This window comes from Dendrobium catenatum, unplaced genomic scaffold (genome assembly GCF_001605985.2).
Source record: "Dendrobium catenatum unplaced genomic scaffold, ASM160598v2 fragScaff_scaffold_1022, whole genome shotgun sequence".
NCBI classification, from domain to species: Eukaryota; Viridiplantae; Streptophyta; class Magnoliopsida; order Asparagales; family Orchidaceae; genus Dendrobium; species Dendrobium catenatum.
The window spans coordinates 2224041-2296129 of record NW_021319484.1 but is presented as its reverse complement, the minus strand read 5'-3'; the positions used below and the strand labels follow the sequence as shown (position 1 = coordinate 2296129).

Sequence of the window (72089 nt, the reverse complement as noted above, 5' to 3'; positions counted from 1 at the left end):
ATCTTTTTAGAGTTTCTCAATAAAAGATATCTTTAATTAATCTAAATATTTTATCCAAGCGAATTTTTGATTATATTTGATTAATGAAGAAAATAAATAGATTGGATTTTAATGAAATTAGAGTGTTAATTTAACAAATTTTGGTTTGAATTAAAACATTTAATTTGGTTAATTTTGATTTGATTTTAAAAGGCTCGGGATAAGTCAATTCGGACTAATCGGGGGTCAATCTGGGCTAATTGGGGCTATTGAAATCGAACTTGACTCAAGTTGATTTAATTTGATTTCGCTTCAATTGGTGTAGCAAATTTTTGATTTTAAACAGTTGATTTGAGTTGAGTGATAGGTTCGAGTCGATGCTACGTCAGCGGGCGTTCACCTAAGAGAAATCCTATGGGTGACGTCTACACTATGTTAAGAAGACCTAGGTACTAGAGTTGATTCCGGAGAAATTGATCTCGAATAATGAGGTCAACAATATATATATATATATATATCAAATTTATTATATAAATTATTAAAAGCTAAGCTCTTTGCATCGCAAATAGCTTTCTTAGAATACTTCTGAGCCTCTTTCTAGCTTTCCAAATTATCAAATTTTTACATCTAAACTAATTTTTATAACAAATATTTTTTATTTTTTATCCTTTCTTGCACATTTGAATTTCACCATTAACTCTTTTTACTATTAAGAGCTTTTCTCTTCGAAACTCCAAGCACATCTTTTACAATATTCTTAATATCACTAGACACTTTTTCCCATATAATGTTAGCATCCTCATACATATATAAAATGTTAAGATCTAAAATCTTAATCTAAAAAATATTTTTTAAATACCCCCATCTAATCCTAGAATATCATTTTACTTTATTTTTTATTTTATGTCTCTTTATCTTAAAGTCTAAAATTAATAACCTATGTTGGATACATAAATTTTCATGTAAAATAACTCTACAATCCTTGTAATCTAAACAATCTAATTTTTTTATAAGAAAATAATCAATCTACATTTTACTATATTCATTTTTATCAGTGATAAGATTCTCATCTCTTTTTTTAAATAGGGTATTAGCTATTAAAAAAATATAAGCTTAAGAAAAAATTAATATGGTCTTACCACCTTCATTTGTTGTTCCAAACTCATGACTACCATGAATGCTTTTAAAATCATCTACATCTCTACCAACATATCCATTTAAATCTCCTCCAATAAAAATTCTTTCTTCAAGTGGTATCATTTATATTAATTTTTTTAAGCCATTTCAAAATTTTAATTTTAAACTCATATCCAAACTTACTTGAGGAACATAAGCACTTATAATATTAATAATTTTAGCATAAACTACAATCTTTAAAGTTATAATTCTATCTCCAATTATGTTAATTTTTATAATATTATCCTTCAAACTCTTATTTAAATTCACACTTACACTATTTCTAATATGACTCATACCCAAATACCATAGTTTATAACCTAAACTATCAATCTTCGTAGCCTTCTCTCCAACCCATTTAGTTTCCTGAATGCACATAATATTTATCTTACTATGAATCATAATATCTATTAATTCTGTTAGTTTTCATATAAGAGAGTCTATATTCCAATTTCCTACCCTAATTTTAGTTTCATGGACTAGCTTCTTTTCCCACATACATCCTTGATGTGGGAACCCTTTCTCATTTAACACTATACCAGGGCGCCAGAGCAGCGGCCCTTGCACACTTATCACTGTATTCAGGCCATACATGGTGTCGCTTCCAGGGGACGCCCTAGCATTAACATAATCTTTTAAAGTATTCATGACATGATTATTTTTGACAAGTTTTACGCTGGATGTTAACTACCTAATGCAACCCTCCACTTTTCTCATCCAGGACTTGAGAACTGGCAATGACAGTGTTAAAGTCAAAAGTAATCAACCATAAAAAAACAATATCATTTTGCCAAGTTAAACGACCAATAATGCCAGATTGAAAAGTTAAATAAAATTTAAATGATGCACAAAACAGCAAAATGGTATAAACGCACATGTTTTCTTTAAAATGCAAATATCCAATTTCAATCTTTAAGTAAAGCAATCGAGTTTTTTCCAAGTTTTTGGCTATTATCACACTGGTACTTCTATAAGTCAGGCCCTGCAAATATTTACTTGACTTTAGCTACTACAATAATAGGAAAGACTAAAGTTGAAGTTAGTGAAGATGAAAGTTTGCTAGTGTCACAACCCAACCGGACCGGGATGGATCCCGCTCGCATCGGGTCGTGGCCAAACTCAACTAACTGAACTGATTCCAGGATCTGGCTTTGGAATTTGTTTTAGAACTTTCTTCCAAACATTTACACACACAGAGAGCTACTATAAAAATCCAATGCAGTGGAATAGATCATCTATCTTTTCATTCATCAGAAAGAGAATCATATACAAATACAGATCATGGCTTTTAGACAGAAAGAAAGACATAACAGAAAAGTCATGACTGTATAAAAATCAAAAGTACAAAGTACCTATAACAGATCAGACTCTGAACTTCTAATCCACGACTTCCTTCCCTTTCCCAGAACCTGAAAATCATGCAGAAAATAAGGATGAGCTACAACAGCTCAACAAGACATCAAACCTCCAATCTAAATCCTCAGAATCCACATCAAACACATCAGATAAAATCCGTACAGAAATCAAATTCACAGAATCATATATCGAATCAGAACAGAACAAAACTTACAGAACAGAATAGAAATCACAGAAATCATAATTCCAAAAGTTGAATTAGAACAGAATCAAACAGATCAGATCAAATCAGAACAGAACAGAATCGTATCAGAATCAAAAATCATATCGTACGGAAATCAAAAATCATATCAATTCAGAACATATCAAAAATCAGAATAGATTCCCTGACATAGACAGAATCTCAACGAATTCTGACCCCTTATGCCTCCCTTCCCAGACACTGATAGAATCTCTTGGATTCTGGCCCCTTATGCCTCCCTTTGTGCTCATGGCACCAGAACAGATGTGCTTATAGCACCAGAATTCATCGGATCCGGAACAGAACTTGTTTTAAGATTTCAGAGTTCATTTCAGATTTTCAGATTTCCCTAACAAAGACAGGATCTCACAGGATCCTGATCCCTTATAACTCCCTTTTTATAGCACACAAGTATATCATATCATTTCAGAATAATTCCGGACAATTTCAGAAATCGTACAAAAATCTGGCAGTATAACGGTAGTCTACGGAATTTACACAAAAATTCCTAAATTCACAAATTACCAAATTAGCACAGAATATTCACAACAACATTGCAAGACTTTTATTCTATTGCCCAGACAATTTCGGACTTCATCAGAAATCACAGTCAAAATAAAACACAGCCGAGTCAAAACTATCTGGTAAAAATTCTCCAGAAAATAATCAAAACGTGCACACTCGGTACCTCAGAAACATACCAAAAGTTACGCGGTAAAAACTGAACCAATCGGAAAATACGGACAAAATTTGCTAACGAAAATGAAATCCGGACAGAATAATCGTTCAAACTTCACCGTACTGAAAATTGAGAAAGGCGGAATGTGCCTTACCTTGCGTACACCACTTTCTTGAACTATCTCGATGGACGAAAACGGCCCGGCGTTGCCCAAAAATCAACTTTTCCACTTTTCCTCTTTTCCTTTCTCTCTCCTCAGAATTTCAGATAATTTTATTTTTATTTTTCTCTCTTCAAAACGACTGATTTTTATTAAATAAGCTTGAGATCGGCCCGGCCGATCGCACGATCGTCCTGAATGATCTGAACAAACTTGCATCGTCATGGGACGATTTCTCAGGATGATAATTAATTTTCTTGGACGATAAAAACCCCTACTCTCTGACTTGTGCCATGCTCTAATCGTCTCGGGACGATCCCAGATCGGCCCGGACGATGCTTACAGGAAAACTTTCCTATAACTTCTGTACATATTTTGGAACAAAATTTGAACTGATCATCCTGGGACAATACCCGATCGGCCCGGACGATATGAACAAAGCTGCTATTACAATCTCCCCAACTTCAAAAAAAAATATCGTCCTCGACATTGTCCAATCAGAACTCAGTCAAAACAAATACGGATACGACTTCCTCATGTCTGACTCTTTCTCCCAAGTCGCTTCTCATGCAGTTTGATACTTCCATTGCACCTTAACCATCGGAATCTGTTTATTTCTTAACTTACGAACATCGTAAGCTAGAATCAATTCAGGTTCTTCTTTATATCTCATATTCTCCTAAATCTCAACCTCATCAGTAGACACTTTCTTTCCAGAGTCAGATATCCACTTTCTCAAAGTAGATATGTGGAATACATTATGAACATCGGACATCTGATCAGATAACAACAGCCGATAAGCAGATTTATCAATCCTTTCAAGGATTTCAAAAGGTCCAACATACCTTGGACTGAGCTTACTCACTCTGCCAAATCTGCTCATACCTTTCATCGGACTGACTTTGACATAAACAAAGTCACCAACTTGAAATTCAACGAACCTGTGCTTCTGATTGTAATATTTCTGCTGTCGATCTTGTGCAGCTTTCAACCTTTCTTTAATCAAATTGACTTTCTTAACAGTTTCATCTACAAAAGTGGCACCCATCTCCTGTCTATCTCCAACCTCCGTCAGAGTCAAAGGAGTTCTACACTTCCGGCCATACAGAGCTTCATAAGGTGTCATACCAATACTAGACTGAAAACTATTATTGTAAGCAAACTCTATAAGAGGAATATGATCTTCCCAACTTCCTCCAAAATCTAAAACACAAAGCCTTAACATATCTTGCAGTACCTGAATAGTCCTTTCAGACTGTCAGTCAGTCTGCGGATGAAAAGTTGTATTGAAATGTAACTTCGTACCCAAAACTTGCTGAATATCCTTCCAAAGTCTGGAAGTAAACCGTCCATCTCGATCAAAAATAATAACCTTAGGCACATCATGTAATCTAACAATCTCTTTCACATATACCTGTGTCAATCGATCCACCGGATCGGTCTGCCTGATCGGAAGAAAATGAGCAGACTTCGTCAATCGATCTACAATCACCCAAATAGCATCATGCCCTTGCCTTGATCGAGGAAAATTCATAGCAAAAACCATCGTTATCTCCTCCCACTTCCACTCATGGATAGGCAACGACTGCAAAAGTCCTCCTGGTCGCTGATGCTCTGCCTTCACCAACTGACAGGCTTCGCATCTAGCAACAAAATCTGCTACATCCTTTTTCATTCCCGGCCACCAGAACAAACTTTTCATATCTCCGTACATTTTACCACTTCCCGGATGAACAGTGTAGCTTGAATGATGAGATTCATACAAAATTTCTTTCCTCAGATCTCCAAACACAGGAATCCACAACCTGTTCTTGCAGAAAATAGTACCAGAATCAGAAATTCGGAGTTCAGGCTTCTTACTAGATTCAATCTGAGCAATCAACGTCGAATAATCAGAATCTAACTTCTGGGCTTCCTAAATCCTTTCTTCCAAAGAAGACTGAATGCTCAACTAAGTCAAAAACTCCAAAATCCGCACCAGTAGAGAAAATCACCTCTAATTGTAATCTTTCCATGTCTCGTATCAGATACTCATCAGAAGTGAGCTGAATACATGATAATCCAGAAGATTTCTTGCTCAGAGCATCCGCTACCACATTAGCCTTACCAGGCTGATACTGAATCGTCAGATCATAGTCCTTGATCAACTCAAGCCACCTTCTTTGCCTCAAATTCAGATCCTTCTGAGTGAAAATGTACTTCAAACTCTTATGATCTGTGAAGATCTTACATTTGACGCCATACATATAGTGACGTCAAATCTTCAAAGCAAACACAACTGCAGCTAATTCCAAATCATGTGTTGGGTAATTCTTTTCATGTGGTTTTAACTGTCTTGAAGCATAAGTAATTACCCTACCATGCTGATGCAACACACATCCCAAACCTTTCAATGAAGCATCACTGAACACTTGAAATCCTTCCGTACCTGACGGTAGTGCTAGCACTGGAGCTGAAGTCAGACAATCCTTCAATCTCTGAAAACTAGCCTCACATTCCGGTGTCCAAACAAAAGCTACTGACTTCTGAGTCAGTCTCGTCAGAGGCGTAGCAATATGAGAAAATCCTTTCACAAACTTCCTGTAGTATCCAGCCATGCCTAAGAAACTACGTACCTCAAATACCGTAGTAGGCCTTGGCCAATTCGCAACAGCTTGTATCTTCTGAGGATCAACAGAAATACCTTCACCGCTAATCACATGCCTCAGAAATGAAATGCTCTTCAGCCAAAACTCACACTTGGAGAACTTAGCATAGAACTGATGCCGTCTCAGAGTCTCCAATACAATGCTCAAATGTCTGGCATGATCATCCTCAGAAGCAGAATACACCAGAATATCATCGATGAAGACGATCACAAACTGATCTAGGTATTCCCTGAACACTTTGTTCATCAAATCCATAAAAATAGCATGTGCATTGGTTACCCCAAAAGCCATAACCAAGAACTCGTAGTGTCCGTACCGAGTGCTGAAAGCTATCTTCAACACATCAGCTTCCTTCACCTTCACCTGATAATATCCAGATATCAAATCAATCTTCAAAAATACAGAAGAACCAGAAAGCTGATCAAACAAGTCATCAATCCGTGGTAATGGATACTTGTTCTTGATTGTGACTTTATTCAAATCTCTGTAGTCAACACACATACGGAGTGTTTCGTCCTTCTTCTTTACAAACAAAACAGGTGCTCCCCAAGGAGAAACATTAGGATGAACAAATCCTCTATCCACCAACTCCTGAAGCTAAACTTTCAACTCAAAAGTTCTTTCGGTGTCATCCTGTACGGAGCTTTTGATATCGGAGCTGTACCCGGAAAAATATCAATAGAGAATTCCACATCTTTATCCGGAGGTAAACCCACCAACTCTTCAGGAAATACATCTACAAACTCTCTTACCACTAGGATATCAGAAACAGAACCCACCTCTAGGTTCATATCCTGTACTGAAGCCAAAAACACATGACAACCCTTCTTCCTTATTCTTCTCACTTCCAATACAGAAATCAGACAAGAGAGAACACCTCGTAAGCCTTGGAATACACATCTCTCTCCTGACATAAGATAGCTCACTTGCTTCTTCAAACAATCAATCTGGACCTCATATAGACTCAGCCAATCCATGCCCAAAATCACGTCATACGAAGAAATCAGCAACAAAATCAAACTCGATTTCCACTTCTTGCCAGCAATATCAATCTCACAAAAACAAAACTTCCGAGCAATCAAATTACTTCCAGCCGGCAAAATCACAGAAAGAGAAACCGGGAGTAAAATAGAATCCAGATGCAAAACATCAAAACAATGCTCGGAAAGAAATGAGTGACTGGCTCTAGAATCAAACAAAATACGACAGGGCTGATCAGAAATATAAATCGTACCTGTCACTACATCCGGAGCATCTCGAGTCTCCTGCTGACTCAGACTGTACACTCGTGGCTGAACGGGAGCTGGAGCTGAAGCTACAGAACTACTAGGCTCCCTCTGAATAGTAGATGGTCTCCGTGGCACAGAACTAGAACCACCACCTCTACCAGAAAATCCCTCAGTCACAGGGCATGGAGGAACAGTCATCTGTCTTCCTGCTGAACCGGCAGGTCTAACAAAGCTCTCGGATCGTCGATCAAATCCAGTCTGTGGACACTCTGCAATCTGATGTCCTGCCTGACCACATCTAAAGCACTAACCAGTCATCCTGTAGCACTGGCCAAAATGTCGTCGTCCACAACTCTGGCACACAGGTGCCCCACTAACAGATCCAGAACTGGTCATACTGGTCGTAGCAGTACCAGAAAATCCTGACTGTCCACTCCTCCTGGAGTCTCCAAAACCAGAAACAAATCTCCTCTTGCCAGAGGAACTACTGCTCGAATCACCTCTAAACCTCTTCCTACTCGCAGTTCACCGCTGCTGAGTAGCCATTAGATCGTTCTCTATCAGATGAGCTCTCTCCACAAGCTTAGAAAAATTAGAAATATTAAATGGTACCAGGGGCTATCTCAGACTGTCTCGTAGTCCCCTCAGAAATCGATAACACTTCTCAATAGAAGTACTCACTAGCTGCGGAGCATATCGGGCTAAGGCAATAAACTCTGTCTCATACTGCATCACCGTCCTGCTCCCTTGAACCAGTATCAGAAAACTCTCCTGCATCTGTTGCTGTGCAAAAGGAGGAACAAACCAAGATCGAAACACTCTAGAGAATTCTTCCCAAGAAATCATAGAGTTCAATCTGCCATGAAACTTTGCTTCCTGCTGGCCTACCCATCAGTGCTCTGCTTCCCCATCTAACAGAAAAACTACCAAAGGTACTTTCCTATCTAACTGACACTGCATGTCGTCAAAAGTCTTTTCTAACCTCCTCAGCCATTCCTCAGCTGCTCTGGGCTTAACAGCGCCCTCAAACCTCGGTGGTTTCAATCTCAAAACATCTGAAGATGTCTATCAATATCCTCAGATCGAATAGTAGAGGCTCTACTGTGAGTCTCGCTCATCATCTGAGCAACCAATGAAGCAAACTGGGAAAGTGTATCTGCACCGACCACTGGGGCTGTACTACCCACTGGTGCTGCCTGACTGGCACTCTGACCGTCTGTCATATCGGGGTCTGGCAGATCCATTCAGAAAATCCAAAAAATCCGTAAAAACTAAGCACAAAAACAACACAATAAAAATCCAAACAGACCCAAACTACCCCAGACAGACTCAGATCACTTCCTATAGCTCTGTCTTATAATTCAGATTCCAAATTCCAAAACAATTGCTCTGATAACACTAAAGCTTGTCACGACCCAACCCGACCGGGACGGATTCCGCTCGCATCGGGTCGTGGCCAAACTCAACTGACTGAACTGATTCCAGGATCTGGCTTTGGAATTTATTTCAGAATTTTCTTCCAAACATTTACACACACACAGAGCTACTATAAAAATCCAATGCAGCGGAACAGATCATCTATCTTTTCATTCATCAGAAAGAGAATCATATACAAATACAGATCATGGCTTTTAGACATAAAGAAAGACAGAACAGAAAGCCATGACTGTACAAAAATCAAAAGTACAAAGTACTTATAACAGATCAGACTCTGAACTTCTAATCCACGACTTCCTTCCCTTTCCTAGAACCTGAAAACCACACAAAAAATAAGGATGAGCTACAACAGCTCAGCAAGACATCAAACCTCCAATCCAAATCCTCAGAATCCACATCAAACACATCAGACAAAATCCGTACAGAAATCAGATTCATAGAATCATATATCGAATCAGAACAGAACAGAACTTACAGAACATAACAAAAATCACAGAAATCATAATTCCAGAAGTTGAATCAGAACAGAATCAAACAGATCAGATCAAATCAGAATAGAACAGAATCGTATCAGAATCAGAAATCATATCATACGGAAATCAGAAATCATATCAATTCAGAACATATCAAAAATCAAAATAGATTCCCTGACACAGACAGAATCTCAACGGATTCTTGCCCCTTATGCCTCCCTTCCTAGACACTGACAGAATCTCTCGAATTCTAGGCCCTTATGCCTCCCTTTGTGCTCATGGCACCAGAACAGATGTGCTTATAGCACCAGAATTCATCGGATCCGGAACAGAACTTGTTTTAAGATTTCAGAGCTCATTTCAGATTTTCAGATTTTCCTGACACAAACAGGATCTCACAGGATCATGACCCCTTATAACTCCCTTTTTATAGCACACAAGTATATCATATCATTTCAGAACAATTCCGAATAATTTCAGAAATCGTACGAAAATCCGGCAGCATAACGGCAGTCTATGGAATTTACACAAAAATTCCTAATTTCACAAATTACCAAATTAGCACATAATATTCACAATAACATTTCAAGACTTTTATTCTATTGCTCGGACAATTTCGGACTTCATCAGAAATCACAGTCAAAATAAAACACAGCCGAGTAAAAACTATCCGGTAAAATTCTCCAGAAAATAATCAAAACGTGCACACTCGGCACCTCAGAAACATACCAAAAGTTACGCAGTAAAAACTGAACCAATCAGAAAATACGGACGAAATTCGCTAACGAAAATGAAATCCGAGCAGAATAATCATTCAAACTTCATCGTACTGAAAATTGAGAAAGGCGGAATGTGCCTTACTTTGCGTACACCATTTTCTTGAACTATCTCGACGGACGAAAACGGCCCGGCGTTGCCCAAAAATCAACTTTTCCACTTTTCCTCTTTTCCTTTCTCTCTCCTCATAATTTCAGATATTTTTATTTTTATTTTTCTCTCTCTTCAAAACGACTGATTTTCATTAAATAAGCTTGAGATCGGCCCGGCCGATCGCACGATCGTCTTGGACGATCTGAACAAACTTGCATCATCCTGGGAAGATTTCTCAGGATGATAATTAATTTTCTTGGACGATAAAAACCCCTACTCTCTGACTTGTGTCATGCTCTGATCGTCCCGGGACGATCCCAGATCGGCCCGGACGATGCTTACAGGAAAACTTTCATGTAACTTATGTACAGATTCTGGAACAAAATTTGAACTGATCGTCCCGGGACGAAACCCGATCGGCCCGGACGATATGAACAAAGTTGCTATTACAGCTAGGAACAACGGTACCTCATTGTGGGCTCCAAAAATTCGGCCCCAGACTCCCTGCCGTGCTGTTCTTTTTATTTGGCGAGGCAGTTTTAACTGATATAAGTTCCGGGGTAAATTTTGGAATGTAGATGGGTTTGTAGATAAGACACTACCCAGAGATTTCGCCCTCATTTTATAAGGACTTTTTGATATGAGTTCTGGTTTCCTATAAGCGCAAGCCCATATAGTTAATTACCCCTCCCGATCACGAGAGAGAACTTTTGATTAAGGCTAGTCGTCAATCAGATACGTATAAAATACGTGTAATCTGGTATATAGTAGCAGCATAGGGTTTAAATTTGAGAATTGGGTATTGGAAGTTTGGGAATTTAAAGATTTTGAGGTTTCGAATTTGGGTTGGGAGATTTGAGAAATTTGATATTTAAAACTAGAATTTTCACCATCTTTCACTTAAAGCGGATTGTTGGGGGAATGGATGATGGACCCGATCAAGATCCCATGGTTCCGTCATGCCGGGCAATCGTGGACCCTAGTCTACTTAGTTAGAGGAGGTAATCAACCCAACCTGATGGAAGGATCCTTATCGGCAGCCATGGGTTGCTTCGTCCAAGGGGACCTTGTAGACCTAGGGTGAATATTTTCCTAAGTGGACAAATTTGAATCCACCTTAGCTAACAGAGGGCTTTGTGCCCAGTCGATCATATCCTATTGATTCATATCTCAAGGATTTGATGCCAATAAGAAATGTAACGACGCTGGCCATAATCGGTATTTCGTGGTACCATTTGGTGGCAAAACCACTCGGTTTAGAGGGCCCCAGGTCATAACCGTTTATCCTATGGTGCCATTTGGCAGCAAAACAGCTGGTCAGAGAACACGTACCACGTTCTTACTGGCAGAAGATTGTTTGAGAATGGATCCTAGTAATATTTCCGACTAGGCATTTAGATCTTTTGTGAGCTGAAGTAAATTTTAATTTGTCCACCTCAGTAAACTGTTGCAGAGAGTGGATGAATTTTGCTTTAGGCATGGATGGTTTGACTTCGTTTTTAAATATCTGGAATTTTGGGTATTTTTGGGATTTGGGGTTTTGAAATTTTTTGGAGTTTGTGGAGCTATGGATCTTGATGGGCATTAATTTGGATATTTGGGAGTAATTTGAAAATGTTTGTGAACCCCTTCGGTTGAGATAAGCAATTAACATGGCCATCATCGGGGTGTTGGGATTCATTTCCATTTGAAGCTTGAACCTTGTTGACCCTATCAATTTATTGATAAGGGATATGGTTTCATAGTCTTTGTGCCCTTTGTGAGTGAATTCTTTTAATTATAGGCCTTCAAGGCCTGATATGAATGTATTAAAACAAATACACCGATCGCTACAATCGTGTATTTGTTTGAAGGTTCGAACCCTGTCGACTTCTATTGATCCGTATAGAAGGATCGAATTCGAATTTGAATTCACTTGTTAACTCGCGCAACATCCCTAAACGTCACGTATGTACCAATAACACGCTCGCCGAGGCCCTTACATGTTTTATAATTTCTTTTACCCCTTTTAGTGTACCTATGTGTATACAAACTATAGTGCACGTGCGGGGGTACTTTGAAATAATTGTAGACGCCTTCTGTCTGCTTATACGAATGTTGTAGATCCGGTGGCGTGGCGTAACAGCTTCTGAATTAAGCTGTTTGCTAGTTTGTACATGTAGACTATCGAGCATTACTCGTTGCTTCCTGTAGGTGGATCATAGTGCACTAACGAGTCTCCAACTTTAGGTCATAGGCATTGTGTTTATCATGAGCTTCTGTGATGGCTCATAGACGATACTTTACATGAGAGGCTCCCTATGATGGTTCATAGGTATTTGAATTTGCTACAAACCATCTGCTTCTGACTGTGAATGGACTGTTGTATGAATGAGGACTCTCGTACATTTCCTTTTGGACAAAATGTTAGTTGCACGACGTAATGAGCTTTTATATTAACTCGTAGGAGTTCGTCTTTGGCACAATTCTTTTGTATTTGCCTATGAGTGGTATGTTGAGTGTATGGTGGATCTCCTATAATGACTTGTAGATATCCACATTTGATGTATATTCTCCACCCTTACTTACAACGGATCGGTGTATTTTTGCTTGTGAGTATCACTATGTTCATTCGATGATTGATGATGATTGTAGGACATTACATCTTCCAGGATCTCCTTTGTATTTGTTGCAGTCCTTTATGCATTTCTCCTTATAAATGACATGTAGTGTGTATAGTAGACTTATAAAATTGATGTTTGCTTGCAATCAGCATCACATGTTTGCATTTACCATTTTGAGATCCAATTCATTGCTTAGTGGCTTGTGGCATGTTTCCTGTGGTTTGAAAGAAACTCATTTTCTATTAGAATTCAAATTCTTCTTGGTTGAATCTGATTATAGTCTTCTGTCATTTGTTTGAGTTCAAGACCCATATGACATAATTCAGTCCAAGCTCAAATCTTGTTATTTGCATTCAAGCAAGACTCCTTGCAACCTAAGGTAAATCCAAATCTGAGTCCAGTTCAACATCAACCGCTTAAGCTTGATTTAAGTATGATTTTTTACTCAAGGCATGGTTCATTGAGGCTTCATTTTGGATTCAATATAGACTCAAATCAAATTTTTACTTGAATCTAATGCTTGATTAATGTCCAGATTAGCTCAAGTCAATGCTCAAGTTTGAGCCATAATCTCTTGTGATCCAAACCAATTTTGTATTGATGCTTATTTTCTTCAAGTTCAAGTTCCACTACACTTTATATTCAAGTATTATATACCTGAGTTTGCAAATTCAATTTCATGTCATTAAGTCCAACTTAAGTCCATTTTGATCGTTCACTTAAGTTCAAATCAACTTGCGAGTTCAATCCAAGTCCTTTATAGTCTTGTTCGGTTCGAGTTTAATGTCCACAAGTCCTCTGTTGTTTTCTGATTTGAGTTCAAGTGATCCTTGTAGTTGTCCCAAACTGCAATCTCAAGTACAAGTTCTTTGCATTCGTTCTTTCTAAGTTGAAATAAAAATTCACTTGACTTTAAGTTTATTTAGGTTTGAATTAGCTTAGGTCGATTGCATCAAGTTCACAAGTTCGAGTCCACTGTTCTATCAAATTCAAAGGTTCACAAGCTGAGTCCAAGTTTGATCGTCCTTCGAGTGCAATCAAGTCCAAGTGTAGCATTATGTTCACATGAAATTTCGACAGCCTTCCGGCATCTCCCCCGTTTAGGGGAAAACTACGAAAAACTGGTCCTTTCCCACCACGCTAAGAAAAGTGTGTATGATAGGTGCCCTCTTTCGAGGACACCGCGGCCGTGTATTTTTTGATCCCCCACCACGTCAAGAAAAGCGTATATGGGTATTTTTTTTTGAAAATATTTTGCAAGAAAGTTTTTTTTGCAAGAAAAGCACTTATTTCCCCGCAAGCGGATACTTATGGGTATCCCCGCTTCGTCTTACGCATCGCACCGGGTTCCCATCCCACCACGCTAAGAAAAGCGTGTATAGGCGGGGAAATCCGTGGCGATACGAACTTCGAAGAAGGAATTTTAGGTGATTGCCCGCTTTGTCGCAAGCGTCGGGACGCACGTCCTCCCACCACGCTAAGAAAAGCATGTATAGGTGGTCATTTTGTCTCGACAAATGTGTTGAAATTGGGTTCTCGGAGTTTTAGGGTTTAGAATTATTATACCTGTGTAACCGTCGGTGCGTGGATCGAGGCAGAAAGAGCAAATAACTATAATCATTTATTTTAATTATAAATAATTAATTAACTAATTATAATTAATTAGTAATAATTAATTATAATTTCAATTATTTAATTATAAATAATTACTCATAATTATTTAAATAATTATAATTAATAATTGATTAATATTAATTGATTAATTAAGATTAATTTATTATAATCATAATTAATCAATAATTAGTTATAATTGATAATTATAACTAATTATTAATAAATTATAATTAATAACTAATTAATATTAATTAACTAATAAAAATAATAAAAATCCCTCTTCTCTCCCTCTGATTCGAACTTTTATTCTATCCAGTGAACGTACGCAAAGGAAGATTCGATTTTAGATAAAAAAACATCTATATAGAGTTTAAAAAAACTCGTACACACGTCTTTTTTCCCTAAAATCGAACCTAAACCCTAAACGGTGAAGCGGATAGAATAAAAGTTCCTCTGATTCGGCTGGCTTACGGGATTTGGCCGAGCGAGTGCGTGAAAGGGAGAAAGTTACCTTGACGGCCAGCCAACTCCTGCTCTTGCTTCCGATCTAACAGCAAAGGGGATCGGTGGAGGGAGGATTCAAGCAGGTTGGTCTCTTCCTCTTTCTCTCTCTCTCTCTCTCTCTGTGCAGATCAGAGCTCACGATCGAGAGCGAGAGTCGACCGTGTGCAAGGCTCGAACGTCGGGATGAGGAGGCGAGGTGGACGTTGGCCTTGGGCTTGTGTTCGGCTGGGTGAGGAGATCGGCGGGATAGGGTGTAGAGAAGTGGAGCTTCGATGGCACAGGAGAGTTACGGGAGAAGAAGAGCTCGAAGATTTCGGGAGGAGAAATCGCAGAAGCATAGAGGGATCGGAGCTCTTGAGATCGGCACAGTGGAGTTCGTATCAGAGGAGCGGTGCTTCAGCTCCGTTTCGCTCGATATTTAAAGACCCGAATGGGAGCGGGATCGAGGGATCGACACAGGATTTTTGCAGAAATCCCGAAACGGCGCCGGATGTACAGTGGTATTGCGGGATTTTTGCAGAATTTACGGGATTTAGAAGAGGTAATTTGCAGGTATTTTGATCTCTTTTTCTTTCTCTTTTGATTTCTTATACAGAGGTCAATACTCATAATCCATGCTTGGACTTTGAAGGAGCTTAAATATTTTTGACAAACCTAGATTTCTCTCTTCAAATAGGAGAAGATTCATTTCTGTCAGGATAATGGAAATGCAACCCTTCCATAAAAAATCAAGTTTTCTTATAAAACTGAAAACCAACAAGCTTGAAATATGTGCCAACATAAATTTTATCTCCGGATGCATTCCACCTTAAGCGCCGAACATGTCACACAAAATTTTTTTAACTTCCTGGTCTTCTCCACACCCACTGACCCTAATAATACTAGCTAATTGAGAGAGACAATCATATGCCCTACAGGGTAAGTTTTCATTTATTGCTTTCAGTTGATTATGACACTCAGTTTGTCTCAAAAGCCATATAATATGCAGAAGTGATGAATTCATTAATTTCATTGCAGCTGCAAGATAGTTACCTCTTGTTGAATCCTCTCTCTAATTTCATTTAGTTTCTGCTTCCATACTTTCATTGGAATAATGCTCTCAATCATGTTATCTACAACCAAGCTGGTTCCGTCCTTACACAATTGATCTATTAAAGGGTGATTCCCTCGAATATAAGCAGCAGAATATGTTATGACGTCCCATTTATTACCAGAGAATACACCCTCAGAGTAAAGATGGGAGAAATCAACCAAGTCATTACCTTGATGAGTGAATTTACCCATGATCTGATCTGCCATGGGCTCCCAAAATAACACCATCAAGTTGCAAAAGTAGATGCGTACGACAAATACAATTTGACAGACATTTCAAATGGGTAGATGTAACAACTCATATAGATGTAACAACTCATCGCTGAAGTATCTGACTTTCCACCTTCAATAGGAAGATGAGCACTAACACATCTAGAAGCTAAAATAATAAGCTGTGCTTGAAGAATAAATGGAGCATATAAAATAAAGGGGCTACTGATTAATTTTAGAGAAGCATTCAAAGATATGTCAGGAATCATTCTCTTTATGACACTTGAACCAGATAACGAAATGAATGAACCTACTATAGTCCTGGTCATTTCTGATTAATTGAAGAAAATGACTGAATACAGGCTCCAGAAGTATACATGTCTGAGCCTGAGTGTAACGACATGCACAGAGCTTCTCAGAATTAGCAATTAAAATATGTACAGAAATAAGATGCTTTCTCAATATTAAATTCTCTGAGAACTCAACTATGAATACCTACAAACAAACTTGATTATCAACTTTGTAAGTTAGCTGGATTCTTGTAAACTATTATATAAATTAGTTTACTCCATACTAAAGTAAGGACATCTATCCTTAATTGGAGTCGCTTGGCAGAGCAGATTTTGTATAAATTGCCATTACAAATTTTGTGCCAACGGAAGTCAAATTTATATTGCTACACTTTTAGATCAAATGTTTGAAGGTGTCTATTTATTAAGTAGAATGTTAAAAAAAAGGAAATGTATATATAGAAGATAAAATGTAAAAAATTAGTGGAAAAAGGCAAAATATAATATATAATTTAAATGGGTTGATTTTGCCAAGTCTCAGTCATTATTAAAAGAAGAGATGCAATCAAGGATTATCATTTTATATTTTGTATTTTATTTATGTTTTGGACTTTATGTAATTTTTTGTCTATGTTTTTTTTTATGTTCCCTATGATGGAAAACAACCCGTGATCATGCTTGGATTTGATGCTATTTGGTAATTTCTCTCCTTTGTTTTCCATTCTTGATCTTGTTCTCTTGTTTCTTTATTGGCTTAGTGCACATTTATTTTTGGGCTGAAATTTCCTTAATGGGCTTGGCCCATTTCATTCCCTTCCTCTTGGTTGCTTGGTGTTCCATGCTTATTACGGTTTGTCTTTTGCTGGTTGGAATTCCTGTTATTTCTCTTGCAGCTGGCAATTTACTCTTGTTGTTTAGAATTCTTGTAGCTGTCCTCCCCTTCCTTTGTGTTGTTTCCAAGTTTTTTGTTGGCTCCTATTGGCTATTTGGGGTGGCTCATTTATGGGGTTGTTGGGTCCTTTTTCCTCTATATGGGGGATGTTTGTTGTAGGAAAGGAGATATTTTTGGCTGAAATTTGCTCATAACCTGAGGGTTTTTCATCCAAGCTTGAGAGCTACAATCAATCTCTACCTAATTCTTCTTCTAGTCTTCTATCTATTTCATTTCTCCATGGTTTCACTTCATATTGTATCCTTCTTCTCCAAATATAGTGATTGTGGTATGTTGTTTGGCCGGTTTATTGGTATTTGTCAGAGGAGTGTCACCCGGTGTTGAATAAAGATTTATGTGGTGAACCTTGGTTTAAATTTTCCTTGGAGCACTAACCTATTTTTCAGATTTGCATGTGAGGTGACCTTTCTAGGTTCCTCTGAGGGAAGTTTATTTTTATTTTAATTTATTTTGCTAAGTTCATAATAGTTCTCTTGCATCTATTTCATTTTAATTTTCTTTCTGTTGTTGTGGTTTTTTTTGCTACTGAAGGAAGTGTTCTGTTTTTCCTAGGTGTTGTCCTGCTTGAACTTCTAGAACTTAGGATACATCAATTTGGTATCAGAGCATCTAGGTTATCGTGTGCGTCTTTTTTCTTTAAAAAAAATAAAAAATCAAAATAATCAAGCATATTGGCAACAAATGATGATGCAACAAATGTCTAATCTACAACAACAATTGAAAACTATGTCTAATACTTGGCTGCCCTAAATGTAAACAATACTCATGCACAAAACAATGAGAGTGAAGATGAAGCACAAAGAAACCAAAATAAAAATAATAGGTAGTGGGATCATGGGAGTAAATTGCGTGTGTGAATTTGAAGGCAAAGTACAACCTAAACAATTAATTGAATGGGTCGAGAAAATGGATCAATTTTTTGAATAAAAGAAATCCCTGAAAACAAGAAAGTTAGGTTTGCTAGCTTAAAACTAACGGTCGTGTTGCGGATTTGTTTTCATGATTTATGATTTTGAAGATAACAAACACTCCTATTTCTCTACAACGGTCTTATTTTCTTACATTTCAGGTCCACACGATCAGACTATAATTTAGAACCAGCTCAAGATTGGGTAGACTAGGTCCGTTCTTGAATCTATTGTATTTGGTGTGGCTCCTGGTGCTTTGTAACTTGGAATATTTTCTGATTGTTCCCTAGAGTTTACTGTTTTTTGTAACATCATCAAGGATGATATTTATATCGTCCTGGACGATCTGTCCAAAAGCAAAAAACCCTAATTAGGGCTTCCTCATTAAAGCAGCCGTCATTATGCAAAAACACATCGTCCTGGACGATTTTGTATCGGCCATGACGATAGGCTCAATTCAGAAAGAATCTGCCGCCAGATCTACTTAGGATATACTTATTTTTGGACATCGTCCCGGTGGATCGGCCTGGCCTATCCAGAGCAATTTTTCTTAAATAAATCTGGCAATTAAGGAAAGCAATTAATGATGATTTGCACGATCACATCGTCCGGGCCGATTGGACATCGGCCAGCTTTATTTCAGGGCGATGTTCAGGACGATTTACCTTATATTTGAACTAATTGGTCATGACGATATGCCTATCGTCTTGTACGATAATGTCGGCAACTTGCATTAATGAGCTCGTTTTGAGATATTCTATTTAAGCTATGACATGACATTTGGTAAGTGTCTTTGGCAGTCATTATAGATTCGTTCTTTTGGGGAAAACTTGAAGAGAGAGATTGAAAGGGAGTGAGGAACGGGTGAAGTCTAAGAGAGGGAGAAGATTTTGTGAGGGAGGACTCAAGGGAGTGTGGAGGGGATTTCACACGGTTGCTCCGGCAGGCTTGCACCTTAATACTGTCAGATTAAAGGCTTGTCTCGAGGGAAGTTCACCAATGAAGGAGATCTATTTGGTGTCAAAGGACCTGGCGACTCCGCCGCACCGGGGAAGGTGAAAGTGATTTTGTAAGGGTTTCTCCGTCTAGCTGTAGGGGCTAAATGAGAGACACTTGTTTTGGTGCAATACTTGGAGGGTGCCTCCAAGGAGTGGACGTAGGTCAAGGTTTGACCGAACCACTATAAATCTAGTGTGTTCTTTCCTTTATTACTTCTGCATTTAATTTTCGTATTGTAGATTTCTCTGTGGTGATCTTGGGTCGGTTAATAAGGGGCCTAACATCCCTAACGAACTTTCAATTGGTATCATAGCACTTTTTTGTGTCATCTATGCACTTTCAAGAGTATCAGAGCGGGATTCATAAAAATAAGTTTTTGAAAACTTTTGAATTTTAATCCATGGCTAATTTTGTGAATCAAAATATTGCGAAAGGTTATTCAATCTCCAGACTACCTTTATTTAAAAATATTACTTTTAATTTTTGGAAAACTCGCATGTCTACTTTCTTGCAATCGATAGATTTTCACATGTGTCATATGATTTTAACTGGTTATTCATCACCGTCCGGTATCATAGATGGAGTTAAAACTGATATTCCTTTTAACCAGTGGAATAAGAAAGAACAAATAAATGCTCAATTGAATGCAAAATCTTTAAATTATTTTTTTGTTCTTTAAATTCTGAAGATTTTATGTTAATATCTACGTGCACTACTGACAAAGAAATTTGGGATAAACTACACACCATATACGAAGGCACTAGTGAATTCAAGCAATCCAAGTTGAATATGTTAATGTATGATTTTGAACTATTTTCTATGAAACATTTTGAAATGATCTTAGACATGTATACCAGATTCATTCAAATTGTAACATTATTGCATTCCTTAGGAAAAGAATTTTCAAATTTTGAAAAAGCTAACAAAATTTTTCATTGTCTACTGGATAAGTTCAATGCTAAAGTAGTTGCTATTTGTGAATCAAAAGATTTGAATGAATATTCTATTGATAATTTGATTGGCTCACTCATTACTTACGAGCAAGGTTTGGATCAAAGATTTTTGGATGCAGGTGAAACGATTGTTCTAAAAGTTGAAGATACATAAAGAGATAGCTTAGTTGGTGAAGAATGCAATGACTTATCAAGCAAATCACAAAGCTCACCAAAGCATAAACAAAAGTGGAAAAAGGTAAAAATGGTAAGGATGTTCATATTTCTTCTAACGTTATTTCCTTTCGATGTAGGAAGCCTAAACATATGCAAAATTAGTGCCATAATTTAAGAATTCTTTCTACGAAAGAAAAGGGTAAGACGAAAAAAAATTTAAACTGGGGAAATAATGAAAAGCAAAAAATCTCATAGGCAGATCTGATTTCTGAAGCTTCGGACTAGGAAAGAGATAATGATTAAAAGCCTTGTTTATTATTTCTTTGTTGTGTTTTGTTTTTAAGTTATTTTATGTTTTCGTTTTTATTTTGTGTTTTTGTTTTGTTTATTCTTTGAAATTTTTGTTTCATTAAATTTTTTTCTCTGATCAACATACACTCACTTTTCTAAAAATGAAAAATTACTTCTTGTTTCTTCTTGAAATCTTTGATAAGTTGTTTTATACTTCTCTGAAACAATCAAAGGAAGGAAACTCATATTTTTGACTCTCAATCTTTGTTTCCTGAAAGAGGTTATTTTACTTTTGATTTAAAATCTTTTTCATCTATTAAATTGATTTTTGAAACTAAATTTTTATCTCCCTACATTTTATTTATTTCATAGGAATCTTTTGCAAGTTTTTGAATCTAACTCATAATTTTCTTAAATAAAAAAATTTGTTTTATCAATAAGATGAGTTTACTTTTGTTTTTTAAGATTTAAGAAAGGTAACATATAAAAAAAAATGGCCAAAGATGTCAAATTGAAAAAAGGGAATACACAGTGTATCAAAAATAAAAAAAGATGCGTAGTGCATCAACCAATTATCAAGAGGCATAAAAAGAGCCCATAATTTAATGCTTATCATTCTTGTACTTCTTAAAGCTTTAGAAAATCCTTGATACTTTCGATACTTGAGTTTGAAAATATTAATTCCTGATTCAATAATTCATGCATTAATCTTCCATTGATATATTTTATGAAAAGAATTTTAAAAAATTACTGTTTCCTTCTCTAATTTGTCTTATGATTTAGATATTGAATTAAAAATTTTTTTGAGCCTTTTTAAAAAACTTGAGTTTGGATTATCAAATTTTGAATTTTTAATCTTTTCTGGGCTATGCGTTGTCAATCCAATTCTACTAAGTTTTTGATTAAAATCAAGAGGTGACTTTCTCATTTTTAGAATATTTGTTTTATTCACTAGATCAGGGATCATTTTTTAATCGTTGTGTTATTATTATTTGTGCCCCTATTCTTTTTGATAATGTTAAAGGGGAAGAACGTATTGTTGAATTTTTTGTACTGTATCTTTTTTTAAAAAATTTAAAAATAACAAAAATATTTTTATCTCCCCTATTTTTAAAGTGTTATTCTAGTGAGGGGGAGATTATGAGAGAGTATTTACTTTTTGAAAATTCAAAATTGAAATGTTTGCCATCATAAAAAAGGGGAGATTGTTGCGGATCTATTTTCATGATTTTTTATTTTGATAATAGCAAACACTCATATTACTCTACGACGACCTTATTTACTAACATTTCAGGTCCACACGATCAGACTACAATTTCGAACCAGCTCAAGATTGGGTAAATTAGGTCTGAGTCAGTTTGTACACTTTTTCCTTTCTTGAGCATATTGTATTTGGTGTGGCTCCTGGTGCTTTGTAACTTGAAAGATTTTCTGACTGTTCCCTAGAGTATACTGTTTTTGGTAGCATCGTCCGGGACGATCTGTCCAAAAGCAGAAAACCTAATTAGGGATTCCTCATTAAAGCAGTCATCATTATGCAAAAACACATCGTCCTAGACAATTTTGTATCGGCCAGAACGATAGGCTCAATTCAGAAAAAATCTGCCGCCATATCTACTTAGGATATACTTATTTTTGGACATCGTTCCGGTGGATCGGCCTGGCCTATCCGGATCGGCCTGGCCGATCTAGAGCAATTTTTCTTAAATAAATCTGGCAATTAAGGAAAGCAATTAATGGTGATTTACATGATCACATCGTCCGGGCCGATCGCAAGATCGTCCGGGCCGATTGGACATCGGCCAGCTTCATTTTAGGGCGATGTTCAGGACAATTTTTCTCATATTTGAACTAATTGGCCATGACGATATGCCTATTATCCTAGACGATAATGTCAGCAACTTGCATTAATGAGCTCTTTTTGAGATCTTCTATTTAAGCTATGACATGACACTTGGTAAGTGTCTTTGGCAACCATTGTATCTTCGTTCTTTTAGGGGAAATTTAAAGAGAGCTTGAAAGGGAGTGAGGAACGGGTGAAGTCTGAGAGAGGGAGAAGATACTGTGAGGGGGGACTCAAGGGAGTGTGTAGGGGGATTCCACACGGTTCTCCGAATTCAAGGCTTGTCTTGAGGGAATTTCAGCAAAGAAGGATCTATTTGGTGTCAAAGGACCCGGCGACTCCGCCACACCGGGGAAGGTGGAAGTGATTTTTTAAGGGCTTCTCCGCCTAGCTGTGGGGGATAAAGGAGAGACATTTATTTTAGTGCAATACTTGGAGGGTGCCTCCAAGGAGTAGACGTAGGTCAAAGTTTGACCGAACCACTATAAATTTGGTGTGTTCTTTCCTTTATTACTTCCGTATTTAATTTCCGCATCGTAAATTTCTCTGTGGTGATTTTGGTTTGAGTTTTGTGCTTTGCTTAAAGATCCTTCTTTACCAATTCACCGCTCTCTTATTAGCCTTGGGCCGGTTCATAAGGGGCCTAATATCCCTAACGAACTTTCATCATGCATTGACCTGGTGGAAAAATCTTCAAAATAAAAGGATAAGTAGAGGGAAAGAGAAATTCAAACATGGGAAAGAAGAAAAGAAAAAATGTGAGGATAATTCTTTCCTTCTGATCATTCTCGAACTATGTTCCAAGAATATAATAGCATTCGCCAAGAAAATCAATCCATTGAAAAATACATTGAAAACAACTACAAACTTCAATACAGAAATGACTTCAGTGAATATGAAGAACGAACCATAACACGATACATCAATGGATTAAACTCGATGAAGCTTATCATGTGGCTTTGAAGATTGAAAAATAACAATAAAGAAATAACAATAAAACAATGGACTTAACCAAGCTTAGGCAATCTATTGGAAGTAAAGTTCAGACTTCACAAACAACCTTTAGATCAAATTCTTCAAATCATAATCCACAAACGAAACCTAATAAAACTCAAGCAATTGAAAAGGTAAAAGGAGTGATAGGACCAAAACATATTAGACCATGATATAAATGTGGTTTGTATGGTCATCTGTTTACATCCTATAGAAAAAATAACCCACCTAGGCCAACTATATTGAACAAGAGAAAAGCCATGAAAACTCAAAAAAAGACGAATTTGAGAAAGAAAATGAGGAAGAGATGGAATCAATTGAGGTTGAAGGTGACCAAGGAGATCATTATTTGGTTATCCATAGGGTTTTAACGACCAAATCAAATGCAGGAGAAAAAATGACTTAGGAGAAATATTTTTCAAACCACATGTACGGTAGAAGGAAAATTGTGTACCCTCATTATTGATAGTGGTAGTTCTGAAAATTTTGTTTCACAACTCATGATGGATAAATTGAAATTAAAACAAAAACCTCTTGCCAAGGCTTACAAAATAAAATGGTTTAAGAAAGGTGCAGAGGTACCAATCAATCAGTAATGCCTTCTCAGCCTTTCAATTGGAAAATTTTATAAAGACCAAGTATTATGTGACATCATGCCTCTCGAAGTATGTCATATTTTACTAGGTCGATCTTGGAAATATGATTATAAAACCATTCACAATGGAGAGAAAAAACTTACACCTTGACCCAACAAAATAAGGAGTTCACTTATCCCCAAAAGAAAATTTCTGACCCTCCCACAAAATATGTCCAAACAACTCCAAATTCACCCAATCCTGAATTGCTTCTCAATACAAATGAACTCAAAGACACCGAAGTGATTTATCTTGTGGCAAGAAAAGCGAATGAAGTAAACAAAAGAATTTTTTAAGAAATTTAACCTCTAATCAACAAATTCAAAGACATGACTCCTAAAACACTACCTGATTCCTTGCCTCCTCTAAGAGATATCCAACACCATATTGATTTTGTACCTAGAGCAAATTTACCCCACTTACCTCACTACCATATGAGTCCTGATGAATATGAAGAACTTTACAAACAAGTAACTGGACTCTTAGCTAAAGGATTTATCAGAGAAAGCATGAGTCCATCTGTTGTTCTAGCCCTACTTACCACAAAAAAAGATGGAACTTGGAGGATGTGTATTGACAGTCGAGCTATAAACAAGATAACCATTAAGTATATGTTTCCTATCCCAAGACTTGACAATATGCTAGACATGCTTAGTAGTGCCAAAATTTTCTCCAAAATTGACTTGAGAAGTGGATATCACAAAATTCGAATACGACCTGGTGATGAGTGAAAAACTACCTTTAAAACTAAGGAAGGACTCCACGAATAGCTAGTTATGGCCTTTGGTCTATCAAATGCCCCTATCACATTTATGTGAATTATGAACCATGAATCATATCTTACGTCCCTTTATTGGAAAATGTGTGGTGGTTTATCTTGATGACAAATTGATTTATAGCACTTGTCACAATGATCATCTTGAACATGTGAGACTCATCCTTCAAACTTTAAGAGAACAATGCTTATTCATCAACCTTAAAAAGTGCTCTTTCATGACTCCCAATTTGACCTTCCTTGGATATAATGTTTCTGATGATGGAATTGAAGTGGACCCCATTAAAATTGAAGCAATCCAGAGTTGGCCAACTCCAAAAATTATTTGTGAAGGGGATTTCATGGATTAGCCTCTTTTTATCGAAGATTCATGAAAATTTTCAGTAGTTTGATTTCACCATTACTGACTGTCTTAAAAAGTGAAATTTTAGGTGGACCCCTGAAGCTAAAGAAGCATTGCATGTGATTAAAATAAAATGAGTCGAGCACCTATTCTTAGGTTACCTTATTTTGAAAAAATGTTTGAAGTAGATTGTGATGCATCCCATGTAGGCATAGGAGCTGTCACTAGTCAAGAGGGCAGACCTATTGTATTTTTTAGTGAAAAACTCAATGATATCGGATCCCGATATTCTACTTACAATTTTGAGTTTTATGCAATTGTTTAGGCCCTAAAATTCTAGAGACATTATCTTATTCAAAGAGAATTTATGCTAAACTCTGATCATGAAGCTCTATATTACTTAGGATTTCAGAAAAATTTGAATCGAAGACAAGCTAAATGGACAACTTTCTTGCAAGAATATACATTTCATCTTAAACACAAAGTTGAAATTTTAAATAAAGTTATTGATGCCTTAAGCAGACAAGCCCATTTATTGGTAACTATCCACCCAACTGTGATTTCCCTTGATTCTTTAAAAGATAACTAAGCCACTAACCCAAATTTTAAAACTATTTGGGAATCATGTTGTACTTCTAGAATTGACTCTTCTACTCAATTTATCATTCAACAAGGATTTTTGTTTAAGGGAACTAGACTTTGTATTACCCAAAGCTCTTTACATGAAAAACTCATCCAAGAGCTTCTTGGTGGAGGATTATGAGGGCATTTTGGGCAAGGAAAAACTATATCTTTAGTTGAAGAATGATATTTATGGCCCCACATACAAAAACATATAACGAAATTTGTAAAGCAATGTAAAATCTATCAATAATTTAAAGGAACCACTTAAAACATTATTATGTACACTCCGCTCCCAAGTCCAAACAAACCATGGGAAGATATCACTATGGACTTTATTTTAGGATTACATGTCACTGCTCAAAAATTTGATTGTGTTTGTTGTTGTTGACCAATTTAGCAAAATAACACATTTTATCCCTTGTAAGAAAACCTCTGATGCTTCTCATGTCTCTAAGTTATTTTTTAAAGAAATTTTGAGACTTCATGGCATACCTAGAACTTTTACCTCTGACAGAGATACTTGGTTCTTGAGCCATTTTTGGAGAAAACTTTGGTCAAAATTAGGGACTACTCTCAAATTCAGTAGTGCATACCATCCACAAGTAGATAGAAAAACTGAAGTAGTAAACAAAAGTTTAGGAAACTTAGATGTCTTGCTGGAGAGAGATTTTCTCAATGAGAATTGATTTTACCCCATGCCAAATTTACTTACAATAATTCCATCAATAATTCTTCTGATAAAAACTCTTTTTGAAATTATTTATTAGCCAACCTATTCCCCACATTTTAGACTGAACTTCATTACCCATGCATAATAGAATTAGTGCCAAAGCTACAGAAATTATTGATCATATTCAATCGATTCAACGACAGGTCCTATAAAAACTCCATATGCAAAATACTGAATACAAAACTGCTGCTGACAAACACCGGAGGGAGTGTTATTTTCAAGAGGGACTGAGGGAGATTTAGTTATGGTTTATTTTTTATGATAATGCTTTCTCATTGGTACTTTTCACAAGCTAAGTCGAAAGAAATTTGGCCCTTTCCAGATACTTAGAAAATTGGGAACAAAAGCTTACCTGCTGGATATTCCACTTGATGTTGGAACTTCACTTGTTTTTAATGTTGCTGACCTTACGACGTATGAAGGAAAATAAAGTAATTCTGTGAACCTAGAAACTTTGCCCCTTACCTTTCCAGCTCAGATCAAAGATGATCGTATTGAATATGTTTTGGACATCAGAACTACCCAGACAAGGCATAGAGTGCATAGATGATTTCTAGTTAAGTGGAATGGACGTCCCTCAGGAGATGAGATTCTTCCGTCGGGGGAGAATTGATGCAGTCAAGGATTATCATTTTATATTTTGTATTTTATTTATGTTTTGGACTTTATATATTTTTTTGTTTATGTTTTATTTTTATGCACCCTATGATGGAAAATAACCCGTGATCGTGTTTGGGTTTGGTCCTCTTTGGTAATTTTTATTGGCTTAATGGACATTTATTTTTTTGCAGAAATTTTCTTAATGGGCTTTGGCCCATTTCATTACCTTCCTCTTGGTTGCTTGGTGTTCCATGCTTATTACAGTTTGTTGGAATTCCTGTTATTTCCCATGCAGCTGGCAATTTAATTTTGATGTTTGAAATTCCTGCAGCTATCCATTCCCAGGGCTCATGGACATCGAATTGATCCATTTGTTATAATGGATGTTAGATAGAGTTGAAGTACTAAGTAAAGTAGAAGATAAGTTACCTTGCCATAGCTCATAGAAGATTTTCTCCTCAAAGAAGAATTTTGATATATTCTCATAACATAAATTTCTTTTGTAGTTTCGTAAACTTCATTGGAGGCAGAGTAAGAAATTCTCTTCTATCTCAATAAACAAGGAGCTAATAAATCATAGCATCACCGTATTGTTTTGTTATTTCCAAACCTTGTAAGTTAAATATCTTTTTCCTGGTGTAGGGGTTGATCCAATCAGATAGTAATCTTTGCCTCTACCTAAGATTAACATCATCACAGACTGTGACCATTGGAGATGGTTGCGGTTATTAAGCTTGGTCCTGTGACTGGAAGAAGTTTGCTATATGCCATGTTGATTAGCCGGATGGAAAGAACAAGGTTTAAAATACGGTCATACTGATGGAAAAAAACAAGGTTTAAAATAACAAGGTCACTTATACCATGCAAAAACTGAGAACGGGAGAAGAGAAAAAAATGTTACTTGTTCGAATTCATTCAAAACTGTTACATACAAATATAGCTAATAAAATAGTAATAATACAGTTTTAATAGAAAAATATGATTTCAAAATGATGTGAAACATTCAAGAATTGCACATGAAATTCATTAAGATTCACAAAGTTTACTCAAGTAAGATTAGGCCTTTCGTAAATTAAGATTCAAGCATTTTCCATTGATGAAATGTTATGATAAGCAATTTCAAGCTAGTGTTTAGGCACAATTAATAATGAATCTCAAAAGTTCACAACAAAGCAAATGCGGAAAATTAATAAGATCCCACGACTAATGTCTAGAAATTTTGCAATGAGTACCTTGCTCACTCACACTCAATTCGGGTTAGCGGGAGAAGGCCTTTAGCAAACTCAACGATGCCACGAAGATGGTGGCCACACCAATAACACTTAGTGCCGGCAGTGGTCTTGGGTGTCTCTCGGTCAGGCGTTTTCCCTTTATAATCGGATCGAGGTGGGGCTTGGTTAGGAGCAGGCCGACTACCTGAGGGTCCAGTGGGTTTGTTGTACGGTTGGCTAGAGGAAGACTTGTAGGGATTAGGTCTAGAGTCTTGGGTCCTAGGGGCGTGGCTCCTTGATTCTTCTAAGTCTAGCACAAGACTACAGGCAGCCTCGTACGTGTTCACTCCTCTAGCAAAGAGTTCATTTCGAAGATCTTCTCTTAATCCGGCTCTGAACATTGACAGGAGTTGCGTAGGAGTGGTGGTCTCTTCTCCGTTACAACGAATCAGGAAATCATCGAAGGTCGAGATATATTCCTTGACGGTCTTGCTTCCTTGGGTTAACCTATTCCAACGATCTAGAAGTCTTGGGTAGTATGAGGGGGGAAGGTATTTCATTTTCAGTTCTTGCTTCATTGTTCCCCAGTCAGCAATAGGGTATTCTCCTCGAGTCTCCCTCATGTGCTCTACATTGGTCCAGTACTGGTTTGCTCTACCCGTCAACTTCATCTCAGCGAATCTAACCTTCTTATCTTCTGAAATGTTATACCATTTGAAATAGCTATCCATTCCCTTAATCCAGTTAAGGAAAACTTGAGGCTCTAACGTACCGTCAAACGTCGGGGCGTCTATCTTAATACTTATGAGGAGTTGGGCATCGTTGTCTCTCCAATGCGCGTCACGTCCTACCGGTTCCTGATGGGGTCGGTGGTTGGGTCGGTAGTAATCCCTAGGGGGTCTGTACTCAGTTCGGGCATCTTCGCCATATGGTGATTGAGGTCTAGACGGCGTGTAGATGGCCGGGTGTCCCATTCTTTCAATATTGTCTAGTCTTTCTCCTGTATGACGTTTAAGTTCAGCTACACTCGTTTGGGTATCCTTCATTTGTTGTGTAAGTGCACCTAATTGGCCCATAATCATGTCTAAAGTTGCTTGCATATGTGTAGGGTCCATGGTTGGGTGCTGGGATCACTAGAAAGGCTTCCTAAGTCAAGGACAACAGCTATCCCTACCGAAATGCTTGCTGAAATTGAGTCTACAGCTGCTGGAAATCGCGGGGAAGCGATCACAGACGAGGAGAAAGTCACCTAAGTGTTTCGGCTAGGTTTTCGGACCTAGGCAGCACCTAAACAGCGACTCTAGGCTCACTAACGGAAGTTTAACAGCTGCAGAAAACAGTGGACAACAGCTGGACACTACCTAGAACTCCTCCTAAAGGTTATACTAAGTGCAGAAAGTGAGTGGACAGCAAACTCAAATGTTTGTCTAAGCAACCTAAACAATTAGGAATGTAGTTGTGACAAGGACAGCACTTAGACAATGAAATAGACTTGCTTAAAGTGATGAAAATGATGCAGAAATTTAGAGGGCAGCAAGAAAAACAGTGAAAAATTTTTACTATGCGATGATATGCGTGAAAACAAGCTAAGGATAACTTTAATTGGATTCCTAGGATGCAATCTAGCAAAGGGAAAGCATGCTAGCCATGCTCTGATACCAAATATGATGTGAAACATTCAAGAATTGCACATGAAATTCATTAAGATTCACAATGTTTACTCAAGTAAGATTAGGCATTTCGTAAATTAAGATTCAAGCATTTTCCATTGATGAAATGTTATGATAAGCAATTTCAATCTAGTGTTTAGGCACAATTAATAATGAATCTCAAAAGTTCACAACAAAGCAAATGCGGAAAATTAATAAGATCCCACGACTAATGTCTAGAAATTTCGCAATGAGTACCTTGCTCACTCACACTCAATTCGGGTTAGCGGGAGAAGGCCTTTAGCAAACTCAACGATGCCACGAAGATGGTGGCCACACCAATGGCCTTTAGCCACGGAGAGGTTGATGGTGACGAGGAGGGCGTGAATGTTTGGCTCTCGAGACTCCAAGTGTACTTTGAAAGTCGTCGGTCGTAGATGCTTGCAAGGATCGAGACGACTCTCTCCAAGTACTCTTCCACGGTGGTCTCGTCTTCAAATCCTACGTCGAAGCACGGCGATCGCAAGATGTTAATGCTTCCGTCGGCGTTGAAGACTAATCCCCACTCAAACTCCGGATCCGCCATTCAACATTGAGGTGACGGTTGAATGACGTCGTGTTCTTCCCTTGCTCCCAAATGCTACGAACAACAAAAACAGCCTTGAGAAAGTTTTTGAATTTCAAAACTTTGAAATTCAAAACTTGTAACTCCCTTCTTTAATACTAGGCAATAATCAAGGGGTCATTATGATGATTGAATTCATCATCATAGCTTGGGCAAAAGGGTGGCCGGCGGGTTGACACCACAGGAGGTGGCTGGACAGCATGTGGCCGGCGGGCTATGGGTGGGCTGGGGTGGATTTGAGGAGATGGCCGGACGGGAGGGGGGGGGGCAAGGTCAGCGGTCTGGGATGAATTGGAAGGGGTCGGCTGCTGGGAATTTAGAGGGGGAGGAGGGGAGGATCAGGTGGGTGGAACGGGATGAGGGAAGGAGGGAAAAAATAGTAAACAAGCAAGATAAAACCAAGAGCTCACCGTAGTGGGCTGTTGGGTACTTCGGGCGGAGCCTCTCCAAGGCCTCCCCTCTTTCTCTCAAGCTCTCAAGCAAGAAGACAAAGAAGAAATTCAGAAATTTTATTAATCAATCATCATTAACCATAATACAACATGAAATGACCTATATATAGGTCCAAACACAAAAGGAAATACAATGACTCTTTTGCCCTCGGGGCTACACTCATGACTCAGCTTATACTAAGGGTACGATAGGAAATAAAAAGAAAAATGCATAAAAGAAATACATAAATAACTAGAAATATAAACTCTGAATCGCGGCCGTCGATCTGCGCTGTCTACGGCGATACACATGTATGAACCTCTGGTCGATGTCCACATCACAAAATTTCTGGAATTGTAGTAAATTATTATGGCAAAATAGGAATGAAAACAGTTCAAAGATGGACTCAACGGCAGCAGTAATCAGCGTGCTCCCATGTGTTTGAATTCCCCACATCAATGTGATAGAATCTGGAAGGGAAACTCCATCAAGTCTACTGTAATAATGGACAGGAAATTAGGGTACATGATACTGTTAAATGTAACTTTCCAAATGGGTTTTATTCCACAAGCTTTTCAACAAAACCTGATTCAAATATCCCTCTTGATCCACCACATGATTTGAACCAAACATTGGCATGATTTCCAACAAGATTCAAGGGCAATTTGTAACATTATCAAGATTTTCTCTAAAGTAAAGACCATAAAGGCAGCAGGCCAGAATGCATAGTCTTACATCTTGGCATAATTGACAATAAAGGTGTAGCCTAAATCTCATGCAAAAGTCACCAATGTCTGTAGAATTGGCACTTGGAGGGATGGTCAAGCTATTATGCATTGAAAATAATTTGTAAGATAGCTCTACGAGTCCTCCAAATTGTTAAACATATCCAAAAAAGGCATCACAAGGGAACTTTCCAATTCAGACAACTGATATTAAATATTTAATTTGAAGAATTCAAACTTTGAAAAATGGATTTCCACGATAGCAAAAGTATTGAGTTACGGGAAGAGTTAAATCTACATAATTACCTCAATTATTAAGGGAAACAAACTAAGCAGTTGATCAGCTTCCTCACTGATCCCTCCAAGACAACTGCAGCACTTTGAAAATGGGTCTCTAGCTGATACTACACTGCAGCCATGAGAATTCAAAACCAAATTTATAGGGAAATACTTGCCAAGGATCTTTAATATACACCCACATTTCTCACACAAAAAGCTCATGTCGAACTCAAGAATCTGCAAGATCTTCAAACAACACCTCAGCAGAACTATAAATCTTTCTTTTGTGCATTGGGAATTTAATTGAGTCCAGAAATTCCATCTAATGGACATATCAGGAAAAAAATTAAAATTTCAAACTGTCTGAGCAATTCTTCAAAGATAACATTGGAAACTTCAATAAGATAACCATACTTCATTTTTGCGAAGGATGAATGGACGTATTGTAACCTCCCTTCACCTTGCTCTCGCAACTCATCAGCACACAATTCCTTTAGCAAGCAATGGAAATTTTGCAGATCTTCCTCCATAGCTATTTAATCCCTTTGATCATTTGAATCATTGACACATCAGCTTCATAGATGACCAAATCATTACATTGATAAATAAAACAAAACAAATTAGAGAAGCTAATAGAACCATGAAACATATCATGATATGCAAAAAGCAAACCGATAAGGGCTAACATAAAGAACATGGAAATGAAAGATGCAACAAAATAGATTCATCTATTACAAAATAATCTCTTAATAGGATTTGAAGTAGAATCTGTATGAATAAGATGTTGCTTTAACCTGAAACTTGTATGAAAAATCTTAGGTGATTGCATGTTTAAGTAATTTGTATTTAGAAGAAGAGTAAAAGGAAGGAAAACACCCATTTTCTTCTTTACCTTTTGGGTGAATAACAAGGAGAAATCTACGGTGGTAATGAGATGATTGCGCCAAGCAACCTAAGATAAATGAACATCAAATCTAGTTTGGGAAAGAAAAATTTATCTTTTCTTACTATGCACGGGGGACGAAAAAAAGAAAAACATGATCTTTAAAGGTGTGAAGAATTATTTACAAATTTTGGAATATTTATAAATTCACTTAAATGAAAATAGGCGTGAAAAATGTGTTGTATGGTAAGAATAAAAGACCCACGCAGGGATTCTTATTGGAATCTTTATAATATTAGATTCGTAGCCTTTCATGATGTCTTTGGCATTTTTTGTAAGAATGCTTGAACATACAAAGTTCGAAATAAACTCATTGGTGATGGTTCAAGCCTTGTTACTATCGAAAACTTCATCATGGCATGAGAAAGTCTTCAACTTCTACAAAAAAAACTTACCTAGCGTCATGACTCAACCTGGAGACTTTAAATTATTAGGTGGGAATAGACAGTCAAAAAATTGTTTAAAAATTTCATCTGCTAAAACTAATTCTCATATATTAAAAGTGCCACTAAACATCAAAACATTTTAAAAGTAAATTCTATAAATACATTTCTCTTGGAGCGACACGCCTATGATACACGTACGTCCTATCATCTTCTATTCATTTAAGCTCTTTAGATAATACGTGTGAACGTTTGCAATGAAAGAGTGGGTCACCACTCAGTGAGCACATCATGCTTCAAAATTATAATACTTTAAGACATTTAGAAATAATGTGCATGTTCATTTTAAAACATAAAAATTCTATTTAAATTTTATTTTGAGTATGACCATCAAAATTATCCATATCTATATGCTTTCACAAATATCATGTATTTATCATTTCATAAATTATATAACTGTCACAGGAGATGTCATTTAAAATAGTACCAATGAAGGTATTCTGTCATAACTTATTTTTTCAAAACCGTTTCTATTTTATATGTATGGATACATTACATCGTCAGCTAGTACTATAAAAGAGTGTGCTCCATCATTTAACAAGCACATGCACGCATATCTATCTTGCATTTTTATTCACATAACATTCATAGTAATGTAAACATAACATATTAATTATCGTCAAATCTAAAATGACCAATCATTTGGTATGTGAAAGATAAATTATGATTTAACTTATAATAAAGATTAAATACGCATGTGCCAATATTCTTTGATGCAATTAATTTTAAAGAGAACAAAATCATCATTATAATTTAAAATATGAGTATTCATACCGTAATTGAATGTTTTGGCAATCCACATTAATCACCACTTAGGCTTCGTTAGGGACGGATTTTTCCCTGATGTGCTTCACCCAACGTAACTAAGAGGTCGTTTGGGGTTAAGCGGAGGTGCTCCATTTTAAAAATTTCTACGTTCCGCGGTTGCTCTTCCCATCCAAAAGAACATCCCTGCTTTATGCTTGGTTTGGGACGGTTACAGCTGTCGGTAAAGCATGTTGTGAAGTTGTTATCCAGAAAGCTGCTTTCTAAAGTTGTTGTACAAAAATCAATAAATTTTGTTTGGGTGGCATAACTGTCGAGTTGCTGTGCTGCTACTGTATGACAACAAATTACCTTGATATCCTTTTATACATTTAGATAAATATAATAATCAACTAACATTTATGAATTAAAATTAATTAATTTTATCAAATCTTTTATAAGTTTATATATTAAAATACTACAAAATTTTTTACTCAAAACCAATTTAATCTGATGTAGATGTTGATCAACAGGTCTTACTAGCAACCATTGCTGCAAATTACAAAGAGGGGTGTGCGAGGCCCAGGCAACATTTTCATTATCCAACAAGGGCCATTTGAGCTTCACCAATAAATTGAGCTGCTCCCTGTAGCCAAAAAAGACCTCAAACCTTCAAATATGACGAGTCTTAAAATAAGCACACCTAAGATAACATTACATGGGAAAGCCACAGCAGCCAAAGTAACGTAAACCTTTAAAATCACAATCTAAAATGAAATAAAATTCCTTAAAAATCTAATAGTACTTCTTGCATTGAAGGTCTTGATGTTTCCTTGTAAACTTCATGAAAACCCACTCTTAAAGTTGAGAACAACCAAGTGGATCAAAGAAATTTTCTGCCAGGGTATAGTAAGATACACGTCCATAAAATCAAAAGAAATCAATTCATTCGCTAATGTATATCTTGAGACTACAAACTAACAGAGCAGTGACTCACACAAGAGCCATCAGACCCTTTTTCCTAGAACGGATCCTTTGCAAAACTCCAGAAAGAACCAGCAACAAAGACAAATCCTATCAGAAGTCTTCTACCACTTAAGTCATATAGACAACAAGCCAAAGGCAGCCAATTAAATATTAGCTTCTTCTAGACCATCATCAAAATAAACATGGTCGCTCATAAAATAAATTCTTATATGAACGCATTAGAAACAATAACAAAACTACTATTTCAATAGTAAACTTGAGAGTGTTTGATCATATGACAAGAAACAAAAAAATCTTCTGCAATTAAAACCCATACTATAAAGTTATAATTAATGAGTTGTAGATAGTTAACTATCAAAAGTTCATAAAAAGTTCTACTACCCTCTCAAAAATTCTGACAATTGACAATATACTTTTATTGCCTAACATAGATTCCAACTTACTATCACTCAACTAATTACTCATGAAAAAAATTGTCTTGTCAATTTCTCACTTTCATGACTTGAACTTGGAGAGAATGAATGAAAGTATAAAGACGTGTTCAAATCAAACTATCAGAGAATTGATGTAGCCAAGCATAGTGGAACAAGCAAAGGATCAAAACCTATATAAAATGCCATCCTAAAGCTTTGAAAATCAACTACATAATATAGTTTATTTGATACTGAGTGTTTTAAATAGAAAATAAACTAATTATGGAGGATGGTACAGAACACTTATAAAGATAATAAAGGGACTCTAATGCATACTAAGCAATACAACATGCTTTCATATATTTATACTAATGAAACAACTATATAGAACGTACTAGGAGGTGGCATTGGAAAGTTATTGTGTCTATTATGAGTTGCAAATTTAAAACTACGACTGTCATGTGCACTTCCTTCCCATCCTTCCATGATAAAAGCAAAGCACATGTTGAAGTCGCACACAGCCATAACATTTTGCGTCGTTGACCCACATCTTCCTATATAAGCTGCTTTCTCAGAATTAGAAACACGAGCATCCACATGTGTTCCATCGATAGCTCCAATACAATCCTATTAAAGAAGCAATAATTAGATATTATATTCATTTTCATAAATCATATTATATCATATCATAATAAAAATAATTACCTTGAAATATGGCATATATCGATTATCATACAAAATATTTCTTGGTATATCATCAAAATTAGGATCGATAGGCTTGATCACAGAACATGATAATTTCACCAAAGCTTCCAATCCAATGGAGAAATACCTACTGATTGTCTCAGTTGAGTGTTGAAATCGCTCACATGTTGACCTTATTGATTCATTATGCGATAAAATGTACAAAGTAATCGCAAGTACTTCTCTACTTATTGTCCTTGATGATCCATTTAGACCATAAACACATACCAAGTCATTCAGTAGATTCACAAAAATTGTTTGAGACATGCAAAACATATTATGAAACATTGTTGAATGTCCATGTAGTAGCTCTCCAATCCATTTGTCTCCTCTATACGACGATGTCATGCATGGTGTCTTGCAAATATATGTTTCATCATACTCATTTATAAAACATATTGCTGCAAGTATAGTTTTTTTAATAATTGAAATATCTTCTGACTCAATCCTATTCTCATTACATTCCATTCCTGCATATAGTTTGCAATAAGTATTAATATCTTATTTATATAAACACCTCACATGCTATCAAAATTTACAACTACGAGAAAGACTTTATCAGACTATCTTCAATATAATAATAAAAAAATTTACACAAACCTTACTCAAATAACATGCTGCTTAGAAATAAAAAACGAACCTCGAGTCTTATTGAATCAATTACCTTCACAAGATCTACTACATCAAATTTTATTTCATCACTTAACAAATACCACAATCTGTTTCAATCTCTTTTACGCAGGAAACAAAATTCCCTCCAATACACCATTTGCTTCGTGGTTGTGGGCTCCCAAAATTCGGCCCGGCCTCCCCGCCGCGCTTTTCTTTTTTATTCGGCGAGGGAGTTTTAACTGAATAAGTTCCGGGATAAATTTTGGAAGGCAGATGAGTTTGTAGATAATACACTAACCAGAGATTTCTCCCTCATTTTGCGAGGACTTTATGATATGAGTTCTGGTTTCCTATAGGCGCAAGCCCCTATAGTTAATTACCCCTCCCGATAACGAGAGAGAACTTTCGATTAAGGCTAGTCGTCAATAAGATACGTAGAGAATACGTGTTATCTGGCATATAGTAGCAGCAATGGGTTGGATATTACAGATTGGGTATTGGAAATTTGAAGGTTGGAAGATTTGAGATTTAAATAGAAATTTCACCATCGTGCACTTAAGGCGGATGGTGGGGGAATAGATGATAGTCCCGATCAAGATCCCATGGTTCCGTCATCCTGGGCCATCGTGGTCCCTGGTCTACTTAGTCAGAGGATGTAGTTGACCCAACCTGACAGAAGGATCCTTGTCGGCAGCCATGGGTTGCTTCGTCCAAGGGGACCTTGTAGACTTGGGGTGAATCTTTGTCTAAGGGAACAAATTTGAATCCACCTTAGCTTACAGATGGCTTTGTGCCCTATCAATCATATCCTATTAATTCATATCTCAAGGATTTAACGCCACTAAGGAGCGTATTGGCTCTGGCCATAACTGCTATCTGTGATGCCATTTGGCGCCAAAACCACTCGGTTCAGAGGACCCCGGGTCATAACTATTTACCTGCAGTGCCATTTAGCGGCGAAACTGCCGGTTAGAGGACACGTACCACATCCTTACTGGCAAGAGATTATTTGAGAATGGATCCTAGTGATATTTTCGACTAGTCATTAGCTCTTTGTGAGCTGAAATAAATTTTAATTTATCCACCCCGACAAACTATTGTGGAGGGTGGATGAAGTTTGTTTTGAGTGTTGATGGATAGATTTCAATTTAAAATATTTTTGGATATTTGAGATTTTGAGGATTTTTTTGGATTTTTTGGATATTTGGAACGACATTGGAAATTATTTGGAATGGACCCCTCCGGTTGAGATTTTTTGTTCAACGCGGCCATCATCGGGGTGTTTGGGGTTATTTTTATTTAAAGCTTGAACCTTGTCAACTCTATCTGGATGTCGATAGAGGATCGGGTTTCGTATATTTTATGCCTTTATTTAATTAATTTTTTGATTATAGGCCTTGAAGGACTAATATGAATGTATTAAAATAAATACACTGGTCTCCACAACCGTGTACTTATTTGAGAGTTCAAACTTTGTCGACTCATATTGGTCCATATGGGAGGATCGGGTTCGAACTAGAATTCACTTATTGACCCGCGCAGCATCTCTAGACGTCATGTGTGTACTAATAACACACTCGCCGGGGCCCATGCGGGTATTTGGGGGCATTTTATAATTGAACCTTGTTAACTCCTTTTATCTACTTAGAAGGATCGGGTTCAAATTTAATAACCTGCGCAACATCCCTAGACATCACATGTGTACCAATAACACGCTCGCCAGGGCCTATGCAGGTTTTATGATTGCACTTCCCCTTTTTAGTGTACCTATATGTATAAAGGCTACAGTGTATGTGTAGGGGTATGTTGCAATATTTGCAAACGCCTTCTGTCCGCTGATACGAGTGTTGGGATCTAGTGGCGTGGTGTAGCAGCTTCGGAATAGAGTTATTCACTGCTTTGTACAGGTAGACTGTCGCGCGCTACTGGTATGATTTATGCAGGTAGATTGTAGTGCACAAACTAATCTCCTGCTTTAATTGTATATGCTCACATCTGCTGCAACTCTCTTGTGATTTTCTTGTCGATGATGTATTAGGTGTACAACATGTGGCTACAGTCTTTGGCTTTTTCACATTTATTTTTTTGTTTCTCATAAGCAGGTTGATGTATTCCTTCACGGTTTGAATTTTACTTCAGGATACTGCATTTACTGAAGTCCTTAAGCATCTACCCATAAGTAGCATGTGGCACGTACATCTGTCTTTGTAGAGAGCTGATATGTGTTGCAGATCTTCTATAGTGACTTTGTAGGAGTTCGTATTGTTGCTTATGAGTGAACCGACATTTCGCTTCTATTTGAGATTTTAATGAATGACCTTCATTCATTCATTAACCTATTTATTCATAGGGGATACATGTCTTCTATGTATAAGTATCCTACGACAACTTGTTAGTGGTTGCATTTGATGCGGATCGACCACCTTTCACTTGCAAGGGATCAGTGTATTCTTCCACAAGGGGATTGATCTTTAACTATCGGGTTGCAAGTTCTTGCTTGTATTCATGTTCAATATCCAAACATGGTTCTGTTCATTTGAACTTGAGTCCAAATTCTCCACATCATATCAAGTTCGAGTTTAAGTTTGAGTGTTAAGTCCGATCCGAGTTCATTTCATTTATCCTTCAAATCGATTTGAATCCAAATGCAAACTCAAGTTCTAACTTTTAAATCTCCTCTTCATTTATTTGATGTTAAACTTAAACTCCTCGTAATCAAACATGATTCAGGCTCTTTGTTTAGTTCAAGTTTGGTTCGAATCCCTTGTAATACTATTAATCATCATTTGTTCAAGGCCGATCTTTTTGAGTTCAACTCATGTTCACAAGTCTAGCTTGAGTCCAAGTCCCCTGTGGTTCGAGTTCTTTGTTAGCTTCGGTCCACATTCAAGTTCACCTTGTTCGTTTATATGGCAAATTTAAATCCTTCTTATTTGGTTCAAACCAAGTTCAAAAGTCTCATATGATCTTATTTAATTCAAGTTCAATTTAAAGCTCAAATCAAATTTGAGTGTAGACTTTTTTAGTTCATAAAGTCCCTTGTGTTCAATTTGGTTCAAGCTCAAAGTACATGTCGAAATTCTTTATGTCGAAGTCACATTTATTTAACTTTTAGTCCATTGAAGTTTTGCTTAGGCTCAATTTTATATTCATTTCATTGTCCAAAAGTCCATGGTTCTTTGTTCTTTGAGTTCAATTAAGTCCAGGTATGATTTCATCCGAGATTTCGGCAGCCTCACGGCGTCTCCCCCATTTAGGGGAAAACTACGAGAAAACTGGGCCTTTCCCACCACACGCAATAAAGGCGTGTATGGTAGATGTCCTCGAATGAGAACACCGCGGCCGTGATTTTTTGTTCCTCCCACCACGCGCAATAAAGACATGTATGGGGTCTTTGACGGTACCTGTTTAAAAATGCACAGTTTGCTTTCCCTCTGCTCGGGGGTACTTATAAGTGACACAATTTGCTTTCCCCCCGCTCGGGGGTACTTATAAGTGACCCCGCCTCGCCGTAGGTGCCGCACCGGGGTCCCATCCCACCACGCGCAATAAAGGCGTGACCTGCTCTCTCCCATGAACACCTGCTCGACTCTAGTCGAACCCCTGTTCGCTGTTTCCGTCCGACCTCCGACCGAGAGAGAGAGAGAGAGGCCCTAACCTCTATCTCCTTCAGTGAAGTCCCCTTTCTATCCGACCGGAGTCACGAACTTTGATCGGAAGTGCAAACGGAAGCTCGCTGGCCGTGAGGTTGCTCTCTCTGTCCCGCATCTCTTCCGCTAAATCCCTGCCTTATATATATATATATATATATATAAGGCAGGGATTTAGCGGAAGAGATGCGGGACAGAGAGAGCAACCTCACGGCCAGCGAGCTTCCGTTTGCACTTCCGATCAAAGTTCGTGACTCCGGTTGGATAGAAAGGGGACTTCACTGAAGGAGATAGAGGTTAGGGCCTCTCTCTCTCTCTCTCGGTCGGAGGTCGGACGGAAACAGCGAACAGGGGTTCGACTAGAGTCGAGCAGGTGTTCATGGGAGAGAGCAGGTCGGAGAAGTGGAGGTAGGGGTTTCGAGTGGAGGAGGTGAGAAGCTTGCGGGATGTGGAAGCAGAGGTTGGAGAGGGAAATCGGGAGAGTCGGGGAGAGCTTGGTCGCGTGTGTGGTGCGAATGGAAGAGAGGAGGCGTCGGTGTTGTTCGGAGCTTTTGGCCGAGAGAGAAGAGGCGATATCTCCCCGAAGGTAAGGCTCTGCTTCGTTTTATAGGCGTGATCGGAATAACAATCTAGGTGAGTTCGCAGGAGTTGCACAGGAAACACGGAGAGACTGGAGCGGCGCCGAATCGGTACGTATGCTGGATTTCTTGCGGTATTTGCGGGATTCGCTCAGGTATTTCGATGGTGCCGAGGTATTGAGCGGGATTTCAGGGATTTGCGGCAGAGTGCAGGTATGCATTTCATTTTCATCATTTTTTTTATACAGAGGTCAACAGTGGTTTCATGGATAATCTTAATCAACAAACCTCGAGTAGATCAAATTAGTTACCATCATATGATCTGCAGCATAAAAAACCATTTCATCTCTAAACAAATAGCACAATCCTTTACAGCATCATTAGTTAGGTATGAATTGAGTTGACACTTGATAGCTCTAAGCATCAAGAGTCATATCAATATAATTTGACAAACAGTAAATTCCTCAGAAAGCAAGAACTAATACAAGAAAAATATTATGCCCAGCAGAATTAAGAACTACAATCATTGCTAAATGGTGATAACAAGCTCCCCCTGCACAGCAAGAATTCCATCCAGCAGAATCGCATAAACTTCTAGTAAATAAGAAAACTCAAAAGAACATTGAATCACGGTACATTACTTTACGTTGAGTCGTGAACCCAATCATTTACACTCGAGTCCCTGGTGTTAACAAAAAACAGTACTAAAATAGTTCAGATATCTATAAAGATCAATAAAGAAAATACAAAGTCATTGATTGTTAAACTGTATGAAACTCTGATGTTGTTGTGTCTTGATTTCCATAGCAATAACGAAGATAAATTGCTCGTCGTTCAGGGCAAATCGACATAAAAATTTCTCGTTTCGTTGGATCCTCGAGAAGCTTGGTGGAGAACAAATATAGTTGCATGTCTTCAAATATTTCAGTTGTTTGTTCAAGCACTTTAATGGCAGCAGAAATGGAGGATTTCTCGATTATTGACTTTGATGCATTAGTTTCTGAGGTAATGTTGGTACAAGAATTGAGAATTGACAAGTTGTGTAATTTGACTTCGAAGAAATGTAGAACCATATATTCTTTTTCTTTTACCGGTTGAAGTTGTAGATGCATGTTGTTTCAATTGACTACAATCACTAATGCTCTCATGATTTTGTGAAGGTTCATCAAGATTTTATGAAGGTTCATCAAAAGAATCATTACCTATAACAATGTTTTCAGAATCTGCAGTAATATTTTCATTGTTAAGTCCTTGGCTTGGAGTCCATGCATGATCTCCGGTAGCAACAACACCTAGGAACATCATATCAAACTTATCTTCAAGCTCGGGATCATTACCATAATATCTATTTTTTTTTTCATTTGGTACAACCTACAAAGATAAATTTCATTTTAAATAAGTAAAAAGAAGAGTATGAAGGTTGAAAAATACAAATATATGTAAATTAATATTTACTTCTAATTTCTCTTTCCACCATTCATCCAGTGCGTCAATGATTTTTTTCCTAGGATCCCAACACAGTCCAGTGGATCCACGCTTCAATTCTTTCCATAATTTCCAATCTTTTTTTAACTGATCTAATTTATTTTTTAATTGAACTTTATCATACTCTCTTCCAGTTTTTTTATAAAAATTCTTAATTAAATTCGTCCAACCCTCTTTATTGAAGTGTGTGGTTGGTCGATTGCCAACTCAATCTCCCTTAGACATAAATCACAGAATATAATATTTACATCTTTCTCCCATGTTGTGGATGGTCCGGCATCCTTTGATTTACCCATTAAATTTCTTAATTGTTGTATTATAAATTAACAAATTATAAGAAGAGGGAATATACCCAATATAATCGATGTATGTTGCTAGTAATTTAAAGAACAAGAGGCATCCATTACATAAAATACTATGTATGTGCATGGGCAAGAATAACAAGAACCATTTCATAGTCTAATAAGAAGCCAAGAATTTTTGAAAATTAAGTACATAAATGAAAAAAAAGGTAGAATAGTTAATCCTATAGGTGATACAATAACATGAACAAATTGATTTATTGTATAAAAATGTCATAAGCATCAATTTTTTTATGTATGTTTTCGAAAAGTATAAACTGATTTATTAACAAATGTATTACTAACCAAACAAGTTGAGCTGTTTTAGAATTGCAACCTTTTAAAAATGATTTTTTAATCCTTGTACAGCATTTTGAACCATTAAAATTATAATTCCTTGTGATTTTGTTTGCAACCAACCATGGCCTTAAAAGGTTTATCGTAAGAGCATTGATCTTGAAAGAGAAAATTTGTGTTACAAAGAGCTCATTAGATGTAAATTGAATTCAATAAATGAACACCAAGTATACAAGCATAAAATTTGTGTAGCATTTGCCTGTTAATACTTTAAAGTTTTAGATAATTTTAAAAAAAGCAGGTATGTCGTTGAAAAGGAAATGGCATTCAGTAAAGGTCAACGCATTGGATAAGCAAATAGTAACTTCAAAAATTTTACTTGAACCCTTCGACTTCTCTCTGAAGGGTTGAACACAATAATGACATCAGAGCAAACCAGAAAAACAAAAAAATAAAATAAAAATTCAAATCAGATTTTAAGCAAAAACCTAAGAAAGCTGTAGAACAAAATATAAAATCCAATTCAACAACAAATTGTAAATCAATAACTGCACCTTTAGCTCTTCAATCGGTCTGGTTAGGAGGAGAAGGGAGCAGGCGGAGAACCCGATAGAAGGGTTGGGTATGCAAATAATTCTGTAGAAAGCTTCGTCAAATAATGTCGGTGAAGCTCTGTTTCCCTCTCATCGAGTTCTTACAACTAGAAATTTGGAGAAATACCTAAACGATTCCAATGTATCAGAGGAATGAGCGTCGTGCTACAACGAGGAAGAAATGGTCGCGGAAGTTCGCCAGATGAGGAAGACGGGAACTGTAAGGGTATTAACATATTTCTTATACTTCCAAACGTTGGGTCCTTTGACACCAAAGATAACTTCTTTTTTGGTGAACTTCTCTTGAGACAAGCCTTGAATCCGACGGTATTAAGGTGCAAGCCTGCCGGAGCAACCGTGTGAAATCCCCCTCCACACTCCCTTGAGTCCCCCCCTCACAGGATCTTCTCCCTCTCTCAGACTTCACCCGTTCCTCACTCCCATTCAAGCTCATCTTCAAGTTTTCCCCACAAGAATGAAGCTCCAATGGCTGCCAAAAGACCCTTACAAAATTGCCATGACATAGCTTAAATAGAAGCTCTCAAAACGAGCTCATTAATGCAAGTTGCCGACATTATCGTCCAGGACGATAGGGATATCGTTCTGTATGATCAGTACAAATTAAGCTCATCAGCCCGGGACGATTTGGGACGATCAGAAGAAATTTGGTTACATCGTCCTGGCCGATCGCACGATCGTCCTGGACGATTAGTTTAAAACCATTTCAATCGTCCTGATCATTGCCCTGGATAGATGCTGGCCAATGTAAATCGTCCAGGCCATGGTCCTGGCCAATCCTATGATCATCCCGGATGATTTGATCGTATCAATCAGCCATTAATACTTTCCAAAGATACAAGATCAATTTAGGCATAATTGAGTTAGATCGTCCTAGATGATGTGAATATTGTCATGGCCGATTTCCTAAAATACAGAATGCTTAATCTGATCATGGCGACTGATTCTTTCTTAATTGAACATATCGTCCAGGCCAATCAGTTTATGATGGTTGCCTTAATGAGGATGGCCTAATTAGGGTTTTTGATTTTGGACAGATCATCCAGGACGATATAAATATCGTCCCGGACGATGTTACCAAAAATAAAAATCTTTAGGGAACAAGAGAAAATCTACCAAGTTACAAATCATTAGGTGCCACAACAAATACAATAGACTCAAGAAAGAAAAAAAGTGTACAAACTGACTCAATCCTAGTCTACCCAATCTTGAGCTGGTTCCAAATTGCAGTCTGATCGTGGTCCTGAAATGTCAATACATAAGGCAATTGTAGAGAAATAAGAAATATTTGCTATCATCAAAATCATAAACCATAAATCCGCAACAACCTCCCCCTTTTTGATGATGATAAATATTGTAATTTGAATTTTCAGAAAAAACTTTTTTTTAATCTCCCCCTTACTAGAGTAACACATTTTAAAAAAGTAGGGGAGATAAAATTTTTGTTGTTTTTAAATTTTTTAAAAAGAAAAAAAAGATACAAATTCAACAATACGTTCTCCCCCTTTGACATTATCAAAAAAAGTGGAGGCACAAACAAAAAACATAACGAACAAAAGACAAAAATGTTCCCTGATCTAGTAAAAAAATAAATATTCTTAAAATGTGAAAGTTACCTCTTGGTTTTAATCAAAATTTTAGTAGAATTGGATTGACAACGCATAGCCCAGAAAAGGTTAGAAATTCAGAATTTGATAATCCAAACTCAAGTTATTTAAAAAAGGCTAAAAAACTTTTTAATTTAATATCTAAATCATAGAATAAATTAGAGAAAGAAATAATTATTTTTAAAAATTCCTTCCATAAAATATATCTAATAGAAGATTAATGCGCAAATTGTTGAATTAAGAATCAAGATTTTCAAACTCAAGTATCGAAAGTATCAAGGATTTTCTTAAGCTTTTAAGAAATACAATAATGGTAAGCAATAAACTTTGTGGGCTTATTTTATGCTTCTTGACAATTCGTTCGCGCACTTGACAATTCGTTCGCGCACTGCGCATCTTTTATTTTTGGCATCATTGATCAATATTTTTTAATATGCTACCTTTCTTAAAAAAAAAAAGCAAACCCATCCTATTGGCAAAGCGAATTTCTTGATTAAGAAAACTATGAGTTAGATTCAACAATTTGCAAAAATATTTCTATGCGATAAATAAAATGTAAGGAGATAATAAAAAAATTTATTTCAAAAAATAATTTAAAAGATGAAAAAGATTTAAAATCAAAAGTAGAATAACATTTTCTAGGAAATAGAGATTAAGAGTCAAAAACATAAGTTTCCTTCCTTTGAAAGTTTTTAGAGAAGTCAATCACAACTTACCAAAGATTTCAAAGAAAAACTAAATATGAAGTAGATTTTTTATTTTTAGAAAAGTGAATGTGTGTGTTGATCAGAGAAAAAAAAATGAAACAAAAACAAACAAAAACAAAATAAAAATGAAATAAAATAAAATAAAATAAACACTGAAAAAAAAACACAACACAAAAATACAAATAGGGTTTTTAACCTTTATCTCTTTCTTGGTCCGATGCTTCAGAAACCAGATCTGCCCATGAGATTTTTTGCTTTTCATTATTTCCTCAGTTTAAATTTAGTTTCGGCTTACTCTTTTCTTTTGTAGGAAGAATTCTTAAATTAGGGCACTCATTTTTCATATGTACAGGTTTCCTACATCGAAAATAAATAACGTTAGAAGAACTATGAACATCCTTACCATTTTTTACTTTTTTCCACTTTTGCTTATGCTTTGGTGAGCTTTGTGATTTGCTTGAAAAGTCATTGCTATCGTCACCAACTAAGCTTACTCTTTTCGTATCTTCAGCTTTTAGAATAATCATTTCACATGCATCTAAAAGTCTTTGACCCAAACCTTGCTCGTAGGCAATGAGTGAGCCAATCATATTATCAATAAAATATTCATTCAAATCTTTTGATTCATAAATAGCAACAACTTTAACATTGAATTTTTCAAGTAAACAATGAATAATTTTTTTAATTTTTTTAAAATTTGAAAATTCTTTTCCTAAAGCATGCAATGATGGTACAATTTGAATGAACATGGTATACATGTCTAAGGTTGTTTCAAAAGGCTTCATGGAAAACAGTTCAAAATCATGCATTAACATATTCAACTTGGATTGCTTGATTTCACTAGTGCCTTCGTATATGGTGTGTAGTTTATCCCAAACTTTCTTACCCGTAGTGCACGTGGATACTAACACAAAATCATCAGAATTTAAAGCACAAAAAAAGCAATTTAAAGATTTCGCATTCAATTAAACATTAAGTTGCTCTTCACTGTTCTATTGATTAAAAGGAATATCAGTTTTAACTCCATTAGCAATATGTAACGGTGATGAATAACCTGTTAAAATCATATGCCACATGTGAAAATCAATTGATTGCAAGAAAGTAGACATGCGAATTTTCCAAAAATCAAATATAATATTTTCAAATAAAGGTGGTCTAGTGATTGAATATCCTTCTGCAATTTTATGATTAGAAAAGTTAGCCATGGATCGAAAATTCAAAAGCTTTTAAAAACTTATTTTATGAATCTGCTCTGATACCACTTGAAAGTTTGTTAGGGATGTTAGGCCCCTTATGAACTGGCCCAATGCTAAATAAGAAAGAGGTGAATTGGTAAAGAAGAATCTTAAAGCACAAACTAAAACCAATATCACCACATAGAAAAACCAAATGTGAAAATTAAAATGAGAAAGCAATAAGAAAGAACACACCATATTTATAGTGGTTCGGTCAAACCTTGACCTACGTCCACGCCTTGGAGGCACCCTCCAAGTATTGCACTAAATAAGTGTCTCTCCTTTAGCCCCCATAGCTAGGTAGAGAAGCCCTTACAAAATCACTTCCACCTTCCCCGGTGAGGCGGAGTCGCCGGGTCCTTTGACACCAAAGAGAACTTCTTCTTTGGTGAACTTCTCTTGAGACAAGCCTTGAATCCGACGGTATTAAGGTGCAAGCCTGCCGGAGCAACCGTGTGGAATCCCCCTCCACACTCCCTTGAGTCCCCCCTCACAGGATCTTCTCCCTCTCTCAGACTTCACACGTTCCTCACTCCCATTCAAGCTCTCTCTTCAAGTTTCCCCCATAAGAATGAAGCTCCAATGGCTGCCAAAAGACCCTTACAAAATTGCCATGACATAGCTTAAATGGAAGCTCTTAAAACGAGCTTATTAATTCAAGTTGCCGACATTATCGTCTAGGACGATAGGCATATCGTCATGTATGATCAGTACAAATTAAGCTCATTAGCTCGGGACGATTTGGGATGATCAGAAGAATATTGGTTACATCGTCCTGGCCGATCGCATGATCATCCTGGATGATTAGTTTAAAACCATTTCAATCATCCTGATCATCGCCCTAGATAGATGCAGGCCGATGTAAATCGTCCAGGCCATGGTCTTGGTCGATCCTATGATCGTCCCAGAATATATGATCGTATCAATCAGCCATTAATACTTTCCAAAGATACCAGATCAATTTAGACATAATTGAGTTAGATCGTCCTGGACGATGTGAATATCGTCCTGGCCGATTTCCTAAAATACAGAATGCCTAATCTGATCATGGCGGCTGATTCTTTCTTAATTGAACATATCGTCCAGGCCGATCAGTTTATGATGGCTGCCTTAATGAGGATGCCCTAATTAGGGTTTTTGATTTTGGATAGATCGTCCAAGACGATATAAATATCGTCCCGGACGATATTACCAAAAATAGAAATCTTTAGGGAACAAGATAAAATCTACCAAGTTACAAATCATCAGGTGCCACACCTAATACAATAGACTCAAGAAATGAAAAAAGGTGTACAAACTGACTCAATCTAAGTTTACCCAATCTTGAGCTGGTTCCAAATTACAGTTTGATCGTGTGGTCCTGAAATGTCAGTACATAAGGCAATCGTAAAGAAATAAGAAATACTTACTATCATCAAAATCATAAACCATAGATCCGCAACATTTTCCTAGTTGATAAATAAGTAATAGTCCATGTTTCACTTTTCTCAAGTACATTAATCTCATCTTGTGCTGCCTTCTTCAACTCTTAATTTTGTAATGCCTCTTGTATTATGGTGGGATCTTGAATGTCATCAAGAGAAGAAGTAAATGCTTTATAAGATCATGATAACCCTTTATAAGAAACATAATTCTCAATTTGATGAAACGCCCTTCATCAATATAATCAACGTGGTAGAGTTTTCAACATTGAGAATTGGCACATCTCCAGCCTTTGTACATACACTTTCTTGAGGTGGACTTGAAATTATGTCAATACCTTGGATACATGCTGGTTGTGATTTGTGCTCTAGTACTTATATTTTTCTCCTCCTGATGTAGACTTGAAAATTACCATTAGCAAGTTGTGAAGCCACAAATTGAGTAGGCATGAGATTAGAAACATTTGTGGATTGGACTAGTGAATGAACAAGCATGAGTGTGGACAAGTATTGTATATTATCTTTGGGCACAAGCATGGGTAGAGAAGAACTAGATGACTCCAAGTGGGCAAAGGGCACATACTCAAAAAAGAACTCCCAAACTTAATGTTTATTAATGCTCTGCCCCTGAACATGATATTTAGGATAGAAGAACACGTGTTCAAAGAAATAGATATTCATGGTGGTGTAAATTTTTTGTTGGTTGGAGAATAATATTTGTACCCTTTTTGAGATAGAGAGTACCATAGAAAGATACACTAATCATTTATAGGATCAAATTTTCTATGATGTTGAAGATACACATAAAGAAATATCATGCAACCAAATACCTTGAGTGATAAATGGATGAAGTTGCATGAATGTGAGAAAAATTTTCCAAAAGAATTTGATGAAGAGATTGAAAATTAAGGACACTAAATGGCATACAATTGATCAAATAGGTAGCTGTAAGAATAATTTCCCCCAAAAATAATTTAGAAAATTAGGTAAAGTATAAGGCATGGGGTAACATCCACGAGATGTCTATTCATGCATTCAACCACCCCATTTTGTTGGGGGGTATCAACATAAGAATTTATGTGGATAATTCCATGGTTCTGAAAAATACTTATTGAGATTACTACTGAAGTATTCCTCAGTACTGTCTGACGTGAGTAACTGAATTCTAGAGTTGAATTGATTTTGACCTATAAAATTAATGGTTTGAAAATTTGTTAGACCTTAAGCTTTTTTTTCATAAGGAAAACCCAAGTTAACAGTGTATAATCATCAACATATATCACAAACCATCAAGTGCCAGAAATATTTTTTATCCTTGAGGGACCCTATATATCATTATGAATCAAAGAAAAGATAGTTTGTACGAAATGTGAGGATAAACTATTCGAGAATAATTTGCAATCTAACAAGTTTCACAATGAAAAGATCATGCACTTTTATTGATAAATAATAAAATTAATTTTGCAAGATACACAAAACCAGGATGACCAAGAAAATAGTGTAATAATATAATTTCACTATCTTTATTGACATTGAAATTGAACACATAATTAAAAGATTCTAAAAAGCCCTGAGATTAGATGGAACTTGCTTGAGAAACTTTGTTTGAGGATCTGCCACATGGGAGGTCTATCTCCGCAAGCATTTATCCCATGGGGTCAGCTACATGAATCCTTTTTTTTTTTATTTTGTCATGTTAAGAATCAAATTCTTATTTAAATCTAATAAAAAAATATCATTTATAATATTTTCCAACCAAGTCTTTTTAGGTCTATCTCCGCCTTTCTTAACATAAGCCAAATATAATATATCTACTTTCCTAATCAAGTCATCGGAAGGCCATCAATTTATGTAACAAAACCATTTAAGGCGGCTCTATCTATTATCTTCCACTATAGCTACTCCAACATTTTCACGTACATTTTCATTTCATATTGCATATCTAAGAGTAAAGCAACTCATCAACATGAGCATCGTCATCTCTACAGTACTTAACTTAATATTATATTTCTCTTTTAATGGCCAACATTCTGCATCATAAAGCATTTCAGGTCTCACCACCATCTTATAAAAATTTTCCTAAAGTTTGAGGGAGACTTTCTTATCACACAACAAGCCCAAAGCATTCATCCACTTCAACCATCCAACTTGAATTCTTCTAATAATATCCACATATATTTCACCACCACTCTAAATAATAGACCCAAGATATATAAAATGTGTACACTTATTAATGACTTGAATGCCCAAAGTCATAATCCTCCCATTAGATTTATTATTACTAAAATTACACTCCATATATTCAGTTAAAAAAAATAACTAAATTACTTAACTCTTTCCTAAAATTTAAAAAATTGAATCATATAAGATTTTTTTTTTCTAAAAATTTAGAAAACAAAATCAGAAAAGAAGATCACAATCAATCTCATTTTTTTTATTCCTAAAAATGCATTCCTAAAATAAATTACCTATATAGATCGCACATTGAATTTTCTGTTTGGCGGGAAATCCACGCTGCCTATGGATGGGGAATCCGGACCGCCGGCAGCCTCTTGCTGGTGGGATTGCGCATAAGAATGTTGGATTACGTTCTGTGTCTCTGGTCAAGAAGAGTTCGAATCTGGTTATACGGGAGAGGGATGAATCTTTCGGTCGGAAAGAAGTTTATACTGAAGGGAAGGGCAAGAACCCGATTTTGCCTTCTCTACCTGAAATTGAATCTGAGATTTCTGTTGATGGTGAAGTTTCTGCTTCAGATATTATTTTGAGAAGTAGTAAATTCTCGGGATTTTATGATGAAAGCAATCAGAATGTGATAAACAAGAATCTGAATAATAAGGTTGAAGGAAGAAATCTGAATATTAATGGTAGTTCAGAAACTTTAGAAAAACCTATCCTTAAAAACAGCTTCGTATCTGCCTGGGGGAAAATGCAGCACATAAAACTGGATTACAAGATGGAAAATACTCAGATGATAGAGGATGGTTTGGCGGTGAAGATGAACGTAGATCGGGAAACTGCTAACACACAGATCCTTGAAAAATCTATGGTAATACAAGTCCTAGGGAAAGATGTTCCCTTCTATGTTTGCATCCTGGAATTACGAAGACAATGGAGTAGATATGGGAAATTCCATTTAACAACACTTGGGCTAGACTGGATTCTGTGCTCTTTCAGTAATGCTGAATCTATGGAAGAAGTTTTGAGCGGAGGACCTTGGTATATTGGCAACCATATTATTGGGATTGATAAATGGTCCACCTCCTTCTCGCCGGAGTCGTTGAAAGGTTTGACATCACCTGTATGGATTAGATTTCCATTCTTGCCTCAAAGCTGTTGGGATGAGGAAAATATAGCCCGAATTGCTTCAGTTATTGGAACACTGTTGTTCCTTGATGGGAATTCTCTTAGATGGGGAAAGAGAGAATATGCACGTGTCTGTGTGCGTATTAATCTTGATAAGAAATTGCCTAAAGGTGTGTGGATAGAAGGAATTCAAGGAAGAATTTATCAAAAGGTAGAATACGAGAAGATGACTTCTCTATGCTACCATTGTGGTATTATTGGACACAGCAAGAACACTTGTCCGGAGCTTAATTCTATCAAAGTTGCTGAACAACCGATGTCTCAGACTGTTAAGGAAGGCCTTAAGGAAGATGTACAAAACTTGAAGCCATATGAAGATAGTGATGAATACGGTTCATGGATCCATGCCAAATTCAAAAACAGGCGTTTTAGAAGGTATAACAATAGTAATGTGGGAGTTAACGGAGGGAAGCAACAGGTCTATAGACCTGTAATGAAGAATGACTGGAAACAAAATGAAACCATAGAGAAGAATCAAGTTGTTAGTGATAATCTTGAAAAACTATCTGTGGATAATGAGTACCGGAAACAGAATGAAGAAAGCCAGGAGAATCAAGTTGCTGCTGGGAAGGATCATGCTGATAATCTATCAGGAAAGCTAGATTCTAATATGGAGGTTAAAATTGCTATTGTATATGGTAATAATAAATTTCAAGTGCTGCTTGAAGAACAAGAGGAGGGAGAAATTGCTGAAGTTACTGAAACAGAGGAAAGAAATTCCACAGAAAATGATGCTGAAATAATTTCAAATGCAGACAAGTCATCTAGAATTGATAGATGTCGAAGTTCAGGAGATCAAATTTCAAATTCTGATAAACTTAATCTCTATAAGGAGATTAGATCTTTGGGTCCTGTTGAGGTAACTCATAGAAAGAGGAAAGGGGATAGCAGAGCTGGAAAAAAAGGCGGGGAACTCTTCCCCTCTCCATCATTAATGTCTTCATTCATTTTCTGGAACTGTAGGGGGGCAAAGAAGCGTGAAGCCTCCCTATATCTTAAAGAGATAGTAAAAGAAAATGGTGCCTTTTTTGTTGGACTAATTGAAACCAAGATGACTAATATTGAGAGGAAAAATGTGGATATGCTGATTGGCAGGAACTCAGATTTCTTTCATCATCCTACTAAAGGAGTTTCGGGTGGTATCCTAATTCTTTGGGATAAGAATATTGTATAGTTTGAGGTAATTGAGAACAACTCACAAACTTTTGTGGGAATTATTTCTAGCACTGAAATGGACAATTGGAGAGTAGCAACTGTATACGGAGGCAGAGACGTTCATACCAGAAGATTGCTTTGGGAAACTTTGGAAAGGTGTATGCTTGATGATATACCTTCAATCATTGGAGGTGATTTCAATTGTATTCTATCTAAAGAAGATAAGAGGGGTGGTAAGAGGTTTCAATCTACCAAAGGGCCTAAAGAAATGAAATCTTATATGGTGAATAATGATTTTCATGAAATTGATTTTGTTGGACCAAGATTTACTTGGTGTAACAACAAGGAGGGTGCTTCCAGAATTTGGGAGAGACTTGACAGATGTTTGATGAATTCAGCTGCTTTGCAAAAAAGTCCTATGGCCTTGGTTCGACATCTTCCACGGGTTGCTTCTGACCACTGTTGCTTGGAAGATTGTCCAAATTATCTGGAAGAAACATGATTATGGGAATAATGCTGAAATTCTCCAAAGAAAATTAAGAAGAACCCTTAAATCCTTATACTTTTGGAACAAAAACAAATGCAAGGAGTTAAATGTGCTAAAGGAACAATTGAAGAAAGAGGTTCTGGAACTTCAAATGGAGGAAGGAGATAGCTCGGGTCTTTCACAGGAGAAATTGAATTTGCTTATTAGAATGTGGAGAACATAGAGCATATCACGGTCCATTGCAAGTACCTCAAGGAGATTTTACTGAAGCTTCAAAACTGGGGCTTTTTTATCCCAGTTTTTTCTTCTTTAGATGAATGCTTATTGGAACTGAGAAAGCAATCGTATATCTGCTCTAGCATTGTTAGCGTGTATTGCTGTGCGGTTTATGAATGCTGGAAGGAAAGAAACAGGAAAGTTCATGGCAAGCAAACTCTTGGCAGCTCCATGATTGCAGTGAATATATTATCTATTTCTATGACAAAAGCTAATCCAATGCTAGATAGCTGGGGTACCAATCTCTCTAGGGAGTCTCAATTGAAATGGCACCCTCCACCTCTAGATTGGATTAAGATCAATATAGATGCATCTTTATTGGAAACTAACAATGCAGGAATTGGTGGTGTCTGTCGAGATTTTAAGGGCAGGCTTTTGCTTATGTTCAGGGAGAAAAGAGTTCACTGGGATGTGGCACAACTTGAAATGGAAGCTATCTTGATGATCCGAAAATACATTCAAAATTGGATGTTAGAGAGCAAAGGTATTATAATCGAAGGTGACAATTACAACATTATAAAATACATTCAAAATTCTTTGAATAAAGATGTTTGGACCGCTAATAATCGGGAGGACTTGGATTTCTTCTTCCTAAACGACTTCAACCAGGTTATATTTCATCATGTTCATAGAAATTGTAACAAAGTAGCTGATTTTTGTGCTACTTTGGCTATTGAGAATGATTTATTTTTTGATAATTCGTCTTTTGATTGCATTCCTTCTTCAGTACCTTCTTCCTTATCTAGTTTACTGAAGAAGGAAAGTGATCCTTATTTGTAGTTCGTAACTAGTTCTTTTTTACTAATGCATTTTGCAATTTTCAAAAAAATAAAATAAAATTACCTAACTTTAACTTTCAAATATTCAGTACTTCTCTTCTTGCTTTCTTTCCTTCACTTAAGACTTTTCTTTTCTTTTCTATTTTCTGCACCGTCAACCTCTCCCCACCTATTTATTTTCTCTTTTTTTTTTTCTCCAAGTGGTAATTAAGATGCATGACGATAACAAGTAATACGTTTAGGTTAATTATTACTATAGCTTAGGTTATTAGGTTAGTATAATTATTAGAATAAAAATATTAAGCATAAAATTAAATTTAATACTCATTTTAAATTAATTAACACATATTGCTAGAATTTGGGAAAAGCCAATATTGCTATGAATTGCTACATTAACATTAAATTAAAACCTTAGGGAAACTAATTAATAACTAACATATCTAAGTAGGAGGGCTGAAGTTGGATTATTGGCTTAGCCTTTGATTAAGTTTCCTTTCACTTTATCGAGATAATTTAATATGAAAATTAAAGTTCCAATTTTAGCCACCATATCATGCTCAGTATATCAACGTGAAAAGGTGTGATAAGTAGTAATGATGACCTAAAACTTAGTTGCGTATTATTTAAAAATTAAACTCAATTCCATTCATAATGAGCGAGCACTATCATACTTTTAAACCATATAAATGAAACGATTTCCCTGAAAAACTAAAATATGAACGGAAAATCATTTTTACAAATATTTATCTTTTAATTTACTCATGTATTTAATCTTTTTTGTTAATGGTTGTTTGGTTTGCTCTAAAGTTAGCTTAAACTAGGTTTAAACCAACCTACTAGAAATAATCACGCTAAATGTGAATGATTATAAAAAAAGAAGAAAGAAAATTTATGGCAGGCTATTCCCACTTGGAGTCCTTTTGATCCATAAATGCGGGAAGAACAGGTATCTCCCTTTTCTAGAAGAAGTTTAGGAAGATGTCCCTAAGAAAGTTGTTTGTTTGTCTATTAGGAATATAAAAGTTCATACTTTCAAAAGAATGCTCTTTGGAATAAAAAAGATCTTGCAATCTTACCTTATCCATTCCCTTGTCCCATAAAAAAGTTATTGCAATCTTCTCTACCTCCAAAAGAATGGCCTTTAAGGGGTTTACATACCAATTTCTAAGTAGCATAGCGTAAGCCTCTCTTATCCATTCCCTTGTCCCATAAAAAAGACATTGCAATCTTCTCTACCACCAAAAGAATGACCTTTGGAATAAGGGAGTGTGTTATAACATACATCAAGGAATGGATCAAAGAATCATTAATCAAAGTAAGTCTACTAGCCAAGAACAATTGCTTATTTCCCCAAGCCGTAAAAGCAAATTTCATCTTCTGGATTACAAGATTGTAGTCTGATTTGCCCATCCTCTTTAAAGACAACTTAATCCCAAAATAATCAAATTCATCAACCTTTCTGAGGCCTATCATTTTAGCAAATATCTTCTTCTTCCATTCAGGAGTACCCTTGCTAAAAATCAATGCAGATTTTTTTCTGATTAATGTTCTATTCCTACCACGAATAATATTATTGCAATGTATGAACCACATGCTAAATCTCAACTTTAGATAATCCTGCGAAAATAATAATATCATCAGCATAAAATATATGGGAGACATTAGGTCCCCCAAATAGAAGTTGGAACACGCATGATCTAGTCTCTTTGCTAGAAAGCCGGGGACAATAGCTCAGAGCAAAGTATGAATAGGTATGGTGATAGTGGACACCCCTGCCTTAATCCACACTCAACAACAATCCATTTAGAAAGCTAGCCATTTATGAGCAAAGAAAATCTAGGACTTCTAATACAATACATCACCTACCCCTAAACCGAGTAGGGAAGTCCATTCTCCAAAGAACCAGCTCCAAAGTTTCCAAGCTCATCTTATCATATGTTTGTTCCATGTCAATCTTCAAAGCCATTATTACCCTCTTAGACATTGAGATCTTGAAGTTGTTAATCACTTCTTTGTCAAGAAGGCAATGAATCGAAATTGATCTTCTAGGAACAAATGCAGCTTGCTCAGCTATTATCCTAGGAAGAAACATTTTGAGTCTATTAACAATTATTTTAGCAACAATCTTGTAAATTGTTTAACATAAACTGATTGGTCTTAATTATGATGGATGATCAGGCTGTGCCACTTTAGGTATTAAAACAACCACCATTTCATTCCACTCATCAATTACACAACCAGTCAGAAAGATTTTCAAATAGACATATGTTACTTGCTTTCCTACAATACTCCAAAAGCTTTTAAGAAATGAAGTTGTGATTCCATCCTTTCTTGGTGCTCTAAATCAACCAAAGGCTTTAACAACCTCCCAAATTTCTTCCTTAGAAACATCTTTATCCATTAAATCCCCAAACTGACTAACAATCTCCTTGTGAGCATTCAATAATGGCCAATAATGAATACATATATCCTTTCTTCTCCATTTAATCTTATAAAAATCAGTGATAATTTTTTAGACCTTCAATTCCCTAATCTAATTCATCCTCTTACGAGCAGATGCCACCGAATGAAAATGATGAGTGTTCCCGTCTCCTTCTTCTATCCATCTGACCTTTGTTCTTTTCTTCCACCAGGTCAATAATTTATCCAAAGTACTATTTAACAATTACACTTTATGCTTCAATTATTTAGCTTGGCTATCAGACTACCCATCTCGAACACATTCTAATTGTTGCAACTTGGAACTATCCCTCTCAAGATCATTTTTTACCTGCCCAAGCTCTCTATACTTATTTTTGTTCCAAAATAAAAGAGCATTTAAGTCCTCTTGCATTTTTCTACAGTTTACACGCTTTTGTACCCAAGTCTTTAGCACCCAACTTGTCAAGAACCAACTTCCACAAAGCTGGGTATGAAAGACAAATTTCTTTTAAATTTTATCCAAGCTAAGAATCTCCTAGTGCCACAAACAAGGTTGCAAAGACTTGGGCAATTGTCTAATGCTACTTTGTTAAGATGCATGACCTGCATATCTTAAAACAAATATAGAAACTTCGAGCTGACCAAAAATCTATCAAGTTTGCATCAATTTTTTCTTAAGCCCTCTTTATTGTTAGTTCAAGTAATTGCAGTCCCAACAAAACTAGGATCCACCAAATCATTTATAGAGGCATCCATTTCACTAACTGCCAAAGAGTATTTAAAAGGCTTACCTTCTTTTTCTATTCTTGGGAAGGAATACAATTATAATCACCACAAATCATAAGAGACATCTCAACATTACGGTTCATGGAAATATCCTCCCATAAAGATCTTCTAGTCTTCCTATCATTGCTTGCATAAACAATAGCAATCTCCCATATAATTCCACTAGAATTATGGATCTTACCCATTATGTATTGATAATTTTGTAATTTTTTTCTAAAATGATACAAATTTTTCTTTCCACATTAAAAGAATCCCACCAGCCTTCCCAGTAGATGGTTGGTAGTCAAAATTCCAATCTTTACCAATCAACTTATAAATTTCACTCCTACAAAAAATTTCAACTTTAGTTTCCAATAAACTAATGAAATTCACATTATACTCTCCAACAATATGCTTTAAGTAGTTACTCGCAGACTTCTTGCGAGCCCCCCTATCAATTTCACCAAAGGGGATGCGCCCTCGTGGTTCGATTCATCAACCTCACCATTACAAGAGCTGTTAACAAAATCATTGCCAACCACCACCTTTTCTTTACAAAATCTGAACCAAGGCAAAAATTCACAAGATCTAAGACTAACCAATTGTTTTGCTATTAACACAATAGTTATTCTTCCATTCTTCCACTTTAATTTTGAAACTCCAGCTCTACTAACCTTGTTTTTCAGGAATAGCCAAAGCTTTGTGAATAAGTGACTAAGAAGGTGTTTTGTTTGCATTCACCATTATTTTATTTTTTATATCAATAATTTTTGTTTTGCACAAAATAACCTGTTCCTTCTTGTCCTCAAATACTTGTGCATCATTTTCATTCTGGATTCAACAGGTTTAACCAACTCTTTCAAAGTTTCACCATTATCACTCACCACCTCATTAGAGCCATCCTTTGAAACTTCCCTTCAAACAGCCTTTAAATTCTTGTTCTGCACATTCCCAGCTCTATTATTCCTTCCTTTATGCTTGGTCACCATAGTGCAGTTCCCATAATCCTCATCATCCTTCTCGTTGTTATTAGCTTGATTCATACTTCTCACTTGATCAAAAGAAGGAACATTGTTACTCTGTCAAAAAGCATTACTCTTATCAGCATTATGAGTTATTTTTATCATATTTTACTTTCCAGTTGAACCAACTCCTGCCACCTTCATGCATGGCTCCATGCATACTTCCATTTTATGACTGATCTTCCCACATTTAGAACAGAGAGTAGGAATCCCCTCATATTCAATATGTTGAAAAAACCTCCCTTCAATTCCTTCAGCCCATATCCATTTCGGTAGTTGTTTATCGAGGTCAATTTGGACACAAACTCTGGCATAAGAGAACCTTACCCATGAGCTTGCATGATAGTCATTTCAGAGAATTATTAATAAGACCCGACACCCATTTGTCCACACCAATAATTTGTCCGGCAACAAACCAAGGGCCCCCAATAAGAATACTTTTTCCTGACTCAACTGTTTCAAACCAATTTTATGTTGTCTTCTTTAAGACTAACGAGACATATTTCAGTTTCACCCACACCCTACTAGATTCAATGTTATTTCTCAAACTCCTCTTCTCTTTCAATCTAGAACCAAAATAAATCATTCCATTCCCCTTCCTTACATTGCCAAAATAATTGTTCAAAGATGAAAATTCAGAAGAATTACTAACCTTAATTTCCTTTATCCTCTCCACCTTAATTCTATGATCTTGTAATTTATCAATCTCTACAGCTTTCTACATAGAATCCGACCTCTTGGAACACAATATCTCCATTTGATCTTCTCCTTCGTGGCCCGTTCTTTCAAAATAATTTAAAACATCCTTTCCAACCAAAATTTCCTGATGAAAATTTCTGTAAGATCCGCCGCAACCTCTAAGAAATTCAAATTTTATTTATGATCTTAAGAATCCAAGATCACTTCCATCCCCCTTGGTCCTTAATCTGTCACCAATTCCGGTTTACCATGATCTACCCCATTCTTCTCGTTTCTTTCCATTTCAACATCATCCAAATTCCTATCTCCAAGAGACAAGGAACCTGAATAAGTCTCCCCTATGGATGGAGAATTTAATGAAGAGAGCTTCAAACCTTCAGTATTTTCATTCCTCCACTTCCTCGAGCCACAAAACAAGAATTCCTTCTCACCCGATCTAACAACATCACGGACACCCATCTCTCAACCTTCACTTTCCTCAGAACTGCTCCCATGTCTAGCATCCTCCCTATGCCTCTCCTCCTGCGGTGGTGAGAGGGTGACTGATGGTTACCCCCACCATATCTCAAAGCTTCTCTTACAAGAATGAAATCTAGAGAGAAAAAAATCAGACAAATGAAAGCCTTACTAGTACACTATACTATACTATTATACTATACTATAATACTACTATACTATACTTTATTATATACTATACTATATTATACTACACTACTATGCTAAACTATATTATACGATATTACTACTATACTATAATATATTATACTATAATATGGTACTACTACTAATATTGTTGTATATACTATATGGTGTATTATACTATACTACTATAATATATGTTCTCCAGGTCTTTTCAAGAGTTCTCCAGGTCTTTTCAATAACTGCAAGGCCAAATAATTATGTTATGAAAAATTAAAAAAATATTTGCCCAAATCATGTTATAAAAGTGCCTGATAGAAAAGCAAAAGAACAATAAAATTACAAAAAGAAGATGCAATATCCGCCACCTCACTCTTCCTCCACGACCCACTCCAGTAAACTAGCAAAGCCATTTCTAATATTTACAAATGAAACCTTGCTGTAAGTAAACAAATAACAGAACAAATCAACTAAAATGTCTTCGAGGAACTTCGGAATAAGTCTCAAAAATGAAGTCTGATCAAGCGAAGAAAGGAAAATAGAATCCAGGAAAGACATCACTTACCCAACCCTTCCTCAGCTGCATCAAACAATGCATCTTCATCATTATTACTTACTAACTAACCATATACCAAGATATGCATCTAAAATTACAGATAAATCCTAGATAACCCTTTCTCTCTCTCTCTCTCTCTCTCTCTCTCTCTCTCTCTCTCTCTCTCTCCCCCTATATATGTATATACTAATCCGGAACGGTGACTATAGGTTCTGTTATGGCAAGAGAAACATTTATTTGAAATTTGGCTTTTCATTTTTGTCGTTATAGATGGAGTGGCGGAAGTGGCAGCGGTGGCCGTAGGGACAGGTGTCTCCGGCCAGGATCATGCGGCAGAGCTCGGTCTTGTAGCGCGGGTGGCGGATGACTGGGCGCAGTTCCCCGATTCCATGTGTGAAATGGCATTGCTGGCCGTACGGACATTCACCGTTTTTCTGCCAGTTTTTACACAGCTTAGACTTGAACAATCTCAGGTTACACACGTCGAGTTCCACGGCATCCTCTGCTTCTCCCCCATCTTTGTTCTCGGCCCCTCCCAAACACACTTTCTGTTTCTGCCATATGTCAACAAACAACTGCTTTAACCAAATACATGTATATAGAAAACTTTTAGCATGAAAAGGGGCTAGTAAAGGGCTGATGGCGCACGCGCTCCTACCATCATAGGGGTGGTGGGACGGTGTCTGATGTTGCGGTTGGATTCGGAGCTGGTACCTCCCATCTGGTGAATCTTAAGATGCCTGGTGGAACGGATCGAGATACACTTTGGCAGCGTGAGTGATTTTTCATCGACTGCAGGAAATTTTCTACCGTGTCGATTGTCCTGGAACCCGAACACGCTCGGTGGGCTTGCTTCATCCGGCGGTTCTGTCAAAGAGAGGTGCCGAAAGTTGCCATCAAGGCGCGACATTGGAGGGCAGTCACTATTCATCGGATTCCTGGATTTATGCTTCTCGAAGTAGAGGCCCAACCGCTGGCAGAGCACGTCATTGGCACGACGGAGATCGATGTTCTTCTTACTAATGTTCTCCGCCTCGTTCATGGCGTCTTGGAGTTTAGAGAAGCATAACGCATAGCGGTCTTTGATCTGCTGATTTTGAAGCGCGAGTTGGGAGAGGTAGAGGCGGTTCTCAATGGCCACAGGATCTTTATCTTCAAATGAAACTGGGGAAGAAGACTGTGTGATGGGTGTCTTGCCTGAGCATTGGATCGGGGGAGATATAGCAAATTGGCTGACCATTGGGTTGGAAATCTGCGGGGATAACCTGGTGAAATCGCGTTCAGTGGTCAGGTACGGAGGAGAAGGTATCCGGTGATCAGGGGGTACGAATAGCATTGGCGAGACGGAGGATGCCGCGATACGATCGACATTGGATGAAGAAACGAGCTCATGATTCATTTTCGTTGTCGATTGGGTAAGAGAAGAAGTCTGTAAAATCTGGAAAAGATGAAAATTAATCACGAACTAAGGCTTATGAACTAATTTCATTTTAATCTCAATTCCAAGGCTATCGATCACTTGCGTAAAACAGCAAAATCACGAAAGGATGAACCCAATGAAGAATATCACGAAAGGATGAACCCATAAAGTGAATCTTAAAACGGAGAAATTTTCAGAAAATTGACCTTCTAACTTCTTAAATAAAACGAAGATCGATCCAACTCAATCTGAATAAAAGGTAAAGCCCAGATCATTTCTGCTAATCGTGATCTTAGATTTGTTCAAGGAACCAAAAATTAATTAATACTCTGAATGATCTCAACAAAAAAGAAGATGAAATCTGTGGCCGCATACGGTTTAACATTTTAATCGATCGGCAAAAAGAACATAGCAGCAGTTCTGTTCTCTAGAACCTCAAACGACAATTTAAAATAAGAATACGAAGTTCCCTCACCAGAGTTTTTAGCCGTAAAGCAGAACTGATCGATAGAGCATTAAAAGCCTAGAGACTGGACAGAACGTAATAATAAGAACTGGAGACAAGAGAGAAAGAGAAAAACTGGGGGAAGGAGGGAAGTAGAAAGATACGAGAAACCAAATGAACGGAGAGATGGGCTATTTATAGATTAGCTCGGACAAAATTGCACTGTAAGAAGTAGAGAGTAGTATCGAAACCGATGGCGATATTCTGACGAATTGGTAGGCGACGTCCAAAAGGAATCACCGCAACATTTTTGTGCTGGTACAATCATACCTGGCGTAGCTGAATCCTCTGCGAGTTTACCATTTTGCCCCTTCAGGACCATAGAAACATGTAGTGTAGGCTTTCGCGGCATTTTTGCTATATCATTAAGAACATGCGAACCTCTTTCCCATTGTGACTATTATAATTGTCTTTATCATCAAGAACATTACCCTTTGCAAGGCTCAACGCTGAGGTGTTGGAATGTTAGGTGCTCCCGTGCTTAAGTTTCTAAGACTCTAGTGTTGCGGTGTTAATTTTTGGCATAGCGACATTATGATGCACTGTGGCGTTGACCTTGATGCTACTACGGTGACTGAATTTAGAAGCCGGGGCGTTGACGATCATACCAATAAGATGCTTTATTTGATTGTGCTATGACATGTTATTAAGCACTTAGATTTTTTCCGTTTCGTGAATAATTATTATATAAATACAACTAAAATAACATACTTTTACGACATTTTAATATAATAAGCAGTTCATAATTTACAATTAATAAATTTTTCCCAACTTAAACTTTTTCTCATCCTCTAGCAATGATAAAATGACTGGTTGATAAACTTAATAGTCAAAGTAAAAAAAAATAATAATTTAAAATTACTAAAATATAAGAAAATACATCTCAATCTATAAATAATTGGGAAATATTAAAGTTATAAATCTAATTTAAAATGTCTTAAAAATTATCCCAATTAGTTACCCTTTTTATTACTTGTTTTAAATATACCCGCTATAAATGTAAATATGAAATTGATTTCTGAATTTGAAAATAAGTAAGATAATTTAGGAATTTATGGTGCTTGTAGTTAAATTGAAAATTCTTATGTACTAGTTTACTTATCTTGTCCTATATATTTGATTTTAAGTATCAGGATGCATTTGTATAAGTTTCAACCAATACTAATTTTTTAATATACTCACCTTTTCATTTAAATATCTTTTAAGAAGCAAATTTTATTAAAGCAATTATGAACAAATAAATTCCTCCTTCAAAATATTAATAAATGAAGGAGGAATACTACTATCATTCAGGTCCTTCCAAAAGATTTGATCCTGCAATCAAGTCATAATTGCTTTCCTTAAATTCTAGAGAAATTTTTGAAAAATTGTCATGGATCATCTTGGATGATATTTTATAGTCCTGGATGATCCACCTGGACGATGTCCAAAAATAAGTATTTCCTAAATAGATCTGGCGGCAGATTCTTTTTGAATTGAGCTTATCGTCCTGGAAGTACAAAATCGTCTAGGACGATGTGTTTTGCATAATGACGGTTGCTTTAATGAGGATGCCCTAATTAGGGTTTCTACTTTTGAACAGATCGTCTAGGATGATATAAATATCGTCCCGGACGATGTTACCAAAAATAGAAATCTTTAGGGAACAACAGAAAATCTTCTAAGTTACAAATCATCAGAAGCCACACCAAATACAATAGACTCAAGAAAAGAAAAAGTGTACAAACTGACTCAGACCTAGTCTACACAATCTTGAGCTGGTTCCAAATTGCAGTTTGATCGTGTGGACCTGAAATGTTAGTAAATAAGGTCGTCATAAAGAAATAAGAGTGTTTGCTATCATCAAAATCATAAACCATGAAAACAGATCCACAACACTAATCATCATCAACAACATCATCAGGTTGGGTTCACATAAATGATTGATATTTTGGAGCAATAGGGAAATATTGCTAGTTCAGAGTCTTCACAAAGGGGCTCTTCCTAAACATACTTACTAACACTTCAATAAATTTGGCTTGGTAATGGTACTATTTTTATTGTGTATCTATGTGATGGTCTTTGGAGCCCTACTTTCTTCAAAGAAATCAGTCACTATGTCCATCCTCTACCTCAAATCGGCCACCTGATATGTTAAAGATTTAGGAGTCTCCTACTTCCACTATTGATAAAATAGTTTCATGCTTTAGAAAGTTGGGTTAAAGAAGATGCAAGAAAATTTTTAATTTTACCTAATAAGTGTAAATTGCATATTATTTTTAGTGAAAATATTTTATTTTAGTTATTTTTGTGCATAAAAAAAAAAAAAAAATGCCAATAAATTCTAAGTAGTCAACAATACCATGACGTCCGACTAAAAAACATTGCAACACTTCTTTAAATACCACCAAGGAGTTCTAATCTAATATTACAACATCGAGTTCTCTGTTTACAAGCGTTGTGGGGGAAACGCAGACAACATTGCAGCATAATAAGTATCATGGCTTCAAGAATTCATCTTAGCAACATCATATTTTCTTTTTTAAAATAACATGGTGTGGACCTTCGAAAGGAACACAACTCTGCAGGGGATAGAGCGCAGAGGGTATGACCACACCATCCCAAAGGATAAAATGATCGCAGGCCTTCGCGCTCTTTGCAAGTGGGCAATGAGGGGCAGATTATATCATACATATGATTAACCATTGAGGATATCGGCTCTCTGTTGGAGGAATTTTGAAAGCATATTTTGAAAATCAACAATTTTCTGTAGGGACTTTTAAAATTGACTTTAAATTTGAATCTTGAGACCAAACATTCAATTAAGAGTCATACCACTTCATGAAGTGGAATTAAACCTCCAAAATGGGGTTTAAATCTAAGATTACAAATCCTACCTTGAATATCATGATTTGATTCTAAAGAGAACCACATATGACCTCAGAAGATCAAAATGGAATTCGGTCTAATTTCTAACCTCGATATTCTAAGTGGATAATCATGATCTTATGCCCAAAACCTTGTGAACAAATGATATAACTCCCATCAGGAAAAAGATATCATTGTTTAGTAATATTCGGGCATGACAATAATGATTGTCATTGATTAAATTTTTCCAAGAGAACTATTTTAAGTTTTAAAAGTTTCTTTTGGGAAATTTGGAACTAAGTTTAAATTTTAATTTTGAAGTCAAACAGACCATTAGAGATGATAAACCGCCTCAAAAGGCAGAGATAAAATCTCTTAATGTGTTCAGATCCAGAATCATAAATTTCTCTTAGCTATCGTAGTCTGATTTAAAGGAGAACTACATATGACTCTGGGAGGGTCAAAATGGGATTCAATCCAAAATCGAACCATGATAATCAAGAGGAGATGATCATTACTTTCATATTCGAATTGATGTTAGCACATGATAAATCTCTTGGAAGAAAGAGAATGTCATCCATTATCCATCATATAATTATGATGATAACAATCATTATAAATTTGTTTCCCCAAAAGAAATATTAATTTTGAAAAATTGATGTGGTTTCCTATGAGCTCAAGCCCTCGTAGTTAATTACATCGTATAAGACCAGAGTCTCCTATGAATACTCTCAAATAAAATAACGACATAAAAGTTATTTTAAAGATTTTCTAGGAATGATATCAAGGTGGTGAATTTGGAATTTCAATTGGGATTGGATTGAATTTTGAACACTTATTTTTGGAGTAAACTGAGGAGAAGGTAGGATGCACTTAGAGATTTCAAAATAATTTAGAAGTACCCCAACCTAAGCTAAGTGTTGGGCTTTAATATTTTAGAGAAATATTTATGTTCGAACTAACATTTTATTAGAAAGTTGGGACTTATATTCTCGACCACCAGATCAGGAGAATGCCCAAGAAGTGAGGGTAGACAAACCTACCACGTGGGTATGATGTCCCCGGTCAAGATCCCATGGTTTTCCATTCTCCCAGGTTCGTTGATGTCCTTAGCCTACTTAGTCAAGTGCCGACCAAAGGATCCTTGTTAGCAACCATGGGTTACCTCATTCAAGGAGATCTTGTAGGCCAAGTGGCTGGGGACCTAATCCTATCCTGATAAAAAGGAAGTGTACATGTCTGTGGATAGTGAACCTATATTTATGTTATCTAACATAGGATGCCACCATAAGCATTAAAAATGATTATCACATGAATCCAAAATAGTAAGCAATAATCAATCAACACTCATTTTGCATTCAAATTAACATACCTCGGAAACAAAAAGAGACACCAGCCTAACCTAAAGCTAGAGTTCGTGTCCTAACAAACCAATCCAAGTGTGTATAGCAGGCCGTGTGGTTCAGATATGTCCAATATTAGGTAATTGGTTAAAGTTGTCTTATATTTTGATTGATTGAAAAACTTAAGGGATTTAAGTTTGAGTTTAAGTATTAGTAGTTTTAAAGTTAATTTTAGGGTGTGTTTTAAGTTTTAAATGATTACCACCTTTTATTTCTCACCAAGGTCATGAAGTTTATTTCAAATTCCTTGGGGCTAAGCTAATAGTCTTGTAAGCATGGGTTATCGAGTAGTAATAATTATTAGTCGAGTTAATTTAATTGGTTGATGGTTAATGTCACGACCCAACCCGACCGAGACGGATCCCGCTCGCATCGGATCGCGACCAACAGAACAAAAGCGACTGAACTGATTCCAGGATCTGGCTTTGGAATTTGTTTCAGAACTTTATTCCAATTTTACATAACCACAGACACACAGAGCTACTAAAAAAATCCGATGCAGCGGACCAGATCTTCTATCTTTTCATTCATCCAAAAGTGAATCATATACAAATACAGATCATGGCTTTCAGACATAAAGAAAGACAGAATAGAAAAGCCATGACTTTACAAAAATCAAAAGTACAAAAGATACCTATACGGAATCAGACTCTGAACTCCTATTCGTGGACTTCCTTCCCCTTCCCAGAACCTGAAAACCACGCAGAAAACAAGGATGAGCTACAACAGCTCAGCAAGACAACAAACCTCCAATCAAAATCCTCAGAGTCCACATCAAACACATCAGACAGAAATCTGAATAGAAATCAGAACATAATCTTATATCAAATCAGACCAGAATCAGAATCGTACAAATCAACCGAACAGAAATACATCACATCAGAACTGACAGAACGTACCAAAAATCAGAAATCAGATTAAATCATATCAGATCAGCATTCATATCAGAACAGACAGAATCGTACGGAAAATCAACATTGAATCGTATCAAAATCAAAATTAGATCAGAAACAGAACAGAAGCGCGTCAGAATTGTATCAGAATCATTATCATACATATCAGATCAAATTATATCATACGAAAATCGGAATCCATATCATTTCAGAACAAATCAAAAGATAGAACAGATTCCCTGACACTGACAGAATCTCAACGGATTCTGGCCCCTTATGCCTCCCTTCCCAGACACTGACATAATCTCTCGGATTCTGGACCCTTATGCCTCCCTTTGCGCTCATGGCACCAGAATAGATGTGCTTATAGCACCAGATATCATCGGATCCGGAACATAACTTGTTTTCAGATTTCAGAGCTCATTTCAGATTTTCCCTGACACAGACAGAATCTCACAGGATCCTAACCCCTTATAACTCCCTTTTTATAGCACACAAGCATATCATATCATTTCAGAAGAAATCCGGACAATTTCAGAAAATTGTACGAAAATCTGGCAGCATAACGACAGTATACGGAATTTACACAAAATTGACAGAATCAGAATTTACCAAATTACCACAGAACATTCACAGCAATAATACAAAACTTTTATTCTACTGCCACAACATTTTTAGACATCATCAAAAATAGCAGTCGAAAGAAAACACTGCGGAATCAAAATTACCTGGTTAAAACTTTCCAGAAAATAATCAAAATGTGCGCACTCGGCACCTCAGAAACATATCAAAAGTTACGTGGTAAAAATTGAATCAATCGGAAAATACGGACGAAATTCGCTAACGAAAACAGAAATCCGGACAGAATATTCGTTCAAAATTCACCATTCTGAAAATTGAGAAAGGCGGAATGTGTCTTACCTTGCGTACAGCAATTTCCTGAACTGTCACAACGGACGAAAACAGACCGGAGTCGCCCAAAAATCACTTTTCCTTCTTTTTCCTTCGTTTTTCTCTCTCCTGGGCTTTTCTCTCTCTTCAAAATATCTCATTTTTATTTATATCCAGACTGATCGTCCCGGAAGATCGCAACTTCGTTCTGGACGATTCATGCTCAGGACAATTTCGTCCAGATGAAAATTAATTATCGTCCTCAGACGACTGGGCTCTGGAAATTTTTCATCTAGACGATCCCCATTTCGTCCAGACGAACCATTCAGCCAAACATGCTTTTCTGCACAACCTGTACTGATCGTCCCGGACGATCCGACTTCGTCCCGGACGAACCTGGGAGCAAAATGGTTCTTACAGTTAAAGGGTAGAAGATTTTTAATTGAATTGTTTCATTATTGAATTTGATGATTAAGTTAAAGTTATTTATAATTTGAGTTGATTGTTGAATTATTGGAATTTTTATTGAATTAGTTAGAATTTTTAGATAATTTCTCAAATCTACTTAAATTAATTTTAATTAATAATTAATGAATTTTAATTAAATTTCATTCAAAAAGTTTCATCTAAAGTTGACTTATTCATCTCTAGATTTTATTCAATTTTTAATATAGTTTGAAGTATTTTTATTGTATTTAATTGACTATAAATGAATTTAATTATTTAATAAATTTAAAATTAAAGTTTAATTAAGATATTTTATTTTAAATTGAAATTGGGATTATCTAATCTTTATTTGTTTTAATTTGAATCAATTTCATGTCTCTATATTTTGTTCTATTTTTAATGAATTCATTTAGTTAATATTCAATTAAGGAATAATTAGTACATTAATTAAGAATTAATGAAATTTAGGTTTAATTTTTTATCTTTCAATGATTGTCTGTGTTGGTAGGGGTTGATTGAAAAAGGTTTGATATATTTATAAATTTATTTGAGTTGTTATCAAATATTTAAGTTTTCAAATTAAAAAAAAATGTTATCTAAGTTTGATATTTCATCTTTAAAGGATGTATGTGTGAATCCTAAAATTTGTCTAAGCTCTCTAAGACTCATTCTTAATTATTGTCCTTAAATGACACTAAAGTTAAAATTTATTCTGTAATCAATGTCTCTAACCCTTATACATACACATGATTCTAAACAAATCACATCGAAGGGTTTTGGGATTAAAGAAAGAAAAGGTAATTTAAATACAACATGTTACTTAAGGACTTACGACTGGGGGAATAGCTCAACAAAGAGATCTAGGGGCCCTAAAGTCTTCTAATTTTTTATTTTTTAAGAAAACCTTACCTCACCGAAGCCTATGTCCAGGGGTTCCAGCCGTAGCGCCCCCATTCAAAAGAAACAGGGGGCGACTGAAGCTCCTTGGCTCTATCTCCAAAAATGCGAAGAGAGAAAGAGGTGTCAGAATATCATGTATGAAAATATAAAATCTACTATGAATTCACATGTGACTAAATATGTGAAAAATATACGTCAAATCAAATTATTGAAGCAATTTCAAAATGCAGATAACTTTGCAAGAAATAATTTCAATGTATGTGACATCTTACAAAAATAATTTTATAATATATACTTGTATGTAAAGAAAAAATTGAATTCATATATCATCTCACTGGAACAATTTTAGCACATGTAATGATATGTAAGAGAGGAATTCAGCTCATATATTATCTTCCAAGAACAAATGACTATATGTAACTTATTTTAAAAATACTATATGTCAAATATCTACATTCTAATTTTATCAACTTAGAATAACGAAAAAATAAATAATTGGATGAATCATTATGTATGCTGCTTTGCATTGCCTTATATTCATCATAGGCACAAGACAACAACAGATCTTTAAGGGCAATGAAAATAGAAATAAGTTTACAAATAAACATGGCTTCATATATGCTGACAAACATTGATGAAATATTTCTATGAACAAGTGAACTCTTCCTTTTATTAGAAAATGAGATCTCTATGAGTAGCTAATTCCTTTTTTGCACTGAGGATTGCATTGATATTCAAAGAATCAAGATAGTAGTACTCAACTAATTCACTTGATAAAACTCTTAAAAGATGCTTAACTTGCATATAGTCAACATGATTAACAAGAGAAAATTTTTACAAGTATATTACCTCGTAAGAATAAGTTCATCATATGACATCTAACAAAAGTTAATCAGTGTGTTGTTACGCTGGTTCAGTTGGAATCGATCTGCTGACCGATCCAGCGGGTTTACAAGAGGTGGACTATCCCCCCTTGCGTGCCGAACATGATAGGCCCCACCCATCATAAGTAAATTCAAAATTGTTCAAGGGAGAGGGGGGCGGCTAGAGATTTGGGAGGAAAATTAGATTAGGAAAGTGTTTGTATTAAAGTGTATAAGGGGATTAAAGAGGAGTTTTGTTTTGATTAATTGAGAATTAGGGCTTCTTGGTGCTTGGGCTCTAGACTCTCATATCTAGAGATTTTTGAGAGACTATCCTGCTCTCAAATTGGGGATAACTTGTATCTTGCTTTCGTGTGTGTTGTGTTTTGTTTTGTTTATTACAATTTATCATTTTGGGGCTAATTTTGCACAAATTTTGCTATATTCTTGTTGTTTTCCTCCAAGTAGTGATTTGTTTGCTTGCAAACTCAAGTATTACCTTAGGTTTACTTGCAAACTCAAGTATTTCCTATCAAATTGGTATCTGATCAATTCTCGATCCCAGTGGAAAGCTATTTTCAATGGATTCCAGTAGTAGTTTTTCTCTCCGAATAAGAAGAAGTTGCAATTTTTTGACTCCAAAATCCTAGTTT

The 72089-nt window shown here is 36.3% G+C and overlaps 4 protein-coding genes across 17 annotated transcripts; 2 read left to right on the top strand and 2 right to left on the bottom strand.

Annotated features, from left to right (window-relative positions):
• Positions 1 to 14873: 14873 nt before the first annotated feature.
• Positions 14874 to 28353, top strand: LOC110107679. 12 transcript variants are annotated; one of them, XR_002304381.2, is made up of 3 exons: positions 14874 to 15521; positions 27695 to 27894; positions 28006 to 28353. XR_002304381.2 is itself a non-coding variant. In XM_020838006.2 (2 exons), exons 1-2 carry the CDS (start codon positions 15153 to 15155, stop codon positions 27727 to 27729), a joined length of 393 nt encoding a protein of 130 aa, XP_020693665.1. In that variant the 5' UTR covers positions 14874 to 15152; the 3' UTR covers positions 27730 to 28353. The 12 variants fall into 12 exon arrangements, 11 of the variants coding, with proteins under 11 accessions (XP_020693665.1, XP_020693664.1, XP_020693663.1 ...); XM_020838006.2 differs by having other exon boundaries at positions 14874 to 15510; positions 27695 to 28353; XM_020838005.2 differs by having other exon boundaries at positions 27695 to 28353.
• A 7824-nt stretch (positions 28354 to 36177) lies between these two features.
• Positions 36178 to 36950, bottom strand: LOC114580425. Its single transcript, XM_028697913.1, has 2 exons — positions 36520 to 36950; positions 36178 to 36441 (listed from the first exon to the last, which is right to left on the bottom strand). Exons 1-2 carry the CDS (start codon positions 36904 to 36906, stop codon positions 36178 to 36180), a joined length of 651 nt encoding a protein of 216 aa, XP_028553746.1. The 5' UTR covers positions 36907 to 36950.
• Positions 36951 to 41002: 4052 nt separating this feature from the next.
• Positions 41003 to 42563, top strand: LOC110107695. 2 transcript variants are annotated; one of them, XM_020838032.2, is made up of 3 exons: positions 41003 to 41406; positions 41466 to 41611; positions 42237 to 42563. In XM_020838032.2, exons 1-3 carry the CDS (start codon positions 41267 to 41269, stop codon positions 42494 to 42496), a joined length of 546 nt encoding a protein of 181 aa, XP_020693691.1. In that variant the 5' UTR covers positions 41003 to 41266; the 3' UTR covers positions 42497 to 42563. The 2 variants fall into 2 exon arrangements, with proteins under 2 accessions (XP_020693691.1, XP_020693692.1); XM_020838033.2 differs by having other exon boundaries at positions 42206 to 42520.
• Positions 42564 to 61151: 18588 nt separating this feature from the next.
• LOC110107701 (zinc finger CCCH domain-containing protein 9-like) lies at positions 61152 to 70807 on the bottom strand. 2 transcript variants are annotated; one of them, XM_028697942.1, is made up of 3 exons: positions 70583 to 70807; positions 61926 to 62705; positions 61152 to 61821 (listed from the first exon to the last, which is right to left on the bottom strand). In XM_028697942.1, the coding sequence occupies exons 1-3, from the start codon at positions 70625 to 70627 to the stop codon at positions 61501 to 61503; spliced, it is 1146 nt and encodes a 381-aa protein (XP_028553775.1). In that variant the 5' UTR covers positions 70628 to 70807; the 3' UTR covers positions 61152 to 61500. The 2 variants fall into 2 exon arrangements, with proteins under 2 accessions (XP_028553775.1, XP_020693698.1); XM_020838039.2 differs by lacking the exon at positions 70583 to 70807 and adding an exon at positions 63163 to 63730.
• Between the last annotated feature and the right edge of the window lie 1282 nt (positions 70808 to 72089).

Coding starts and splice junctions, on each gene's coding strand:
- LOC110107679 (XM_020838003.2), top strand. CDS start 15,153: ATGAGGAGGCGAGGTGGACGTTGGCCTTGGGCTTGTGTTCGGCTGGGT. Junction 15,522..27,085: donor TTAGAAGAGGTAATTTGCAG/GTATTTTGATCT, acceptor GGCCCTTTCCAG/ATACTTAGAAAATTGGGAAC.
- LOC110107701 (XM_028697942.1), bottom strand. CDS start 70,627: ATGGGGGCGCTACGGCTGGAACCCCTGGACATAGGCTTCGGTGAG. Junction 62,706..70,582: donor TGGACATAGGCTTCGGTGAG/GTAAGGTTTTCT, acceptor CATCTTTTCCAG/ATTTTACAGACTTCTTCTCT. Junction 61,822..61,925: donor GTCCCACCACCCCTATGATG/GTAGGAGCGCGT, acceptor GACATATGGCAG/AAACAGAAAGTGTGTTTGGG.
- LOC114580425 (XM_028697913.1), bottom strand. CDS start 36,906: ATGACATCGTCGTATAGAGGAGACAAATGGATTGGAGAGCTACTACAT. Junction 36,442..36,519: donor GATATATGCCATATTTCAAG/GTAATTATTTTT, acceptor CTTCTTTAATAG/GATTGTATTGGAGCTATCGA.
- LOC110107695 (XM_020838032.2), top strand. CDS start 41,267: ATGTGGAAGCAGAGGTTGGAGAGGGAAATCGGGAGAGTCGGGGAGAGC. Junction 41,407..41,465: donor GAGGCGATATCTCCCCGAAG/GTAAGGCTCTGC, acceptor GTGAGTTCGCAG/GAGTTGCACAGGAAACACGG. Junction 41,612..42,236: donor GGATTTGCGGCAGAGTGCAG/GTATGCATTTCA, acceptor CTCGTCGTTCAG/GGCAAATCGACATAAAAATT.